At 41.1% G+C, this 72,089-nt stretch overlaps 1 pseudogene; it reads left to right on the plus strand.

The window, feature by feature from the left end:
* Positions 1-1,124, plus strand: part of LOC109674547 (metaxin-3 pseudogene) — a 21,996-nt pseudogene extending 20,872 nt beyond the window's left edge.
* Positions 1,125-72,089: the final 70,965 nt, after the last annotated feature.

Raw genomic sequence — 72,089 nt, forward strand, 5'->3', positions numbered from 1 at the left:
ATCATGGCAGGCTGGGATTCTGGTCAGTGCCTGCCTTGAGCTCACTTTTGTCAATTAGTCACAGCCTGGCTTGTGACCCCGCATTGGCCTGGTGGAAGCATCGTGTCTCCTCTGTCTGGCTCCACATTTTCTTAGCTTCCAAATCCATGTGGGTGGTGGAGGTAAAAACCCACTCATCTTGGCATCTCCAGGACCACTGGGGGGACATGGTCTCTGAAAGTCAGGAAGTTGAAGCAAAATCTGGGACTGAGAGCAGAGAAGGGAGTGGGTGGGACCAAGAAGGAAAGCTGCTTTGCACATTTACATTATGTACTCAGTCTAAAATGTTTTACTGCAAACTGTTTCGGGCACCCTTGAAACTCAATGTGATAGACAGCAACTTCTTATTCTTACATAACAAGTGTATCACAAAGTCACAGCTTTCTGATGACCAAGAGGTGATGTACTAGTTTCTCAGCCTGCAAAAATACTAAATTTTTTAAGAAAACAGAAATGTAATGCTGATTATGAACTCTTCACAAAGCAAGGGGTGGATAAACTGGCTTACATTGTTCTCCTTGAGGAGAAGCTTCTTCTTGCTGTGCTTCACACATTCTGGGCTGAGGGTGACAATTACTTTACTGGTACAAAGCCATGGCTTGCCTCACGAATTCCTTTTCCCTTGAGATTTCCCTTGAGTTTAGTACTTCCTGGAAGGATGTCTAGGGGAGAACTGAATAGGATTCTCCTGACAACAGGAGAGCCTCCCCTCTATCATGCCCAAGAAGTGGAAGCACAGATATACAGAGATGCCAAGGAGTGCCTAAATCTTTTGTGAAACAGATTGGGAACATCTCAGTTTTTCTTTGGAGGTATGCCTTCTACGTTGGATACCTATGTGTTTGGTTTTCTTACACCTCTTTAAAAAGTATGGTTTCCTAACATTCAGTTACAAGAACATTTGAAACAGCTCTCCAACCTGTGTCACTTTTTTGATGACATCCTAAACAGTCACATTAGGATTAGTCTTAGAGATAGATGACAATTTTCACCAAATCCCTCAGCTTCCTCCTCGGAAACTGCCAACACTCAAATTTACTCGAGCAGAGGAAGAGAGTAATTTCTTACACCAGATATCACCCTGACAGCCAGCATGATTTGTAGCTTAAGTCTTATGATTGTCTAGGTAATTTCTTATATTGGGGATGTGAAGGCAAAAAGAAAATACTGCTCCTAGATATCTGGAAAACTCTAAAACAAAAGGAAATTTCTATGACATTTGTTTTGTTTTTAATGAGGAAGCTTGTATTCTAGCTTGGCAATGCATTTTAAATAAAGGTGAATGGTAAATAAATGTGTTGGGGAGAAACACATTGTACTGTATATATACAGAAAAAGCTGCCTTAATCTTAATAGATTTTTGCCTTTGGTTCACATGTTGATGACAAAAGCTACAGATCTGTTCTGAAGGTTTATTCCTAGTTTATTCAAGTTAATTTTTCAGTTTATTAACTTAGTTTTCTTACACCTACCTAAATACATAACATATGGCTCTCTGGCTGTGACATTTTCTGTTTAGAAATTGGATACTTATTTTAGGAACTAGGAAGAATATAAATTATTTCAATAGAAAAGTCTGTATTTAACTTTAAAAAGTAATGAGGAATGTGCTTTTTGATTGTGCTCGTATATACAGACATATATCTATATCGATTGATCTATCTATCTACATGCATCATTGTACAAAGAAATAAAGAATGAGAAAAATTTTCCACAAGAGAATATGAATAATAAATTATCTCTCTCTTTTTTATCATGTACCTGTTGTACAGAGGGGTTTCACTGTGATTTTTACATGCATGCATGGAAATAATGTAATTAAGTTAAATTCACCATCTGTATTACTCTTATATCCCCACTTTTAAAAAATTTAATGGAATTCCTCAATCATCTATTTTCAAACATGCTTATGAAGTAGTTTGATCATATTCAGCCCCCTCTTCACTATCTCCTATCATAACACCCACTCACAGGTTCCCACTCCAAAACCATTCCCCAATTTTACACTCATGTAATTCACTGCATTTTAGGAATAGAAATAGAATTTTTTTAAAAAATAGATAACCAAGTGCATAGTTGTGTGGATTCATATCCGGGTCCTCTATTTTGTTCCACTGATCTTCGTGTCTGTTTCTGTGCCAGTAACATGCTGTTTTTATTGCTATGACTTTGTAGCATAGTTTGAAGTTGGATATTGTGATACCTCCCGGATTGCTCTTTTTGATCAGTATTGCCTTGGTTCTTAGTGTTCTTTTGTGTTTCCAAATGAACTTTAGGGTAGGTTTTCAATCTTTGTGATGAATGTCTTTGGAATTTTGATGTGAATTCTGTTGAATATGTAGACTGTTTTTGATAGCATAGCCATTTTTACTATGTTGATTCTGTCAATCCATAAGCATGGGAGATCATTTCATCTTCTGTAGTCTTCCTTGATCTCTTTCTTCAGTGGTTTATAGTTCTCCTTATAGAGGTCATTTATGTCCTTTGGTACATTTACTCCTACATATTTGTGGGTTTTTTAGGCAATTGTAACTGGAGTTGTTTTCCTATATTCTTTCTCAATTTGTTCACTATTGTTATATAGAAAGTCTACTGATTTTTGTAAATTGATTTTTTATCCTGCTACTTTGCTGAAGCTGTTTCTGCTGTCTAGGAGTATTGAGGGGGAGTTTTTTTGGTCATTGAGGAATAGGATCATGTCATCTGCAAATGGGAATATTTTGCCTGTTTCTTTACCTATTTGTATTCCTTTTATTTCTTCTTCTTGCATTATTGCTCTGGCTAGGAATTACAGAGTGACTGGGGAGAGTAGACACCCTTGTCTCATTCCTGAGTTTAGGGAGAATGGTTTTAGTTTGTTCCCATTTAGTATGATGCTGGCTATATATTTGTCATATATAGCCTTTGTAACATTGAGGCACATTCTTTCTATTCCTAGTTTTCTTAGAGCATTTATCATGAAGTGGTGTTGAATCTTATCAAAGGCTATTTTTTTGCTCTATTGAGATGATCAAATAGTTTATATCTTTGCTTCTATTAATATGCTGTATTACCTTTATTGCTTTGCATATGTTGAACTCTCCCTGCATCCCTAGGATGAAGCCAAATTGATCAAGGTGAATGAATTTTCTGATTTGTTGGTGGATTCAGTTTGTCACTATTTTGAGGATTTTTGCATCAATGTTCATTAAGGAGAATGACCTGTAGTTTTCCTTTTTGGATCTATCCTTTTCTGTTTTGGGGAAGAGTATTATATTGGCTTTGTAGAATGAGTTGGGCATTGTCCCTTCCCTTTCTTTTTCATGGAAAAGCTTAAGGAGTGTTGGTATTAGTTCTTCTTTGAAGGTCTAGCAGAATTCAGCTGAGACTATGTCAAGTCCTGCACTTTTCTTTATGGGAGACTTTTATTGCTGCTTCAATTTCATTAAGTGTTATAAATATTTCCTCAATAGCATTTTTATGTCTGAAATGTTCCATCTGTATGTGTGGCTACTACTCACTAACATTATGTGATTGAAAATTACATCACTAAGTTCTGTGTCTGTATGTTTAGTTTAAATTATAAAAGTATTATCATATCTGGAAGAGACCTAAAATAACATGTAGGGTAGGGAGTCAAAATTCCTGAGCTCCACAACTCCAGAAAACACTATGTGATGTGGGAGATACACTTGGGTAATTATGATTATTTCTAGCCAAAGTAACAACTGCCAATACATTAGGAACACAAAAAAAATTCAAGGACTGTCCATTAAAGCATCTTGGAATTGCACCTAATAGCCAGGAAAATCCTGGCATGGCACAGCCAATATGGTGTGTCTGCCCTGGAAAAAGCCCCCTGGCTGTTTCTCCCTTTTTTTTTCTTTTTTAATGAGTAGAAGATACAGCATCAATCAGAATCAAACCCTGCAACACCCTGAACCTGTAACCCATGTAAAGCATACCTACACCCTGCTGGATGGAACCAAGTCCCAATAACTTTTGCCTTGAGAAAAGAGCCATGCCAGTTCTCCCCATCATCTGCTTTCAAAGCTGCCTGCATAACCTGCAGACCCAACAGGTGAGCAACATACACTGCACATGACTCCTCTAACCTCCCCCTGAGGACATAAGACAGAGCAACACCTGAGCATATTGAATCCCCCCCAAACAAAACTGAAAAGCATAACAAGGGAATTGTAGTCAAACACTAACAGTGGGGGTGGAGTGGAACACTGATCCTACCTCTGAGAATGCCACTGGCACAAGGAGATTAGCTCTCAGTGAACTAAGGTCTGACAAGGAACAAGGGCTACCAAACAAGTGGTGTGACAAATCAACTTCCCAAAGAGCTGGACTATCACTGAGCAGAGGTGTGCTGAGTCACAAAGGCTGTGAGTGGAGGTGGGGTGATAAGCCAACCTCCCAAAACAGGGCCTTGGAGGATTGCTGAGCTAGTCTGGTGGGACTGAGGGTGGTACTCAAAACTGAATTGCTCCACCTTGCTGGGGGAAGAACTGACCAGCAGAGTTGCAGTGGTAGGGCAATGCAGCTGCCACTTTGTGAAAACAACAACAGATAAGAAACCACCTTGGACAAGCTGGAAGTGAGTAACCTCAGGTCCCATTTACAACCTGCCCTGTGAACAGAAGAAACCAAATACTGCTCACAAGCTAGTCATCTGGGGAGACTAATTCAGGTTCTGCTTGTAATGGAAAGTTCATAAGACCATGGAATGCTGAAAAAAGCCATTTCCTCCTAAGCTGTCTGGACAGAGGAACAGCACCTTTCTCCACAAAGCCCAGAATACCAAGCACCAATATCAGGACTCGATGCCACAGCATTAAGTCCAGAAATTTTACCAAGCAGACTGTACATTTTGTGGTTGTTCTATCTGTTTTATTCTTGTAGTATTAGTTTTTTGATTATTATTTTCTTCTCCCTATTCATACCCCCTTCACATTCTGTCATTTTCTTGTGCTGAAATCCATTGTTCTCCCCTCCAACTACCCTTTCTGTCCCTTCTCATCCACTCTTCTCACTATATTTGCCTTCCCCTCCTATCATTCTCCAACCTGTCACCACATTTCCTCTCCCTCCCACACATCCACCACCTACTGACTAGACTACCATAACAACCATGCTCCCCCTATACCCCCTGTAATCACTAAAATAAGCACCCTCCACTACAACAGTGGAAATACACATAAGCACACACAAGGGCCATAACACCCAGCAGCCCCCATAGCTCTTTCATTTCCCCCTTTTAGCATCACCTTTATTAATTACCCAAATTTCTACCTGTATCCAAATAAACAATATCCCCCCAACTCCCACTTCTTACAATTATTATCACTAAGATTTCTATATAATGTATAAACAAATGGTCTGGCATTGAATCTGTGAATTTGTTATTGCTAATTTACACCTCCAGGCCAGAGACAGAAATAGCACTTCAACCTGTCTAAAAACTAAGCCAGTCATAATATAAACATGAAATCAGGGGAAAGAAAACAGAAAATTAAAACCACCAAGTAGTCAATCAAGAACATAGTTTCATAGCACCAATTAGATTGATGGGGAGAAGAACAGAAGGAAACTACGCTACTCAAAAAAATCAATTCAATGTAGGATTTCATGAGAAAAGAAGAAAATGGATACCCAGTTCCTGACACAAAGAAAATAATGATAAATATCACTAATGAGCCCAGTGATGACCATTAAAATCTCTCAAAGAGGAAATCATGGAAGAGATCACTGAGAAACACATGGAGAAGCTATGAGACATGGTTAACCAGAAAGTACAAGATGCACTCAAGATATTTTAAGACACCACAAATAAAAAACTTGTGAATGCACAGAAACATATAAATGAACTCAGAGAGGACTTCAACAAACACCAAAGTAAAACAAAGGGCACTATAAAAGAAGAGGTATATGAAATAAAGAAAGCAATACAAGATATAAAAGAGTATTTAATCTGGGAAATCTCAGAAAAGAGAATCAAATGGAAATCCTGTAAATAAAAAGTCCCTTTAGTCAAACAAAAAAAACAGTGGAAGGCCACTCCAGTAGAGTAGAACAAGTTGAAGACAGAATCTCAGTGCTCAAGATAAAATTGATATTAAAGAAAAAAACAACTCAATAAAAAAAATCAAGAGCTGTGAAAGCAATATGCAGGAACTCAGAGACTCCATCAAAAAACCAATCCTGAGAATCATAGGTATTGACAAAGGAGAAGAGGTGCAAGCCAAAGGGATATGTAATATATTCAATAAAATAATAACAGAACATTTCCCAAATCTCAAGGTAGTTTTGCCCATTCAGGTACAGCAAGCCTCCAGGACACCAAACAGACTTGACCAAAATAGAACTTCTCCATGGTATATAATCATTAAATCAACTCGCACAGACAACAAAGAAAGAATTTTGAAGGCTGTAAGAGAGAAAAAACAAATATTTTATAAATGTAAACCCATCAAAATAACAGCAACCCTAAAATCTCAACAGAAACCTTAAAAGAAAGAAGGGCATGGAGAGAGGTACTTCAGCACTGAAAGAGAATAATTTCAGTCCAAGGATACTCTACCCCACAAAACTATCATTCAAAATTGATGGAGCAAAAAAGTCTTACACAATAAACAGAAACTAAAATATGACCACCAGGATAGTTGATTCTACAAGGAATTATGCACACAGAAGATGAAAGCAAACAAAACCATCAGAGGACAGAAATATCCAGACAAAGAAGCCACAAATACAAGCAATTAAAATGGTGACATGCACGTTGACAGAAAAGACTATTTTCTCAAAATTTGCCCCTCTTTACTTTCTATTCTTTCTTCAAACTCCTTTAACATAAGTTTACTTTCTATCTCAGCTGTGCTTAATAACAGCTGGAGTGACACAGGAATATGTTTAGCTAGAGCAGTTTTATGACCCAAATTTTCAATCCTTGTATACAGAGAATAATACAGCACCCAATTAAGGTGAGGGCTCCATATACAACAATCAGAGATGTTAGAATTGAGGCCATTCTTCCTTCCATTTTCCAAACCAATAATCCAACAAGTTAGTAAAGGGGTTATTTATTCCTGACCTTTTGGTTGGATCATTTCATAGGGCACTCCAGCCTGGAGATCCTTTGTTATAGTTCCATCTGTGGCTGTATTGTTGGGGATGTATGTACAACATTCACATCCAATAGGACACCCCCTCCCCTTTCTATGCTAGAATCATTTTCAAGCCATTTAGTTTTCCCATGCCATTTTACTAACTGACCTGTCATTCCCATTAATGCATCTCAAATGTAGTTCATGAACCTCTCTTGTTTGTACCAGATGTAATTAATCCAGTCCACATTCTTATTGATCTTATACCACCAAAACAACTGCTTAACTAAGAAGTGACAATAGACCAGGATCATCTACCACAGAAAAATGACAGCTATAGACATTTCACATTGGTATCACTTCCATTTTAACTGTCCTTTTGCACTCTGTTGAGTCTCTCACTTACTAACAGTTGTGGCACAGACTGTCCGATGTTAGTCACAAACCTGTCTTCTCCTATGGGCCCATAAATAAACTGTACTTTCCAGTTTTTCTCAAAGAAGTTATGGCCTGTGACTATGTTCTAACCAATGAGTGAAATGTTCACTTCCACACTGAGCTCCTAAAACCTCTGAAACTTGACTCTCTCCATGTTCCTTCCACATTCTTGGAAGGCTTGGGTTGGAAATGACAGAACCACCTGGTGGAAGGGGGTCTGGGTCCCAGAACTGCTAATTGGAGGTACAGCACTTGAATAGACATACCCTTCTTGAAAATGGAAATAAAAAGTATCCTCTATCATGTTTATACTACTGAGACTGTGGGGTTCAGCTAACACAAAAGCTACTGTTTTTCCTCACCTGCCCTCTACTTTATACTTCTGTTGTCACAGTGAGTGCTCCTTTATTCTCACTCTTTATTATTCATCCTTTTATTAGGTACTGGGGTTTGGACTTAGGGCCTCATTTTCACTAGGCAGGCACTCTACCACTTCAATCACTCCACCATTCCTGTTTTGTGTTGGATATTTTCAAACTAGGATCTCACAAACTATTTGCCTGGTGCTGGCTTTGAGCCTTGATCTTTCTGATCTCTGCCCCCTGAGTACTAGGATTACAAGCATAAAGTGCCTGGCTCCCTTCTATTCTTGTAACTATTTTTTTCTGTTATGCTTGCATTGTTTATGGCTTGTGCTTACCTTTTTACTTCATGACTGTGTAGAAAAAAGAAATCCAGACTCAAACTGTTTCTCCTACCACACAACACAGATTACTTCTGACACCTAATTTGTGGGAGTTTCTCTCCACACACAAACAAGCAAGCAAGCAATTCTGAATGACAGGTATGTCCTCTAATTCAATGCCAACTTAACACTATCTACCTGGTGCTAGCATCAGATTCCACAGGTTGAGGGCTCAGTCCCCAAGACTGACCCCTCTGCCCAATTCAATTCAGAAGTCAGTCACAAGCCCCAGGTTGTTTACTCTGGTGTGTGTGGATATGCATTGGGCTTCCCAGAACCCTCTTTTTGGTTTCCATGAATGTAAGTGGGTGACTCACAGAACTCAAGGAAACACATTTACCACTTTATTATAAGGAGTATTACAAAGGATACAGATGAAGAAACACATCAGGCAGATAAAGGAGAAAGTGGTACAGAATTTCCATGGCCTTTCTGGGTGCACCATCCTCCATTAACATCCATGTGGTCAGCTGTCTGGACTATCTAGATGTTGTCCTTTGGATTTTTGTGGACACTTCATTTCATACACATGGACAACATGTAGAAATGTGATTGGACATAGTCTGATCACATGCTTGATTGATGAGTGGGGAAATTACCAAGGCCTGTCTACTAAGATGTCTGAGCCTCCTAAATTGAAGAGAACACCCACAGAGTGGGAGAAAATATTTTCCAGCTACACGTCAGACAAAGGACTGATAACCAGAATATATAGGGAACTTAAAAAACTAAATTCTCCCAAAACTAATGAACCAATAAAGAAATGGGCAAGTGAACTAAACAGAACTTTCTCAAAAGAAGAAATTCAAATGGCCAAAAAACACATGAAAAAATGCTCACCATCTCTAACAACAAAGGAAATGCAAATTAAAACCACACTAAGATTCCACCTCACCCCTGTTAGAATAGCCATCATTAGCAACACCACGAACAGCAGGTGTTGGCGAGGATGTGGGGAAAAAGGAACACTCTTACACTCTTGGTGGGAATGTAAACTAGTAAAACCACTCTGGAAAAAAATTTGGAGGCTACTTAAAAATCTAACATTGATCTACCATTTGATCCAGCAATACCACTCTTGGGGATATACCCAAAAGACTGTGACACAGATTACTACAGAGGCACCTGCACACCCATGTTTATTGCAGCATGGCACTATTCACAATAGCCAAGTTATGGAAACAGCCAAGATGCCCCACCACTGATGAATGGATTAAGAAAATGTGGTATCTATACACAATGGAATTTTATGCAGCCATGAAGAAGAACGAAATGTTATCATTTGTTGGTAAATGGATGGAATTGGAGAACATCATTCTGAGTGAGGTTAGCCTGGCCCAAAAGACCAAAAATTTTATGTTCTCCCTCATATGTGAAGATTAGATCAAGGGTAAACACAACAATGGGATTGGACTCTGAGCACATGATAAAAGCAAGAGCACACAAGGAAGGGGTGAGGATAGGTAAGACACCTCAAAAATTAGGTAGCATTTGTTGCCCTTAACACAGAGAAACTAAAGCAGATACCTTAAAAGCAACTGAGGCCCATAGGAAAAGGGGACCAGGAACTAGAGAAAAGGTTAGATCAAAAAGAATTAACCTAGAAGGTAATACACATGCACAGGAAATTAATGTGAGTCAACTCCCTATATAGCTATTCTTATCTCAACCAGCAAAAACTCTTGTCCCTTCCTATTATTGCTTATACTCTCTCTTCAACAAAATTAGAGATAAGGGCAAATAGTTTCTGCCAGGTATTGAGGAGGTGGGGGGAGAGGGAGTGGAGAGAGTGGGTGGTAAGGGAGAGGGTGGGGGCAGAGGGGAGAAATGACCCAAGCCTTGTATGCACATATGAATAATAAAAAAAGATGCCTGGGCCTCTCTTCAGGACTTTTGAAATGGGGATCTCATGACATACTATCAAATATGGAAGGTCAGAGAATATCTTTATGGCCAAGCTACAAAAAAAAAAAAAAGGCAGGGGGAGAGTATAGCTTTAGTTTCTATGAACTGCCTTTGGGGAAGGAGTTATGAGCCAGGAACTATGTATGAAATCATATATTCATAAATGTCAAATGACCTTACTGGATTCCTAGTATGTCCAAATACCCTTTATTTCCCTTCTTATCTCTAACTCTTCTATTTCTTTCACATTTATATAATGAAGGACATCTACTTTACCACAAAACAAATACAACTTTCCTTAACTTAAAATGTGAATAAAATATTAAATGTTGTACAGGTTTCTGTATCTAACCTAAATGTAAAGAAATGTCTAAATAAGTTGTTGGTATTGCAGAACTTTCAAGAATCCATGTATAGAAGCTGCTACAGCTTAGAACCAAATAATCTTTGCTATCAAGCACAATCTAATTTTTCCACTGAGTTCTTCTTGATAAACCACCTGATTTTTAGATTTGTACATACCAATTACTCCCTTACATTTATATATTCTTATGCTTTATCTTTACAAAATGGGTACAATAGTTGGACATAATTGTTCATGTATATAATTCTAGCTACTTAGGATGCAGAGATTGGGAGGACTGTGATTCAAGGAGAGCTCAGGCAAAAAGTTCCCAAGACCCCATCTCAACCAATAGCTACTTATGGTGGTATGTTTCTGTAATTCCAATTACATGAGAAGTGTAAATAGGAGAATGTTGGTGCAAGAAGCCTAGGCATAAACAAAATCTTACTTGAAAAGTAACTAACACAGACTCCTGGTGGTGTGACTCAACTGGTAGAGCACTTGACTAGCAAAGCACAAAGCCCTGACTTCAAATCTAGGTGCTGCCAAAAAGAAAAATGGGTAGCATGAATTTTAAATTGTAACTGTATAATACATGTTTAGTGCCTTAATTTTGAAATAAGATAGTTCTGAGACTGGTCCCAAATTTCAAGCTTTATGGGGAGAAACCTTTAGAAAAATTTTATGAGAAACTAACATTTTCTGCTTGGCAATATAAAATTTAAACTATAAAAAATATACTATGTAATTATATAGATATTATATGCAAATATATACATATTGATAGAAATTTATCAATGCATTGTATATAGCTGTATGTGATTACTCATATATATTATGTAAATATGAACTAGATTTAACTGAGTTTAAAAGATTTGGCTACAACCTCCTAATCACAAGCATGTATTTGGTTTCAAATTCACCTGTTTCCTTTGTGATTTCATATCTTTATTGTGGCAATGTCTGAGTTATTACTGGTGTGAAATTCACATTTTAAACTTAGTGTTAAATGATAAACAGAGCTTGCACATGGGAGACTGTTACAGCACATGACACAGTGTAACAAAGTTAGGCTCACATCTGTACTGTTTCAGTTTCCTGTACTTGGGAGTTGTGGGGTGCACACAAGCTCCTGTTTATGGAAGCTCATGCTCAGTTTTAATGAAGTTGGGTCACTTTCTTTAAAAACATCAGCAAAAGGATCATGACAATCTACTCACAAACAGCCCAGACCAATCTCTCCTAAGCCCCTCTCCTTTCCTTCTAGCTCATGCCTACAACCTTGTCATGAACACCACTGCTTGTTCCTTTACACAGAATATGTGACTGTCTCCCAAATATGGATGGCTCCCCAACTGCCTTCAGATTAGACCTGACCTCCTGGCTTAACTAGCCCCATCCTATCCTTTGGTTCCCACCAATTACCTACTGGCCCCTAGGCTTGAGCCAGAGGTAGGGACCTGCACTGTTTCAAATGAGTCACACTTTGCCATGCCTTTTGCACTTGCCCAGGCTAGTCTGTACAAAGCACCCACCCGGCCTCTCACTTCATCAGTCAACAAAATTCACAGTGTAAAGACTTCACCTCCCAGACCCTTCCCTCCCCGGGCATTCCTAAGAAATGCTCACCTTCATCACAAGCCCTTGGACTGTCCTGAAATCTCTGGAACAGAGGGACTGTGACTTGGAAGTATCCAACCTGGTGGGTGTCAAAGACATAAACTCAATAACATTCTATGAGAATCACTGAGCTGAGCTCAAGCTTTCTTATCTAAGATATAAGATAAACAGTTCACATAAAGTTTAGTAAGGTCTACTTATCACAAGGAACTCTGCTAAGGGTAGGGAATGTGGACAATATGAAGAATAGTCATAAAATTCTTCAACTAACTATATGGTACTACCCAGCAATCTTGACTGTAATAACAAGAGTACACAGAGAGGTCTGAGGAGTAGGCAACTCTTGCTTAAAGAGCTATGAAGAAGCTCTTTGGGTTAATTTTCAAATGATTAAGGAGAATTTCTTCATTAAAGAACATGGAATATTCATAACCATGGTGTTGAGGTATGAAAGTATGAGAACTTAATGTTATTTTCCTTTAATTAGAAAAATAAAATGTATTTGGTCTGGTGGAGTTCCTCAAGCAGTAAAAGCACCCTGAGTTCAAACCCCAGTGTTGCCAATAAATAAATAGATAAGTAAAGAAAATACACTTGTGAAAACTAAGAAGTTGAGCTGAAGGTCCAACTCAGTGGTAGTATATTTGCCTGGCATGTGTGAGGCCCTGGGTTTCTTCTGCAACACCTCCTCAAAAAGCCAGGTTTCTTACTTTCATACTAAGTAAACACTGTAATATCTGTTTCTGGTGGTGGGGAGGTGGTAGAGATCTGAATTCAGGACTTCAGCTTGCAATTGGTCTGTTTCATTTGGTTATTTTGGAACTATTTGCCCAGGGCTGGTTTTGAACCAAGATCCTTCTGATCTCAGCTTCTCAATCCTCTTGGCTACAATTGCAGGTGTAATGTTATCATTCACTGGTAAATGGATGGAATGGGAGAACATCATTCTGAGTGAGGTTAGCCTGGCCCAAAAGACCAAAAATTTTATGTTCTCCCTCATATGCGGACATTAGATCAAGGGCAAACACAACAAGGGGATTGGACTTTGAGAACATGATAAAAGCAAGAGCACACAAGGGAGGTATGAGGATAGGTAAGACACCTAAAAAATTAGTTAGCATTTGTTGCCCTTAACGCAGAGAAACTAAAGCAGATACCTTAAAAGCAACTGAGGCCAATAGGAAAAGGGGACCAGGAACTAGAGAAAAGGTTAGATCAAGAAGATAACACACATGGACAGGAAATTAATGTGAGTCAACTCCCTGTATAGCTATCCTTATCTCAACTAGCAAAAACCCTTGTTCCTTCCTATTATTGCTTATATTCTGTCTCCAACAAAATTAGAGATAAGGGCAAAATAGTTTCTGCCTTGTATTGAGGGGGTGGGGGGAGAGGGAGGGGGTGGAGTGGGTGGTAAGGGAGGGGGTGGGGGCAGGGGGGAGAAATGACCCAAGCATTGTATGCACATATGAATAATAAAACAATAATAAATAAATAAATAAATAAAAGAGGCTATACAATGGGCAAAGGCTTTTCAATACCTTCACATAAAAGGCTCCTCTGAGGGGTAACATGCAAAGTGGTTCAAATGGCAAAGAACCTGCCTAGCAAGTAAAAGGTCTTAAATTCAAACCCCAGAACCACCACCAAAAAAATTAAATAACAAAATTAAAAAGAAACAGGGCTTTCAAATAGCTTAAGTGTGAAGACACTGTGGGGATCTGTGTAGAGCACATACCCAGAATGAACTTGCTCAGCAACACCACAGCCATGGCCTTGTCTGGACATAACTGCCCTGCTCAACCCCCTGTACCCCCAGGTTCACAATGAGCCGCATTTCCTGTAGGTAATTACATAGCTTTCTTGCACCCCTCACCACTACCTCTACATGCTCATGCCACTTGTTGCCCATATCTGTTCCCCCCTTGCACACTGATAGGTCGTCTTCTGCCTTCCCATTGTCGGCAGACCAGATCCAGCCAGGGCAATCAGGAAACTCCTGGGTCTCCACTGCTCTAAAGAAAAAGGAAGTCAGATTTGGGGAAGGGGCATTTTCAAGTCTGTCTTCCTTGGAAATTCACCCTCAGCGAGTGTTTCCTTATACTTTCTGGTAACACTTTTAATGAAAGATTAGAAGTTCATTATACTACAATTTCCCTGTTTAACCTGCAGTGCAATTTCATTTTCATTAGTGGACCCAACCAATAGGAATATCTTCAGATCCTATCATGAAGGAAATGTGAATGTGTACTATTAAGATTTCTATCCTAATATTATAATTAAGGAATATGTCTTCAATGTATCAATAGCTAAAAATAACCTAAAAGCACACATTCATTTGTGTGTGGGGGAGCTACACAGGTTTGAACTCAGGACTTTAAACTTGCAAAGCAGGCATTCTACACTTGAGCCATACCTTGGAGACAAGGTCACATAAACTATTTGCACAGGCTGGTAACTTTCAGCTCAATAGAATCACTATTTATCACCTGGTATAAGAATTCCTGTTTTTGGAACTAAGACTCAAGTAATCCTAACTATTAGTGATGTGGAAATCATGGGGATTGCAGTTCAGAGCCATCCTTGGCAAAATATTAGAAAGGTCCCATTTCAACCAATGGCATGCATCTCTATTCTCATGTTACAGGGGGAGACGCAAATAGAAAGACAGAGGTTCAGGTTGGCCTGGGCAAAAAGGGAGACCTTATCTAAAAAACTAAAGCAGGTCAGAGGCTGGCTCAAGTGGTAGAGCATCTGCCTAGCAACTGTCAAAGTCCTGATCAGGTTCATCCTTGGTACCGCCAAAAAAAAAAAATGCAAACAAAAACCTAACCAATGTAAAAATAATTGCTTTTGTAGCTCAAGTGACAGAACATCTGCCTAGCTATGCAAGGCCCTGAGTACAACCTCCAGTACAACCAAAAACAAAAATAAACTAAGACCAAGGCAGTGGAAGTAGGAGGATAGCAGTTTGAGGCCAACCTGAGCAAAGGGTATTGAGACCCTGTCGCAAAAACAAGCTGGAGGGGGGTGCTGGAGACTCACACTCATAATTCTACCTACTTGAGAGGCTGAGATTAGGAGAATTGTGGTTGCAGGACAGCCAGGGCAAGAAAGTTTGTGAGACCCTATCTAAAGAAAAAAGCTGTGTATGGTGGCTTACAACTGTCATCCCAGGGATAGCAGGAACCTTAAAAAAAGAATATCATGGTCCAGGGTGGACTGAGCAAAAAAACTTACCTCAAAAATAACCAAAGCAAATAGGGCTGGAGACATGGATCAACTGGTAGACTGCCTGCCTAGCAAGGGTAAAATTCTGGGTTCAAACCCCAGTTAAGAAAAAAAAAAATCTAAACTAAAGCAAGCAATACCAAGCTGGGTGTGGTCCCAGTTACTCAGGAGGAAGAGGATCAGAGGTGGTCTGAGAAAATGAAAGCTTTTCTGAAAACAAACAAAATATAAGGACCAAGAGCCTGGTTTAAGTTGCAGAAACCTTGAGTTCAATCCCTAGTATAGCCAAAAAGAAAGACAAGAAACAAAACAACAAAAACCTAAGACCTCTAAACCAGCACAGTACAAGGTCAAGGGAAGAAGAAGCAAAAATTTTGCCAGTAGATCACAAGGGGTAATAGGGAGAGGTAGAATTTCCATTTCCATCCCTTAATTCTTGGATATGGGAGACACTCCACCACGTATTAGATACAGAGAGCCTCCTGGAGAAATTTTTCCCAATACAACAAAGTTCTGGCTCTGATTTTTTTTTTTGTGGTAGTACTCATGCTTACTATGCAGGCACCCTTGAGCCACTTTGATAGCCATTTTTTTGTGTTGCCTATTTTTGAGATAGAGTCTGCCAAAGTATTGGCCTGGCAATGCTTTGAACCTCAGTCTTTCTGAGTTCTGCCTGCTAAGTAGCTAGGATTACAGGTATGAGTATTGGTGCTCAGCTCTTTGAATTTTCAAAATGCCATTCCTGTATTCAAGATGATAAGGAACATGGTAAGATGGTGAATTCCATGAGCACAAGCTGCTGCCACAAGTCATTTGAAGGTAAGGGAGTTCCTTGACCAGTAACTATGCTGTGCAGAATAGCACAAGGATAGGTAAGTCACTGTGTAAGTCCGCAGATGATAGCTTGGGCAGAAGCAGTATCTGTAGGGAAGGCAAATTTTTTTCTTTATTCATATATTCATATGTACATACATTGTTTGGTTAATTTCTCCCCCCTGCCCATGCCCACCCTCCCCTCATTCCCTCGCTTCCAGTCAGAACCTGTTCTGGCCTTTTCTCCAATTTTGTTGAAGAGAAGACATAAAATAATAAGAAGAAGTACAACATGTTTTTGCTAGTTGAGATAAGGATATCTATACGGAAAGATTCCTAGTGTTGATTCCATGCACAAGTGTATTACAACCCTAATTGATTCATTTCTACCTAACCTCTTCACTACTTCCCAGTCACCTTTCCATATTGACCTGTCATTTTAAGGTTACTGTATTAGTTCCTCTGCAGTGGGGACATCAAACACTTTCAAGTTTTGGGTTTCCTACCTACCCCCATTCCTGCCATATGTGCTCTCCCTTTAGTGTGTGACCCAAGTCCAATAACATTACTGCCATTGCCCTAGCTCTAAAGTCTGCGTAGTAAGGAGAACACATGATTTTTTGTCTTCTGAGCCTGGCTAATTTTGCTCAGGATGGTGTTCTTCAGTTCCATCCACTTACTTGTGAATGATAATATTTCATTCTTCTTCATGGCAGAGTAAAATTCCACTGTGTATAAATACAACATTTTCTTAATCCATTGTGGAGCATCTTGGCTGTTTCCATAACATGGCTATCATGAATAGTGCTGCAATAAACATGGTGTGCAGGCACCTCTGGAGTAACCTGAAATTGCATTCCTTTGGGTATATTGCTAGGAGTGGGATAGCTGCATCATATGACAGGTCTATGTTTACTTTGTTAAGAAGCCTACATATTGTTTTCCAGAGTAGTTGCAAAAGCTTGTATTCCAACCAGCATCGTATGAGGGCTTGGGAAGGCAAATTTTTATGCAGAGGAAGTTTCAATTTCAGTAACAATAAATCACTACCCCTTCCATCATCAACTTGGTGCCAGGGAGTGAACCAATGACTTCAGGGAATTGTGCCTTATCAGGGGTTCAATGCTGGTTTCTCCTCATCAACTTGGACATTCAAACAGTGACTATACCCATGTTGACCATGACAAATGAAAGTCCATTTTGCTGAGTCAGTGCATAACCTCTATCCTGCCAGTATGGCCACTTTGTTCGTGAGCCCACAGGTCTGCTAAAAGAGATATCAAGGAACATCACATATACTTGATTGTTAAAAATCCTCCACAGTCTCCACTCTTTCTCTCCAACCTCAGTCTGGCTAGCTCATAAACAGGGCAGGTATGAACTCATGCTCTCAGAATGATCACAAAAAAATATCCCCTGAGGAAGTGAATCCCAGTGAAGAGTCCACAAAAGACAAAATATTCCTGAATCAACTTACCCTTTTCTTCCAGTTCATGACCAAATCCAGGTTACTTTGGGTCCCTGAAGTTCTGTTAGTCACCTTTGAACCTTGGTAACAAATTTTCCTGTGATTTAAGAAGATTCTGTGTTTTTCTACTTCTAACAAAACATGTTTTAACTATCTAGAAATTTACTGATTTTATGGATTACAGTAACTTTTGTCACCTAGAGGTAATTCTGAAGGAGATTGTGTCCTATAGATTGTTGTCTATAACCCGACCAAATAATGTCCTTTTCCTGAAGACATCTGACTTTATGTTAGGACAAAGTGAAATCACAATTTCCCATCTCTGTTGGTTATTGAATATAAGGATTGTAAATGACTCAAAAATAAAGTCTAATAATGCATGAATGTATGTGAAATGTGCTGGAATGATGGAAAATACTGAATCATAATTCTTATAATATTTCATAAATTAAGAGGGTTCATTAAATCAACAGAGAAAAAGCCAATGTGATAAAGAACTGTGTTCTATCTGGAGTTGGCAGATACTTTATAAATAAGTAATTTCACTGGAGAAGTCATCATAGGTATATAATAGATGTTATTTTGTTATACAGTTTATAATATAATGTGTATGTCACATTATTACACATTATAAATAGAACTTTGAAAACTCAGTTATGTTTTGTTTTTGGTAGGAAAACATTGTCCAAAAGTGGATCCCTGAAAAAGCATACTTCCTTACCTGTTAATCATTTCCACTTTTGAAAACACATATTATCCAACATCACCACTCAGGTCTGATAGCAAAATCATCAAGAAAGAACAACAGAGTCTCATTATTCCTGGAAGACATGATTCTGGCATGATCATGTGAGCATCAACCACTCCACATTAGATTCTAGTAATAAGCCTTACATAGTGATAGACTTGCTCCCCTCTTGAAAACTGTACTTGCTGACAACAGTGATCCAGTAGTGTTTAGTAATCTTAATCTTTATTGACTTCAATTTAGGAAATGATATTTGGCTTAAAAGTTGTACTATACAAAGAAAAAAGATATGCTGTAATAACTTCTTTGATTTTGGTAGGACTAGGAATTTAACTGTGGGCTTCACATTTGCAAAGCAGGTACTCTACCTGGAGACACACCTCCTGTCCATTTTGCTTTGCTTATTGTGGAGATGGGATCTCAAGCACTATTTGCCTGGGCTGGCCTTGAACTTCTATCATCTCAGGCTAAGTCTCAGCAGTAGCTAGGATTACAGGAATAAGCCAGCAGTGCTTAACTATAATTACTTCTTACCAAGAATAAACAAAGCATCTCATTTTAAATTACATCCTCTAGGATACTTTGAGATTCAAATTAAAGATATAGATTAACTGAAATATAGACCTTTCACTTTGGTTGTACTTTTAGTAGAGAAAGGATTTTCAGTAATTGTTTTTTTGGCAGCACCAAGCCTTGAATTCAGGATGTCACTTTGGCTTGCTGGGCAGGTGCTCATACAGCTTGAGGTACTCAATCCATCCTTATAGTAAATTATTAACTGTATTTATTCATACATGTCACATATATAGTTATACACTAAATGAAGATTTTTCTCTCATTTCTTTTAAAGATTAAAAGTGCACACACAGATACATAGAAAAAGACACCATCTATATTACATGTTTTATTCTATCATTCTGAGTTGGGCCTAGAACAGATATATGTTTGCCTTTCTAGTCCATTTCTGTAAAGAGTAAGAAGAATCTGACATTAGTTGCCTCTAGGGTATGATGCACATAATGGCTGTGAGACCAACTTATCTCTATATACTTCTGTGTACATTTAGAATATGGTTATATGCCACATTAGTAAATTACCTGAATTAAATTTAAATGTCATTAAACAAAGATCTCTTTAAGAGGAAACAAGTAACAGAAAGCAGAAGGAATATGTAGACCACATCATCACCACTGCATGGAAGGACCAAGATTCTCACCTTAGCAAGCTGGCTTCAATGCCTGCAATGCCATCCCTGTACCTTGTCCCTGGGCACTGCCATCCAGGGACGGGAATGTAAGGCCCTCCTGTCCTTGTCTTCATCCTTCCTCAATTCTCTTCCCTCTACTTTCACCTTCTTTTAAAAGGGTCCTTTTCAGATGGTCATCAATCTACAGTATACTTTCTACTAAGTTTCTGTGTTTGTCCAACCCCTTCCTAAATTAACATACTCACCACCCCATCCTTCCTGGTTTATCAAAGGCTAGAGGCAGAAAACAATTTCTAAAGATCCCACACAAGCCACAGAAAACTGCAAATTCCTTTTACTTGACAGATAGCTACAGGTCGAATTGCAAAACCAGCAATAATCAAACCACTATCTTAGGAGGCTTTTCTACCTGCTCTGGCTGGCTGGTTGGCTGGCTGGCTTTCCTCACAAGTGACAACTATTGCCATTCAGCATGCTGATGGTGCAAATGCCACCAATAGGACAACTTTCTTCTTGGAGCACGAGGGGGGCATAGATTTTCCCCAGGAATTATCCAGACAACACCATGTGGGTGCTGGATTTAGGAAGAAGGACAGGGCTGGGGACTCCCACTACCAAGCCTGGCCTAGGACATGCAGGATTCATTCCCATGGAGTAGCAGGGCTTTGGCCACCACCAGAGAGGGTAGCTTTGGTGTCAGGCATGCTCTGCACCCTGGGGAATAAACTGTAGAGGAGGGAGGGTGAACAGATTGTTGACTCAAAGGCACATGAGGGAGAATGAAGCACACATGTACAAGTTAGGAAAATGTGCAGTGCAGAACTGTACTTGTGATGCTTGCAATTTAGAAGGGTGACACTGGGGCCCACCATCAGGAAGAAGGTGCACAAAAGGTAAAGTTATAACTCTCGAGCAAAGGCAGTTAGAAACACCAGGAAGGAGAAGAGGGTGCTCCAGGGATCCTCAATATAGGAAAGGGGTGTGGTGGTTGGGGCTCCATGTAGAGTAGGGGTAACAGGTTTGCCAGTGATGTCCACTTACAGGTCATTCTGGTGATCCAGGTGTTTCAAACCCCAAACCCACTAAAACAAAAAATGTGGTATATCCACACTATGGTATATATTCAGCCAAAAAAGGTAATGACACATGCTACAACATGGATGAAACTTGAAAACATAATAAATGAAAGAAGTCAGACACAGAGATTATGTCTTATATTGTTCAATTTATGTAACATTTTCAAAATGAAATAAACAGAGAAAAAATATATTAGTGGTTGGTTAGGGCTTTGTGAAAAGAGGAGTAAGTACAGGTGATAGTTTTGAGCAGAGGAAAGTGTCTTAAAATTTACTGTGGTGGTGGCTGCCAAGCTCTTACAATATGATAAAAGCAACTGAACTTACTTTAAAGGATTACTTATCTCAGTAGAGACATTTCCAAGGGGGAGGGCAGGGGAAGGAAAGAGGAAATACAAGTCCTGGAATTGTATCTTATCTCTAGTTTGAGTGTGTGTGAGTCCATGTTAGATAATGGCTTCTTACTCATTGAGATAGACAGGTCACCCTGTTAACCTGAAGTCTGGGATTTAGCGTAGTGTCCTCCCCTCTGCCTGTAGGTTTTACATTCTGTTCAGTTCCTGGAAAGCTGACTTCTAGATACTGTTTCTGTATCTCAATCCTGGATATGGTACTAATCCGACACTACTCCCCTTATAGCACACTGCCCTTAAAGCCCTTGCAAGAGTATCAGCTCCTCCTTTTCTATCACAGCCCACTTAAATTAAGCCTACAGTTCTCATTCTTCTCCACAACATAGGAATTCAGGTAAAAGATCTTTAAGAAATAAGGTCCTACTACCTTGGCAAAATTTATATACCCTTCATGAAGCACCCTTCCCTGAATTGAGATTTCAATATTTTCAATCAAATGTCATAACAAGAAGATTATCTTTAGAGTCTTTAATAGACTCTTACTCTTCCTTACAAAGGTCCTATTTTGAGGTCATGTACAATGGCTCATGCCTGTTATCCCAGCTTCTTGAGAGGTAGAGATGGAAGATCACAGCTCTAAGCCAGCCTGGGCCAAAAGTTAGGAAGGCCCTATCTCAAAGAACAACTTGGGCATGATAATCAACACCTGTAATTGCAACATGTGAGAGTCAAGGTAGGAGGATCATGGTCAGAAGCTGTCTAGGGAAATCATAAGAACCCTATCTGTGCAATAACTAAAGCAACATGGGTTGGGAGCATGGCACAAGTGGTATAGTGCTTACTTAGGAAACAGGATCCCCTGAATTCAAAACCTCAATACCAGGCACAAAACAGACATGCAGATTAAAACTAAGAATCAGAATAGAAGATGTATATATATCAACACAGCTATGGCCACCTGATTTGTGACAAAGGCACCCAACACATATGATGGAGAAGAGACTGCCTCTTCAACATATGTTGATTTGGAAACTGGATATCTGCATGCACAAACTGAAATTAGATCCATGTCTTTCACTCTGTAACTTAAAATACATTAAGGACCATAATAAGACCTAGAATTCTGAATCTAGTGCAAGAAAGATCAGAAACTACAATGGAACTAATAGGCATTGAAAATGACTTTCTTAATAGAATTGTAATGGCTCAGCAACTAGAGAAAGAATTAACAAGTAAGTCTACATGAAACTAAAATGCTTCTAAGCAACAAAAGAAATCGTCACAAGAATGAAGAGGCAGCCCACAAAATGGGGGAAATCTTTGCCAGCTATCCATCTGACACAAAGTAATACTGAGAATATACTCAAAAACTAAACTCCCCAAAAATCAATGACCCAATGAAGAAACACACAAATAAGCTGAACAGAGCTTTTTCAAAGGCAGATGTCCAAATGACCAAAAACTACATAAATAAATGCTCACTATCCCTGGTCATAAAGGAAACACAAATCAAAACCATACCAAGATTCCACCTCATTCCCATTAGAATGGCTATCATGAAGAATATAAACAACTAATGTTTTCAAGGATGTCTAAAATAAAAGAAACCTCATATGCTGATAGTGGGAATATAAATTTGTACAACCAGTATGGAAAATGGTATGGAGGCTCCTCAAAACTCAAAGTAGAATTGCTGTATGATCCAGCATTATCATTCATAGGCATATCCCTGAAGGAATGCAAGTCAGGTTACAATAAAGACACCTGCACACCCATGTTTACTGCAGCATTATTCACAAAAGCTAAGATATGGAAACAGCCACAATGCCTCATTACTGATGCATGGATCAAAAATTTTGGCATTTATTTACAATGGAATTTTATTCAGTCTTAAATAAGAATGAAATTTTGTTGTTTGTGAGTAAATGGATGGAACTGGCGAACATCAACTTAAGTAAAATTAGTCAGGGTAAGGAAACCAAAGGCCACAGGTTTTCTCTCACACATGGACCAGAAACCTGATACACATACAATCAGTATTATGAACAATAGGTCTCACTAAGGGGAGCTCATTTATGAAAGAGAAAGGGTAAAAGGAGGAGGTTAAGGAGGTCAATATAGTTTTGTACTTTCTGTACAAGAGTGCAGAATTTTAAACCTTTTGAAGCTACCATAAGAAGGGGAGTAAAGTAGAAAGGCAAAACATAGAGGGAATGACCCAATTTGTGTTATAATACATACCTATATATATGTATATATCCATATAAATATATATCTCCATATATATATATATATATATACATATATATACCTATATATATGTATATATCCATATAAATATATATCTCCATATATATATATATATATATATATATATATATATATATATATATACCTATATATATGTATATATCCATATAAATATATATCTCCATATATATATATATATATATATATATATATATATATATATATATATATGTATATATGGAAATGTCACAATGAAACATCATGTATAGCTATCTTAATGAAACAAAAAAATTTGCTCATCACCAGTGGCTCACACCTGCAATCCTTGTTACTCAGGAGGAAGAGATAAGAAAGATCATTGTTCAAAGACAGCTTGGGCAAATAGTTTACAAGACCCTATCTCGAAAACACCTATCACATAAAAAGGGCTGGTGGACTGGCTCAAGGTATAGTCCCTGAGTTCAAGTCCCAGTTCTGTCCCCCACAACAAAAAAAAAACCAAAAATGGCCTTTTGTTTTCAAAAATGGAAAACAAGTCCTGTATAGGGAGTTGATACTTGTGGGAGGGGTGAGGACATAAGGAAAAGGTGTAGGATATGGTGTAAATACTATATATTCATGTATGAAAATGGAAAAATGAGACCTGTTGAAACTATTCCAGGAATGGAGGGAGGGAGCATAAAGGAGAATGATGGAGGAATGAATTCAACTATGGTATATTATAAGAACTTTTGTAAATGTCACAATGTACCCCCACTACAATAATTTTTTCAAAACTTGGTAATGTCAAAAAGTTTTTTTAATCATTGATTCATTTCACTGAGCTTCAGAGAGAGAAATTATACAACCACACTTAATCGGCCAGTTTTCCTATAAACATGTGACTTACTATGCATGTTAGTGCTGATGACCTCATACCTCCTCACAAACATTATAGCACTGACATCACCCAACAATAGATGTGAGGAGCAGAGCTTATGCTCCAAACACCTCTGACAATAGCTGTACCAGCACAGGTAATAATTCAAACTCTCTGTATAGATTTCCCTAAAAATAAGAAGGTTGGTCTAAATGACATATAAGGTCAGTTTGCGTTCTAACATTCTATTAACATTTTAGGTCACTTTTGCTCAACTGGGCAGTTCACAAATTCCTGACACACAGAAAATGCATGAATATTTTTTTCTTGTTTACTATGGTAAATGTTGGAGAAATCTGTTACACAGATATAGGTAACTAATAGATGGAAGAGGACAGGCCTAGCTGCTAACTACTGGTGGCATCCAAGACAGCTCCACAACCTCAGGGGCTTGCACTGGGAGCCCAGGGGCATCTTGATACCTGCCCTGCAATAAAGCATCTATGGCCTTTGCAAAAATCCTACCAGTGCATTTGGTGGGGTGTTGACAAAAAAATTCTTAAATGATACATTCATGCTAAGGGAGCTGGGGCTCATGACCTTGTCCTCAACTCAGTCACTGCTAGAGGCTAGGATATGGGAATTGTTTATCTCATAGAAGAAAGATCTCTTATCACAACATACTCCTTACCTCATCTGAATTTGTAGAATCTGAAATTCATGTTGAAAAGTAACCATGTGGTAATTTCCTCATAATCTGTGTCACTATACAACTTTCTTTATATCTGTAAATTAGAAAAACAAGAATTTTAGATGGAATTTTATTCAGCCACAAAAAAGAATGAGATTTTATCCTTTGCAGGGAAATGTATGGAACTGGCGATTATCTTAAATTGAAATTAGCCAGGTTCTGAAAGCCAAATACTACATGTTTTCTCTCAGATGTAGAATATAGGCCTATTAAAAATACAAAGAACATTATGAAAAACAACTCAATCTAAGGGGAAGTCACTAATAGGAGAGAGAATATTTAAAAGAATGAAGTTTAAAATGTGAATATGGTTGATGTATTTTCTATACAATAACGAATATAGAAGGGGAATAAAGTACAAAGGACAAAAGGAAGGGATGAAACAATTCGGATTATAATACATATGGTACATGGAAATGTCACAGTGAAACTCCCTATAGAGCTATATTAAACAAAAAGAATATTTTTTTCAAAAACATAGAACAGACCCAATCTCACCAAAAGCAACCAAATAAGCAACAACAACAATAAAAAAACACAAAACAAGAAAATAAAACTGTTCCTGTCGGGGGGTTAGTTACAGTGTGAGCAGGGAGGATTATAAGTAAAGGGTTTTGAGGGTGAATGTGATGGAAATATTATGTACTCATGTATGAAAATGGAAAAATGAGACCTGTTAAACTATTCCAGGAATAGGGAGAGAGGAAATAAAGGAGAATGGTGGAAGGGATGAATTTAACTATGATATATTATAAAAAACTTTTGTAAATGTAACAACATATACCCAGTACAACAGTACTCAATAAAACATATTTTAAAAAAGAAAAACAAGTACCACTCCACCAGACCCTTTGTGCATTGAGTATTTTCAATATATGGTTGTGGAAACTATTTGGCAGAGATGGCTCTGAACTGCGATCCTCCTGTTTCTACCTGCTGAGTAGAGAAATGCAGGTATATGTCACAGGCAAACAGCCTGAATTTCAATATATTACTATTGGTTTTTTATCACATATGTATCTATTCCTAAACAATATAGAGATTAGTTTTGGATGGTTTTGCTCTGTTTATTCTTTTAGGGGTTCACTGCACATCTTTAACCTAAAGATTTGTAGACTTTGACTGGAGGTGTTACTAAAGGGGTAGAGCAACTGCTTTGCAAGTGAAAAACCCTGAGTTCAAACCCAAGTATGACCAGTCCCAACAGTTCCACCAGAACAAAAAAGTCTATAAAGATCTATAGTATTAAGGAAATTTAGAAAAAGAATTTAAGCATTGAGTATATTTTTAACAAAATTAGTGAACACCAGATTAATCCTTCAAAGTAATCAAATATGAAGCCCACACAGTCATGCTTCACAACATAATTTTAGAGCTCATAAAATGGTTAAGAACAATCCTCATTAGTACAGTGCTGAGAAATCATGAAAAAAATAGTTAAGAACAGAGGTTGGGCAGAGTGGTTCATGCTTGTAGCAATACCAGGTACTTGGTAGGCAGAAATCAGGAGGATCACAGTTCTAATTCAGTGAAGGCAAAAAGTTAGTGAGACCTGGGCTGGTGATATGGCTCAAATGGTAGATGGCCTGCCTAGCAATTACAAGGCCCTGAGATCAAAACCCAATAACACAAAATAAAATCCCAAAGGATAGTAAGACCCCATCTCAACCAGTAAGCTGAGCATGTTGTGTATCTGTATTCTTATCTGTGTCTCCAGTCCCACCACCCCAAAAATAATCCCATCTGTGTGATGTGCATAGGGAGGAGGATCAAGATCAGAGGCCCACCTTGGTAAAAACTCAAAAGACCGTATCTGAAAAATAACTAAAAGAAAAAAGGGCTATGGGTGTGGCTCAAGTGGTAGAGGACCTACTTCACAAGTAAGAGACCCTGACTTCAAACACCACTATTATCAAAAATTTCTAAAAAGGTAAAAACAGAATCTGAGAATGTACTGCTTGCCTAGTATAGTCAAGGAACTGGGTTCAATATCCAGCACTGGAAAAAAAGAAGAGAAAAATTAAATGAACAACTATTCTTTCATTCTTAATATTTGTAGGCACACTTAATTTTGAACTTCAAACCCATTATTTTGTAAACCAACTCATAAGGATACAAAACTGAGGATATTCAAAACAATCATCATGGGCAGTAAAGGAAATTCCAAAAGAATTCTAACAATGTTTGGAGAAATGAAAACATAACTGCCTCAAAGGATACATTCTTCAAATACCACTATTTTATTGACTGCCTTCTAATGTATTCATTAATAATCCAGAGGAAGTGTAACAGCACAATTATGTCAATTGAAAGAGACGATTTCAAATTATTGCCTTTTCAACACCACCTGACCCAGTGACTCAGGCAGACACAGTATGAATTTGTTGATTAAGTAAACATGTGATGACCTCAAATCCAGATCAAGATATTTGGCTGTCAATTTGCTCAGTATATCAAAAAGCTGTCAAAAAATAGAATTGTAAATATCATTTTGAGTAGTGCTGTATCACTTGGCCTCAGGAAGAGTCACTTTTAACCAGCCAATCTTTTTTTCTGTTTTGTAACAAAGCATAACCCATGTAAATATAATCTTCAATGTCAGGGCTCTCAGGCATTTTTATGCTGTGAAGCCCATTAGCTGTTCCACTTTTTGTGATGCCATCTAAGTATTTATAAAGTGCAGGCTCTTTTTTGTGAAAAAAGAAAAGAAAATCTGAAAACCAGTGATAAAAAGCGCTGTAAAATCACATTGTTTATTCACATCTAGGTTCCACTTGCATACTTGCAACAAACTGCATTCTTTTACTGTTCAAAATTCTTCTTTTCCAGTACCATTCCTCTTGCCAAATTATATCACTAATCCCTCCCACAACTATTTTGATTTATGGCTTTAAAATATTACTTCTTGGGTCAGAGATGTAGCTCAGCTGTAGAAAACTTGCCCAGTATGTGCAAAGGTCCTGGGTTTAATCCTCAGAACAGAGGGGTAAAAAGTATGTGAGTATGTGTACATATTCTTTATTATAATTTTTATTCTTTTCCAAGTTTGCTAAAATAAGTACATATTACTCATAGAGAAGAAAAGTATTTCATCTCTTGTAATATCTTTGTCTGAAATCTCCTTTCTAGCTACAGGAGTTTTTTTTTAAGACCCTGAAGTTTTACATCTGGCTAGCCTTACTCTATTTCTTTTTGCAGTGGTAATGAAATTTGAACTCAGGGTCTCATGCACGGTAGTCAGGCACTCTAACTGCTTGAGCCACTCCACCAGCCTATAGTCTCTGTACTTTCAGTACCCATCTCTTCCTTTCAAGTAATTAAGGTCTCTAAATTCCATCACTCCATTTCTATAAATAATTCAAAATACCCCTGCAGTGAGCTGCCTAAGACCCTCTGAGCTGTCTCTCCCTCTCCTAAGAGTTATTTCAGTACAAAAATCAGAAACCACTTCCAAAAATGATTTCTGCTCAAAGATTATAATTCTTGTCCAACCTAAGTTCCTTATATTCAGTTATCCAGTTGCAATGTTAAATTAGCTCCCTGTTATCTGTCAGAGCACCATAGATCTTTGGCAATAAAACTTACTCTTTAAGGCCAGGTATCTTCCTTCTGGAAAAAGCTTCAGCAGATGAACACTTATTGACTATAGGTAATGATAGTTAGAAGTAGTGCATTACAGTGAGGCAGCTTTCATGTAAGCAAGCAACAAACTGTAAGATTTAGTAATTAAAACCTGAGTTTAATGGTGCATACCTTTAATGTCAGCAACTGGGCAGCTGAGGTAGGAAGCCAGCCTGGGCTACATAGCAAGATCATGTCTCAAAAGAACAAAAATAAGCTAGAGGCATGGCTGAAGTGGTAGAGCACTTGCCTAGCATGCATGATGCCCTAGATTCAATTCCCAATACTTAAATGAATAAATATAGGTGTGTTAAAAATCAAAAATTACATATCACTTACTTGACTAGGAAGGTTCTTAAGGACACTGTGTTGTTAATATTTACCTTAGGCAACTTTTAAGAGTGTTGAAGCTGGAATGTGGCTCAAGAGTTAGAGAGCCTCCTAGCAGACACAAAGTCTGAATTCACACCCTAGTGCCACAAAAAAAATATTGAGCAAATGTGATGTACAAAAGATGCCTCTGTTTACAAGTACACCATGACAGTGAACTTGCATAATCTTAAATCAACATTTGACAACCAAGTTCCTGTGCATAATAAGGTGAGTTTCAAAACTTCTTCTAGACTGAAACAATGCTCACCCTTTTTCTGTCCTCTCAGAGCTCTGTAGTCCTTGTCTTCCTGGAGGAATTTCTCGCATTGAAGGCAGTCAGCATACTTAGAAATGACAGTTCTGGTTTTAAATGTCCACGCTGACATCTCACATGTTCAGAAGAATCCATCCCACAGAATATAATCTGCAGATTTTCTGAAATGATTCCCTAAAAAAGGAAGTATTAGAAACAGTTATTCCATCTACTAACAATTATTTCAGATACTACACAATTTTCCTCAAATCATTCTCATTTTGTTCCTCAATCTCTTCACATTCAACCTAAGAGTTTTCTGAAAACCAATGTGACTTACACCACAATTTCTACTTTCAAACAAAACCACCCAAATCATATCACTGGCCAGGGCCACCAAGGCGCAGGGCGACGCCTTCCACCTGTTCCTGCCCCACAGCACAGAGTTCATGAGCTTCAAGGTGGAGCTCTGCGGCTTCCTCTGCATCAGGACCACCAGCTCTCTGTGTGTGCTGTGGCAAGGTCCTCCATGGCTGTGTTTACTCTCCCGTGACCCGTCGCACTGCACACCTAACCCCTGCCACCTGCAGCATCTCCGGCCTGACCCCCGCAACCAGACACACCTCCCGCCTGACCCCCACCACCCGCATCCCCACGCACCTCCTGCTTGACCCTTGTGACCTGAGTCAATGTCCAGCCTGACCCTCCCACCCCCGTCCCCACCATCCCGGCCAGGAGGACATACCTCGGATCGGAGGAGGGACCTACCGCCGCTAAGCCCTGCTTTGTGGGGGCGACGGCTGCCTGGTGGTGGAGCCTACACTGCATGCCAAGTCCTGTGAATGGGCGTGGTGTCCATGCAGAGGCCCCACCCTTCTTGAGCTTCCAGCATAGGCGCCACTCCAGGGCACCCCCTGCCTGCCCCCTGCCAGCAGCCATGCTGCAGTTGCTTTGGAGTGAACAAAGTTGAGTGTTTACTCATCCGGTTCTCTAGTGCACTTTATGCCCCTGCCCTGTGCCTGGGATGCTGGCAGCAGCCTGAGACTCCAGGACTGGGGCCCTGCTTACCCCCAGCACCCAGTACCATGCATGCAGGAGGAGGAGAACATGGAGCCTCAGCTGGCCCTAGCCCTGCACCATGGCCAAATCTCCAGGAACCCAGGGGCTCATCCCTCTAGGACTCCACCTCACTGGTCTGTCTGCAAGTCCTCCTAAGACATCATCCTTCTCCAAAGTAACGTGATTTCCTGCTTCTGCAATAACCCACAGTATTTCTTGCTGTCCCCTCCTGAGTAGCTGTGATTAGAGGAATAAATAACCAGAACTGGCTCTTCTACTTTTTATGTGTCTCTTTGTGATAAACAAGTCTATTTAACCTGTTACTAAATATTTAGAAAACGTGTGTGCTGCAAAAATATTTTTTACTATTTTTATTTAATAGTTTTTAAATGAAATGGAAGGGTGGACTACTACAAATTCAACTAGCAAAAGAGAACTTTTTGCACAGATAAGGTTTGATCTGCATGGATTTAATCGCTATTTCTTTATATTGTTAACCATTTTATATATTCACTTCATTTATTTGAAATTATCAAGTAATGTCCTATTAGCAATTTCACACATTGCAAGTACAGCTGTATCCACTCTCAAGTCTGACTCTCTTTAACCCCAGACCTCATAGAAAAAGAATTCAGAGCATTTGCATGTGTGTACTTTAAGCTACTGAAATGTTTATTTTCTCTTTGACAAAACCTGCTGTGGTCATATAGACTTGCCCTTCCTTTGTCGTGACTGTTGTGGCATGATTTCCGAAAATGGCTGTACCACAGTGCAGTTGGTCCTATACCTCTGATGACTGTTTCCAGCTTTTCATGATTGTAAATGATCCTTGAGGATGTCTCTTGTAGATGCTCAAGTGTTTCCCCCGGGTTTGTGGCAAAAAATGGATTGCTGAATATTAAATTTATATGCACTTAAATTTTAATAGATGCTTCTGAGTTGCTTACACTGAGTTTAACTGTTAATGCTAGTGTCATTCAAAGACATAAAGGGAAGATATCCATGAGAGGCATAAGAATAATTATGCATGAGAATTTAGAACAAGACAGTATAAGAACCATTGCAGTTTTGTCCTGTTATTTTGTTCTTATTTTGTGATTGGTACTCAGGGCCATGCGCTAACTAGGCAAGCATGCTACCACTTCACTTGAGCCACACCGCTGGTCCTTTTGCTTATATGTTGTTTTTGAGATAGGATCTTGCACTTATTCTCTCTCTCTCTCTCTCTCTCTCTCTCTCTCTTTCTCTCTCCCTCTCTCTCTCTCTCTCCTTCCTTGTCTACCTCTCTCCCTTTCCTTTCTTTTGGCCTGGACTGGCCTCAGAGGGAGATGATCCCAAGTATTTAGGATTATAAGATTGATCCACCACTCCTGACTTGTTTTTAAATATAGAGTCTCACTAACTTTTGCTTGGGATGACTTCAAAACACAAACCTTCCATCTATTCATCCACAGTAGCTGGGATTATAAGCATGTACCACTCACTGCATTAGAGCTTTTAAAATTCTCAAGTTAATTTTTCAAGGAGAAATGATTATTTTGGAAACTTTAAAAATGGGAAACATTTAGGAGTCTATAGATGAAAGGGTTAGAGATGTAGCTCAGTGGTAGAGTGCTTTCCCAGCATGCATGAGGCCCTGAGTATGATCCAGCACCACACAAAAATGAATACCCCAGTGGGGCTTATGGTCCATCTGCCATGAAAGAGCCCTGAGATGGCTGCTGGAGCAGAGCACTTTTGTGGGAGCAAAAATAAGAAGAAAGGCCTCCTGCTTAATTCTGTGCTACTCGTTCACCTACAGTGCAGTGGGTGACTATAAATAAATTATAGATCTATGGAATGTGTGGTACAGCAGTCAAGTGATGTTCTAAGACAATGTAATGATAAGTGGGAAAAAGATATCCAGTTACCCATATGGTTTTCTAAATTGTGGTTTTGTTTTGTCTTTTTACAGGAGTGGGGTTTTAACTTAGGGCCTTGCACTTGCTAGGCAGGCACTCTGTGACTTGAGCCATCCTACCCGGATTGGCTTTTAAAATGTATATGTCTATACATTTTAAAATGAAGAAGAAAATGAAGCAGAAGTACACAAAGTGTTAAAAATAGAATGTGGAATAAGGAACATGTTGGGTTTTTTTGTTGTTTGGATTTCTTTGTTTTCTAGTTATTTTCCAATGAAAATGTCTTGTGTGTTCAGAAAATAGGTCATGCTATTAATAAAGTGTTTTTGTTTTATTTTTGATTTTAATATGATAGTATTGACTTAGGGTCGCCTGAAGAGAAATGCACAACTAACTACCCTGGGTGATTCTACTTCAAAGTTTGGCAGGTAAAGTAAAATAGCACCCATGCATTTAGCAAGTATGTATCCAAATGGAACTATAGGAATGTAGAGTTTATTTTTTAAATTGTAAATAATACACCGTGTCTTAGGTCCTTCCCTTAATTTGTTTCCTTGTATATGTTGTTCTGTTCAGCACTAAGGTAAGCCTTAGACTATTGAATAGAGTTGACTTGAATATTAATTATAAATCTGACTTTGAGAGCCAAGTGTGAGAAATTGTCCTAAAATGAGTCCTAGCTACCAGCAACCTGAGATTTTTAGTCTTTTGGAGACTCATGAGGGATAGTGCAGATCTTATTGTGATAGCCTTCTTGGCTAGGCCTCTTGCAGGATACCCTGGCCACCTCAGTCCAGTGTTCCACCCACCCAGGCTTGATCCGAGTCCTTCATGCTCTGGTCTCCCAGGGAGGTTTTGACAGAGGACACCATGGTTTCAAACTGATTGATGGTGGTGTGGATGGTAGGTGCTAGGTAGTTCTTGTACTTCATGTCCCACTGAGACCAGACAGAGTCCAGGCAGTGGTAGGGAACCACCTTTTTGAGAAACACTTCTGTTCGAATTACATTGTGGGCAGAGACATGGATTGATCAGTTACAAACATGTGACACATCTTTATCACATGCATGTTTGTTACACAAACATGTACAATGAATCCATTGCTCAATGGATGACCACAGTCACCGCAGGGTTCACTCACTTCTTCCTGTCCCTGATGGTGCTGGTTCCTCAGAGGACTAGTCTCCAGAAACAGTTTTCAGTTAGTACTGTCCCTTTCCCTAGAAGCACAGAGGAGACACAAGGCCCTTGAACACATGAGCCCCACTGCAGCCTTGTCACCAGCTCCTGCCTTTCTTTGGTGCCTAGGATCAATACAAAGATGACCCCATTTGCCGCCTGTGCCAGGATCTCAGAATCAAGGGTGAGTCACGAGATGGCTGCCCACAGTCCTTTTATGAGTGGGACAAGGAGGATCCACACCAAGGTATTGTGTAGACAGGTTAGTGATGGGTGTTAGAATTCCAGAAAAGAAGGCCAAGTGTATGACTAGCAACTGGGTAGCTCTTTGAGAGGGTAAAAAGAAGTTGTGGTCATCTTAGGAAGGCCCTGGGATTAGGATGAATGTGTGTGTAATTATTTTTGCCTCAGTGTGCATTTATGTGTGGGTATAATCACACATGTGCACATGAACTTCTGTGACAGCATTTGTACTTATCTGCATCTGTTTGCATATGTGTAAACATCTCTGTGTGCATATGAATTTGTGTTCATATAAGCCATTGTGTGTCTGTATGTATTTGTCTCTGAGTACACACTTTTGATTTTCTCTAAATAAAACCATGGAACTCTAGTCTATGTTAACTTGGGGTTCTCTGGTTTTGTTTAGAGTCTGTGTATGGCTATCTAGCCCAGACTGGATAAGAACTTTGATACTCCTGGCCTCATCCTCCCTAGTTTTGAAATTATAGTTGTGCAACACCACATCCAATCTATATTCCATTTTTATTGCTTCCCTTCTTCTAAATTTCCCAACACTCATTTAGTGCATTACTTACATGAATCAACTGCCTGAAAGTGTCACAGGAAATACAGGAACTAGACACCATGAAAACAGATGACTTCCTGTCCTGGGAATTGGATGCTAGGATGATCCTCCAGGGAGCAATCAGGAAGACTGGGAAGCTCCTGAGATCCATAATGCTCTGCTCAGGGTCACATACCTGGTTTAATTAATGTAGGGGCCATCTCTGACTCCAAGTCTGTGTCCTCAATATTGGAACAGTGACTGTACCCAGACCTGTAAGGGACACTGTAGTGGGCTGTGTGAGTCAGACTATGTCAACCTATCCTACAACCTAGACTTTGGTGTGGGGTTGCAACATCCTACTAGACCTTGGGGAGGGCTTGTCTGAAGAAGATTTTCAGTTGCAAGTACCACCAGAGATGCCCTCACTTTCTGGATGATGGACCATAGAATGTTGAACCCTGATGACCAGATGTCCACATTTGAAGCCAACTGTAGCCATATCATTTCTCTGGAGACCCTGTAGATAAAAGAACATGCTCTTGCTATCTTCCACTGTGTGAAGGTTAAGGCTGCAAGAGAGCCCAGGGTGGAGTCGTAGACAATATAAAGAGACACTGGGTCAACCCTCAACCAAGATGCTTCTGGAAATTTTACCAAAGGACCTCAAAGAGGACACAGAGCAGGCCAGAGCAGGCAATGGTAGGTCACCTCAACCACTCTGATCCCCCACAGATAACACCAGCATATGGGTGTGTGTGTGTGTGTGTGTGTGTGTGTGTGTGTGTAGCTAAATTTTTCAAGCTGTTTTCACTTAACTGTAGACCAATGAGTACATTACCAGGTTGTTTCCATTTTCATGTTTAAACTGACACTTCTTTGTCCCAACCCAGTAAGAAAATGAGTCAGCCCCCATCCTGGAGAAACCCAGCATGGTAGTGAACCTCAAGGCAAGCATACTGGAGAAGCTGGTAGGCCATCTGGTATCTTCCCTGATGTTTGTGGACCCCCTTTTCATCTCTATCTTTCTGTGCATCTATAGACATTATGCAACCACCCAGCAGGTTCTGAACCTGCTCTTCAAAAGGTGAGCACCACCTCCAAGTCCAGAGGATTCCCCTCCTCCTTTCTGTGGCTAGGGAACACCCTGTGTGATTGTGGAGGTTGGAGTGTTCAGAGGACCACACTTACAGGGTATTGGTAAGACTAAGTGGGATGAGCCCTGGGAGTGCTTGCTCAGTACGTGTCCACAGAATCTGCTTTCCAAGACTATGATCTGTTCTGTGTGACTCCTAACTCAGCTTGAAGAATCTCAGATCCTTGGTCCTCACTTATCTGAGGCCTCTCGCAAACCAATTTCCCATTTGAAGTGGATCTCCTTCATTTTATGGAGATGCCCCTGACCTAGCTATGTACAGATCAGATTTACCTGGGGTGGGATGGCATCCCCATACCCACTGAAGTATGTAGGATGGAACTGGTTGTTCTGAAATATATGAGAAACAAAATATGTGCCAGTAGATTGCCAGGTACTTACCATAATTTGGTAAAAGAGTGTGGAGAGTGGATTATGAGAAGCCTATGAGAACTGGACATAAGCAAGATAAGTTGCAGCTCAACTGCTTTCATCTGTAGGCTGAGATTGGCACAGTCCAGCAGCAGAACAGCTGCTTCTCCTAAATTGTTTACATTCAGAGAGGTAGGAACACAGGATTCTCCTGTTACAATTGTTAGGAAAACGCCACACACCACACACAAAGGAGGCCCATGAGAGTTATCTCATGTCCAAAAGTTTAATAAGCAGGGTGCCTGGCTGAGAGAAAATGGTGCAGCAGCTTCTCTCAGCAGGTCTGGTCTTAAGTAGCATTTGGGAGAAAGCAAGGACAAGGGATGGTCTTTGATTTGCAAAGGAAGAGACCAGCTGCAGGAGCAAGGTCTCAGGCAAAGGAGGAGGCAGGAGATAAGGAACAGTGAGCCTTGATCAGCAGAGGATGACCAGCTGATGAAGCAAGGTCTAGGGGCGGGTAAAGGAAGGGGGGTGGGAGATAAGGAATGGTGGGTTTTGTTTTTAAGGAGTGAAACCATCTGCAGCTTAGGCTGCAGAAGCGACAGTTCTTATCATTCTCGGTGAGTTTTGTTTTGCAAGGAGTGAAACCAGTTGTGGCTTAGGCTGCAGAAGAGGCAGTTCCCATCATTCCCCCATTTTTTGTTTAATAAAGAGAGAGAGAGGGAGAGAGGAGAGGGGTTGGGCATTGGGGTGCAGTTTGATCCTCTGGCTGCTTCCAGCTGGTGGGGGCGGTGCATGTTCTCAAGTGGGGTCCTTTAGGGTGGGGTGTCTTCATAGGGGTTAGTGTGGTGGCCCCCTTGGTGGCCCCAGAGAGGTTGATGTCCTTGGAGTAGGAGTTGATTGAGTCTTTTGTTGGTGGCTGCAGATATGCGATCAAGTAAAAAATTTTGTAAAGTTTTTATAATGCAAGGGAGAAAACTCAGGAGGGTAAAGACAACAATAAGGGGCACTACAAAAGGCAAGAGCCAAGAGCGCAGAAGAGATTGAGTCCAGTCTAGGAAAGAGGAATTTTTATTTTGGTGAAGTTGAATTTCTTTGCTTAAGCAAGACAGGATATCAGTATTTCATTCTACTAGACCTGACTCATTAACATAGTAACAGCATTCTTCTCAGAGGAAAATGCAAGTGTCTCCTTTTTCAGTGGTTAAGAGATATAGGGTCCTACAGTTTTGTAAGGCAACCTGAGCTAATGAGGTGAGTTGTCACTGAAGGGAGGCCAAAGATTAAGTCAAGGGTGACCTGTAGGCATTCCTTAAATTCTCTTGCAGAGATGACACAGAGATGTGGAGCCCAGGGCTCCACCTGCAAACCCAGTGGCAGCAATGGAGGAGGCCAGGCTAATCCTGACCATAATGGGTAGGAATGCAGCTCGTGGTTGTCAGGGCAAGTATAGCCAGAAGAATTCAGCCTTTCCATAGAGAGTAAGTTGAGGAACTATTATTACTGAAAGACAGGGGGCTGGAGTAGAGGAATTTATACAGGTGTGTAAGGAGCCGCTGCACCAGAGGTTTAGTCCAGAGGATGGGAAGGTTTGAGTAGTTATAGAGACATTAGAGTAACAGAATTTGAGGAAACCAGCCCCAGAAGAGGAGTGGACAGAGGTGTAATAGCAGGTGTAGGAGGGAAGTGAGTATTGGTCTGGGTCAGTTTCCCACAGAGGTATAGAAATCAAAGGGGGTGGCAATTAGAGTTTCAGGACATGATGGTGGGGGCAGGAATAGAGAGGTTGATGGGCACTGCCACCAGCAGGGGGCACTGGAGGTAGGCATACAAGAAACAGTGGGTAGTGTTTATGGAACTGGTGGAGTTAAGAAACTGTATAGAGATTTCTATAATTTGGATCCAGGATGATAGGGTTGTGTGTGTGGGACCTTTGGGGAGTTGGTCCTGGAATGTCTGCTCAGCTTTTAAGATGCTTGAGGAGAGTTCTGTCAGTGATTAGGGGGCCATAACCCATTCCCTAGATATAAAGAGGGTTCCTGAGGATTGTGAACTAGCACCTGAGTAGTACATGGAGACTTTGACCCTGTCCTGCCAATACTGGTGCCAGGGATTGGAGATGTAAAGGGAGAAACCTGAGCCATTATAACAGGCACCTACCATATTACCTGTTGGATGCAGCTCCAATATGGGCAACCCCATATTCCTCTGACCATTTAGCACCCTTTTTACAATATGGTTGGATTTGATCAAAGAGGAAGCAGATAAAAGGAAGGTTGATGTTTATCCCCACAGGAAATGGCACAATGGACTTAGGTGCAAATGGGATGGTGAGAGCCCTACTACACCCTGTAGGGGTGCAGTCTCCAGAGCCCACGTGATGTGTGATGTTGGCTGAGCCTGGCTTATAGGTTTCTCAGATCTTAAACCTCCAGAGATATCATGGGGATAAAGAGCTGTCTGGGAAGGCAATGAATATCCAGGTTATAAGAATAAAGAAAGTACAAGAAATAGGCCACAGAGGGCAAGCTACCTGAGGCAGAGTGCCATGTGATGGGGCCCATCTCCACTCAGGGGGAGAAGTTGTCCACAGGCTGACAGTGAGGAGAATGGAGATGAGAATAAGAATTACCCCCAGGAAGGGATGCAGTGCAAGCATGGGTGGAGTGGCTTAGAGTAAACCAAAGAGTAGGTTGGAAAATGAGTAGATTTATTCAGGAGTGAAGTCTGAGAGAGTACCATGGAGATGAAGGTCAGATATCCAATTTATAAAGCAAGGGAAAAAGAGGTATGAGAGAAGAGGGGAGTTGATTGTGTTGGGAGGTGGGAAGTCCAAGACCTCAGAGTAGAGTGTATATATGAAAAGGTAAAGGCATGGGCAGGCACTGACAGGAAAGAATGGGAGAGGAGAGGTATAAGGAGTGAGTAGGCAAGATGCCAGGTCCCCAGGCATAGGGCTCATTCTTATGTCCTGGGAATCTCCGTATGTGTGTCCTCGTCTTCTGGGATCCTAGGGAGGCAGGAGATCTTTATTTTAGCTGGTCCTGTAAGAAGAGATTGATAGTTTTTTTGTGGGATTGCCAGTTTTAGGTTTTGAACATGTACCCAGAAGGAGAATCCTGCTAGCTTTGCAGCTGTAGGTGTGGTAAGGATGACCTTAAATGGACCTTTCCATTTTTGTGTTAGGTGGCTGGGGGTGACTGTGTCTTTTAGATAGACAAGATCTCCTACCTGGAGAACTGGAGGCACTTTAGTAGTGTCAGAGCATTGTGGTAGTTGGTGATGAGCATAAGACCAGAGGAGAGAGTGAAGAGAGGTAAGGAGAGGGTTGAGGAGAGAGCGGGGAATATTGGGGGACTTTGGCTGAACTGTGATAGGGAGAAGTGGGCAGCCATAGAGGAACTTGAAGGAGCCGAGCATAAGTTGTCTCTTTGGGAGAGCCAGGAGGTGGAGAAGGGCTAAGGGCAGGAGCTTTGTCCAATCTAGGTGGACTTCGAGAAAGAATTTGGTGAGAGTATTTTTGAGTGTGCGATTGGCACACTCAACCTTGCCTGAGGATTGGGGGCAATAGGAGATGTGAAATCTCCAGTGGATATTTAAGACTTGTGCCAGCTTTTGAGAAATAGAGGAAACAAACTTGGGCCCATTGTCTGACTGAATGGAGGCCAGGAGGCCAAACCATGGGATGATATCTGTGACCAGGATTGTTGTTACTGTGGAGGTCCTTTTATTAGTTGTGGGGAAAGCTTCCACCCATTCTGTGAAGATATCAACCAGTACCAGGAGGTATTTGATTTTCTTTACTGGGGCATGTGGGTAAAATCCACCTGCCAGTCCATGGCAGGGAGGCATCCTCTGGCTTGGTGCATGGGAAAGGGAGGAGGCCTAACATTGGAGTTAGGATTTGTATGCTGACAGATAGAGCAAGACTGGGTGATGTGTTTAAGGTGTTGTATGTCTTCTGTTGATAGGGAAAGAGACTGACAGAGAAAGGTGCAGAGAGCATGAAGATTAGGATGAAAAAGCATATGTAAATAATACAGAAGAGTTTTGACCTCAGAAGAAGGGAGTGAGTGCTTAGTGAGAGGAGGAAGGGAGGTCAGGGTAAGGGGCTACATGTTCTGGGGTGCAGGTTGGAGGGCTGCTCATTTTGCCTCTGTATCTGCTCAGTTGTTTCCTTTGGTAATCATAGAGGAATCAGTCTGATGAGCTTTACGATGGGTGATGCCTATTTGGGAAGGGAGGAACAAGGCTTCTAGGACCTGGGTTATTAAGGCAGCATTAATAATGGGGGTTCCTTTTGTAGTTAAGAGTCCCCTTTCCTTCCAGATTGCAGAGTGAGACAACAAAGTGTGAAAGGCATATTTAGAGTCAGTGTAAATATTAATAGTTTTGTCTTTAGCCAAAGTTAGAGCTTTGGCCAGGCAGTTAGTTCAGCCTTCTGGGAAGTTGTACCCAAAGGGAGAGGGCATGCCTCAATGACAGTGGAAATAGAGACAATAGCATATCCTGCCTTTAGTTTTCAATTGTGAATAAAGGAGCTGCCATCAATAAACCAAGTGTAGTCAGCCTGAGAAAGGGTGCCTTCCTGAATGTGGTCTGGACAGGGAAGGAACTCCTCAAGGATCTTGGGGCAGGAGTGAATGAGGGGTGTTAAAGAGAGAGGAAGAAGAGTGACTGGAGTAAGTGGGGAACACGAGATGAAAATTAGTGTGGGGTCCTCAACCAAGTCCACCTGGAGGGAAAGGATACAAGAGGGGGGCATGGAGTGAAGTCCCTTATATGTAAGGAGCTCTGAGAGGCTATGAGAGGAGTAAACAGTAAGGGGGGACCCAAAGGTGAGATTTTTACTTTCTTGAATTAGGAAAGAAGCATCTTCTAGGGCCCTGAGGCATGGGGCCCATGCCCTGGTTGTGGGGTCTAACTGTTTTGAGAGGTATGCTCCTGGAGCCCTATGTTGTGTCCTAAAACTCCTAGGGCAAAGCCCTGTCTCTCAGAGACATAAAGGAAAAGAGGATGAGTGAGGTCCCGCAGGTGAAGTGCCAGGGCCTGTGCCAGGGCTTGTAGGAGGAACCAGAAATGACCTGACACAGGCCAAGAAGGGTTCAGGAGCTCTTGGATGGGGCCCTTGGATGCCTCATATAGAGGTTTGGCCATTAGACTGAAGTTAGGTACCCAAGCCTGAGGTAGACTGTCAGACCAAGAAAGGAGAGAATTTCAGCCTTGGTGGTGGGGGTAGGGAGAGAAACCAATAAGGCCTTAAGATCTATGATGATAGCCTTATGAGTAGGGGAGATCGACAAGCCCAGGTAAGTTATCTGGGTGAGACACAGTTGAGCCTTGTTAGGGGACACCAGGTATCCCTTTTTCCCATTAAATTAAGCAGGAGGGCAGTGTGTTGTTGGCTATCCTCAAGAGAGGGGCTGCAGAGCAGGAGGTCATCTACATATTGGAGGAGTTTAATCGGGGAGAGATGGAGGTTCAGGAGGTCCCTAGCCAGAACTTGGCCAAAGAGGTGGGGACTGTCCCGGAACCCCTGAGGCAAAACAGTCAAGGTTAATTATTATGAAGTATGAGAATCTGTATCAGTCCAGGTGAAGGCAAAGAAATTTTTGGACTGTGGGTGGACAGGGATACTGAAGAAAGCATCTTTTAAATCCAGGACTGTGAAATGAGGGGTGGCACCAGGGATAAGAGACAAGAGAGTGTAGGGGTTAGGTACCACTGGGTGTATAGGAGTCACCGCTTCATTGATTATGCGGAGATCCTGCACCAGCTGGTAGGACCCATTGGGCTTTTTTACAGGCAGAATAGGAGTGTTATAGGGAGAGTGAGTTGTGTGAAGCAGGCCCTCAGCGAGAAGCTCAGAGGTAATAGGCCTTATCCCCTGTCGGTAAGGTAGAGAGATGTGATATTGAGATAGATTTGGGAAAGAAGAAGGATCTTTGAGAGTAATAGCAGCTGGCTCATGATGTGAGGCAATGGAGGGGTTTTTGAGATTCCATACAATGGGGTCCACTAATGTTGTCATTAAGGGCAAGGAGTTGAGAGAAGCTTGTGGAAGCAAGGCACCTATGATGGCAAGGAGGGACCATGAGGATAGAGATGAGAAGTTGATGGGTCATGGCTTTTGGGGACTGAATGTAAGGTGAGAGTTTGTTAAACTGTCTCTTCCTAAGAGTGGAGTGGGACAATTAGATAGCACTAGAAAGGAATGGGTAAAGAGGGTGTCTTCCAGTATGCAGGTTAAGGGAAAGGTCATTAAGGCTGGGTAGGAGTTCCTTCCACCCCAACTATGGAGGTTGAAGAAGGCTTGGTAGGTCTCCAGAACTCTGGCAAGACAGAAAAAGTGGCGCCGGTGTCTAGGAGGAGAGAGATAGGCCTACTGTCAATGATGGCTGTTACCTTGGGTTCCCGTGAATTTATGGTCATTGGGCCTGGGAGTCCTGTGCTCCGTCAGTCACTAGTCCTGGAAAATCAGTTAGGGAGGAGGAACATTGAAGGGGTCTCAGCCCCCCACCTTGAGAGGTGGAGGGGCAGTCCCTTGCCCAGTGGCCCTCCTGTTTCCAATGAGGGGTGTTAAATAGAGAGGAAGAAGAGTGACTGGAGTAAGTGCGGAACACGAGATGAAAGTTAGTGTGGGGTCCTCGACTTAGTACATGGTCCTGGTGGGTGGCATATCTTAGGACAGACACGAACCCAGTGTCCCTCAAGGCCACACCGAAAACATGGGCTGGGAGGAGTTCGGGATTTTCCCTGGCCTTGTGAGTTGGGAGCCGGGGGGGGGGGGTTTGCTGGAGGTCTTGGGCCAACATCTGGAATTTGGTCTTATCTCTCCTCTCCTTATCAGCCCATTTTTGTTCTTCATGGTAATTATAAACCTTAAAAGCCACATTTAAAATTTCAGCCTGTGGAGTCTGAGGGCCATTTTCCAGTTTTTAAAGTTTTTTTTCTTATATCTGGGGCTGACTGGGAGATAAAGTGGTTCATAAGGATAATTGTCCGATCCTTACTTTCAGGGTCAATTTGTGTGGCATCATAACACCTCTGTAAGTTGGGACAAGAAACTGGCTGGATGTTCTTTTTCCTCTTGTTGAACTTCTCTGAGTTTGTCAAAATTAACAACCTTTTGGGCAGCCCTCTTTAACCCTGCCACTAGGCAGGTGACCATCTTGTCCCTGGAAGTTAGGTCATTAGTTTGATAGTCCCAATAGGGTCTGCCTCTGGAACTGCCAGTATTCCCATAGGATGGGAAGGGGTGGTACAGTGAATCTCATCTGCATGTGTATTAGCCGTGTCCCAGACCTTTCTTCTCTCCTCTGGGAGGAGGGTTGAGGAGAGGAAGGTATAAATTTCATACCAGGTGAGGCTATAGGATTGAGCCAAATATTGAAATTCTTTAATATAAGAGCCAGGATCAATGGTGTAGGAACCTAGGCATTTTTCAATCTGAGACAGGTCTGTGAGAGAAAAGGAAACATGAACTCCCATGATACCCTCAGTGCCAGACACTTCCTGGAGAGGGTAATGGGAAGCTGGCTGGCTGGGGGACCGTGAGAGTGAGTGTGTGGGGGACTCAGGGGATCCTGTGGATTTGGGTTTGTAGAAGGGCAAGTGGAAGGGGGAGCAGAAGGAGGAGTGGAGGGAAGAGTGGAAGAGAGGCAGGGGAAGAAGCAAGAGAAGCAGCGGGGGCAGGCTGCTGAGCAATGGAGGCTCCTGTCTGATAAGGTGGAGGCTCATTAGCAGGATTGAAGGAAGGGAAAGGGTCAGGGTCAGGGAGGGTAATTGGGGTTTTTGTAGCCAGAAGGACTTGGGCAGGGGAGCAAGAGGTGCAGAGATAAGAAAACACTAGGACATAGGGAATTTCCTGTAATCTCCCAGTGCATTCACAGTAGTTATAGAGATCCCTGAGAATGTTAGGGTCAAGTTTGCTATCTAGTGGCCACTTAGAGTTATTGTCCAATTGGTATTGTGGCCAAACCTGATTGCAAAGAAAAATGAGTCTTTTTGTCTTTAGATCAGGCGAGAGCCTTAGGGACCTGAGGTTGGCCAGCAGACAGCCCAGAGGAGTGTGTGAGGGAATTTGGGAAGGTCCAGTGCCCATGGTGAGACCCGGTCCGAGGATGAATATGGCAAGCATTCTCGAGATATTCCTTTCCTGCACAAAACAGAAGTGGAGGGACCTCAAGCGAACATCTTCACCGAGAGACCGCCCATGCCTCAGGAACCTGGTTCCTGAGCTGAGTGAGTCAGGACAAGGATGGGACTAGGATTTTCCCAACTGAGAGAGAGAGAACCATGACTCATGGCATGGCAGTGCGAGGGAACTCACCAAGGGAGGACTGAGTAAATCAGCCAGTGGTGGGTGAGTTACAGGAAGTGCACTGACCTTAAGGAGGTTTCCTGTGAGCAAGAGCGGTGATGATGGCACTAGTCTAGGAACAGGGGTCCCTGCAAAGCAGCTCAGATCCCAGTAAGCTTATCCAGACTTAAGGAAGGCAGATCCCACCTATGTAGCATTGGCAGACAGGTATAAACCCTCAGCCCAGCACCCCTATACAGGGGATGTCTGCCTTGTGGCCAAAGTAGGCTTGGGAGTGCAGTATATTTCAGGAGGGCCTGGAGTCACAGACTGGGAGAACAAGATCGATGCCGCAAGCTCACCTGTTCCCAGCTAATGCACCAAATATTAGGAAAACACCACACACTGCACAAAAATGAAGCTCACGAGAGTTATGTCATGTCCAAAAGTTTAATAAGCAGGATTGCTGGCCAAGAGAAAATGGCGCAGCAGCCTCTCACAGCCGGTATGGTCTTAAGTAGCATTTGGGACAAAGCAAGGACAGGGGATGGTCTTTGATTTGCAAAGGAAGAGACCAGCTGCAGGAGCAAGGTCTCAGGCAAAGGAGGAGGCAGGAGATAAGAAACAGGGAGCCTTGATCAGCAGAGGATGAGAGTGGCTGATGAAGGAAGGTCTAGGGGCAGGTAAAGGAAGGGGGATGGGAGATAAGGAATGGTGGGTTTTGTTTTTAAGGAGTGAAACCAGCTGCAGCTTAGGCTACAGAAGAGACAGTTCTTAGCATTCTTGGTGAGCTTTGTTTTGCAAGGAGTGAAACCAGCTGCAGCTTAGGCTGCAGAAGAGCAGTTCCCATCAACAATGTCAGGCCTGTCCACAGAACCACTGCTCCATCCTGTTCACCATTGGTATAAAAGACTCCCTGAAGGAGGAAAACAGGCTTTTGTTTTAAGGCTTTTGCCTTTGGTTTGAGGCTTTTTGTTATTGGCTTTCTGATGCGGAAGCCTTTTTGATGTGGGAGGTTTTTGGAAGAGAAAAGAATTGCTGAAGGGAAAAAAATTTCTGAAGGGAAAAGAATTGCTGAAGGAGAATTGCTAAAGGAGAATTACTAGCAAGTCCGAGGGCTGAGACTTTAAGAAAGTTATAGAGTCAGTGCAAGTCTGGGGGCAAAGACATTGAGAGATTATGCTAAAGAACAGCTAAGAGAAAACATAGGATAGAGCAAGTCTAAGGAAAGAGGTTTTAAGCAAGGTTTTAAAGAACTGTAAAGAAGTAAGACCTTAAAGAATAATGATAAGGAAAAGAAGAAGTGAGAGTTGTGCATTTCCACCTGAGCACCCAGTACACCTGAAAACACTTTCTGAATGTCTGTCTACCCTGTGTCTTTTCTGAATCTCCAGTTGCCCCCAGTTATCCCTAGTTAAGTTCATTAATAACTATGAGTGAGCGAAAGCTCTCTCTAACAAGGGAGTAAGAGAAACAGCTCACTCTGGAAGAGCAGTTATATCCCTGCCATCTTCACCTCCATTTCTAGCAGGAAGCCAATCATTAATAATAGACATCATAAGCAGGTACAGCAGATGTGACATCCTCATATTTCCCCTAGATATGACTGGATCCTCCCCTACTCCAGTGAGGATTGTGGACCACAGGTCCAGCTTAAAAACTGAGTTAGCTTCTGGTCATCTGAGAGGCAGCTGTTGGCATAGAGGGGAAATAGGTGGGACATAGTTGGGGGGGGTCAAATTCTGTGTCCCAAACATCTTCTGATTCCCACTGGAGTACTAAAGTTGAGGGCTATGCAACTAGAGGAATAAGACAAGTGCTGTGCATTTGGCCTGAGCACCTGTAGACCACAGGGCAGCATAGAGGATCAGAGCCAGGCCCTTTTGTGAATTCATCATCTTCACCAGAACCCATCAGGGCCAAGCTTTCCCAACTTGTTGCATATCAGGGACACACAGAATGTATGAGGGAACCTATCTTGCTGATGCACACTCAACTGGTTCCCAGGTGTCTCGGGAGTTAGTGCTCGGATGGTACTCTGTGCTCCTCTGGAGAACAGTATTTAGGAAGATGATCCACAATTTGAGGGCCAGCAGGTTCAGGTGGTTGCCAGGCAAGAGGACATGCCCTAGTTGAATTGAACTTGCTGGGGAAAAGGCTCCCAGAGAGACACAGGGCAGAATGTGTAGAGTCCCTGAGCAGGGGAGATGTGCTCATAACATTTTTCTGGGATCCCTCTCAGAGAGTTTCCCTGAAGCTCCTCCCTGTTTATCTTGCCTCACACTGTCTGGAAAAACAAGTGTCTCAGTCTAGGGTGTGCTGTTCTCTAGATTGATGGGCATTCACAGGAAGAACCCACAATTCCACTTTGGAAAGGCAGAGAAAGGCAAGACCAGTTCTCTGATTCTGATACCCATCCATCTGCCTCCAGGGCCATCTGCTCCAACATTGACACTTGGCTGGACCAGTATTCAAATGATTTCTGTCAGCCTCTTGAATTTCCCTGCCTCAAGTTGCTGATGGCTTACTTGCAGATTAACATGCAGACTTGGAACTGGACACACATGCTTGCCTTCTTATGGCCCAGTGGGATCACTTGGAGCCTAGTGATACAGAGCAATATGGTGAGGAGCCTGTGTCTACGAACATAAATCATGTGAGTAATGGTCATTGCTGGACCTTGTCCAGAGGAGACCCTAAGAATATGCCATGAGTTAGACCATCCAGGGATTCTAGAGAGTGTTGACCTGAGTCTCAAAAATTGTCTTTTTCTAGAGACTGATACTGTGGCTTATCAGGAAGGCTGAGAACATCTCTGCCTTGGAAATCCTCAGTGCAAGGCAGTCATATAGGGATCTTGTGTCCTGTAGCTCTATCAGCTCCAGTGCTGCTTCTCAACCCAAGTCCAGATCCTGAGCCAGCTTCCTCATAGGCTCAATATCTCCAGCCACACATGGTGCCAAGTCCATCACAGGACTTTTCCTGGCCTTCTGTTGTGGCCACTGAAAATGGATGATCAAGGAGAAGCCTCACCTCTTGGCATTACCTCCAGGCCTGACGGATGCTCTGCGTGCCTGCAGAGGGCAGGGTTATTGGAGGCATCCATCTGGCCTCTTCTTTCCATGTCTAGCATTGCCTGGCCCAGATTTGTTGTTACCAATGAAATCCCAACTCCACCTTTTCAATTTCCATGACCAGGCCAAGTTTCTTAAGCCAAAATCTCAACTCTGCTTGGAAAAATGTAGATCAGAATGCCTACAGTTACTGTGAAGATTCAGGTATTGGGACAGAGATGGAACCAAGCCAGTGGGTCACCTTGATCTTTGCAGGAGGCCTCTCAAGGTATAGCACTCATTAGATACCTGGTGTGTCCATGATAGCCTACATAGGATAAGTTGTGGGTATAGCAAATGTGTATGTGGACCTGGATTTAGATTGATGTAGTGCTGATGGCAGTAGGGGTGGCAGAATGTATTGTACATCCACTAGCCACTTACTGGCAACCCACTACTGAGTTTGGATAGGGAAAATGCTCTCACCACCTCTTTCCTTTTGGTCACTCATACGTTGTGTGCTCTTCATAGTCAGCTAACAAATCCAGAGATTTTTATGAGGCTTTATCCATACCTTCAGTTTCTCAAGTTCAAGCATCAATCCACTGAGCTCCACTCAGGGTCTGGAGGCTGTAGTGTGTGGCATCATCAGGTAATAAAGACCTATTCCTCAGGAGCTGTTCAAGAAGGTTGTGTCCTACCACTGGCTGGACTCCATCTGGTCTCATGGACATGAAGTGCAAGAAATACCTAGCACCCACCAGCTGCACCACCATCACTCAGTTTAAGACTGAAGTTTCCTCTGCCATTCCCACCTGCCAGGGAGACCAGAGCATGAAGGCCTCATACTGAGCCCAGGTAGTGGAACACTAGATTTAGATGACCAGGGTATGCTACAAGAGGGACCTAGGGACACCCTCTACATTCCTCCTCTCTCAGGATGTGCACTAGTGTCAGAGCCACTGCCAAGACCCAAGGTCCATTCTTCTCAAAGTTTTGGCCTACACTATTGTAGGGGGGTGGGAAGAAGGTCACACCCTCTAACAGTTTACCCATATAGTTAACTGAAGCCCTGCTCTGGTGACACCTGGGTCCCTTATGGGTCCCTGGAGCTCCCCACCAACAATATCATCAGGAGGGCTCATTCCTGAGTAGGTGAAGGCAGTAGCACAAAGGAGATCCGTCCATGGCTCACATGGTCCTCTTATGCAGGAGTGTGGAGTCCTGAAAAACTTCTCCTCCCTCTATGCCATATTCTCTGCTCTGTAGCGCAATGCCATCTACCACATGAAGAGAACTTGAGAATGTCTCCAGGATGGTGTACCCCCCTCCCCAAAGATGTACAGGTACAGTACCTAGTATAGCTAGCTCTTCATTGAATCCAAACAAAAGCCCTGAGTACAGGGAGCACTGATGGCACAACTCAGTCCACATGGACACTGGTCAGTGTGTCTTTTTCCAAGATTAATATTCAGTGTCTGCCAGACACTGGGCAGAGTCACAAAGTAGATTTTCATGTTTGTAAATTGGAGCCATGCAACTCTATAACATTGAAATTCAAATAGAACCTCTCAGTGGAGATGGGGTTTGGACCTCATGTGATGACACCACAAAAGTTCTCCTAGAAGCTCCTATATGCTTAGGGATCAGTGGAACCATTTCCAAAACTCATATCAAGCAGTCTGGAGTCTTGGTTCTCAAGAAAGATGAATCTCTTGCCCCTCTGCACTCTTCCCATTGACAATTCTCTGCCCTTCCTGTGGAGAGAAATTCAACAGTTTCCAGAAATTCAAGAAGCTTACAAAGACTCTCTGTCATGAGCATACTCATGCCATAAAGAAAAAGCTGCTCAGTAGGGCAGGTGAGAGTTTGGGGGCAGACGGGGAAGACAGAGGTGATGTTATTTCCACACTGAAAGGGCTTTTGAAAATGTCTAGTCCTGTCTTCATGGATGAGGCTAAGAGAGATGTATTGGCCACTCATCTGATCAGGGCCAGTTTGAGGAAAAATCGTCCTGATAATAGGATATGGTGGGAGCAGTGGTTTGACCCAGAAGGTGGATGAGCCAGCAGAATATGGGGGTCTCTTGCTTCCTGATCAGATAATGGCCTCTGTAGTTTTCTCAGACCCTAGTGGGCAAAGTCAGACTTTTATGCCAAGGATAAGACCAGTTGTCTCTGTGGACACCTGAAATCTTTGGAAAAACAACAAACCCACTTGGGGACAGAGACCCAGTGGAGGCTGGAGCATGCAGGGGTATGAGACACCTTGTCCCTCTCCCTTGGTGGCTCAGCTCAACAGTAAGCCTACAAGTTGAGTGGTCTGAGGACAGAAGACTGATCAGTGGCCACATGGGGACTGACAACCTGCTCCTCTTAAGCATCTGTAGGGCCCTGCACATGTTGCCACTCCTCTGTGGGCCTGTCATCTGGTTATTTGGTTAGAACATGCACACTAACAACACTGGAAGCAATGAGTTCCAAGGGAAAAAATACATGTGCAGGAGCTCTGAGCAGGACATGGCCACAGACATGAGCCAGGACAACACAAATGACAGGAAAGAGACATTGAGTCCTCCCTGTCTTCATGGGACATGAGTATTCTCATGTACAATTTGAAAATGACAAAACAAGAAGAGTGAGGCCATGCCACAGCATGAGGTCCACAAGTTAGTACTTGAGTAGGGGCCTGATCTAGATGTAATATACTTGTTGGCAAAAACATCAACACAACAAAGGAATGGTCCTCCAGGCCCAAGTTTAGAGCAGTGAATCAGCAGGGGATGAGAGTGGAAAGGAACATTACCAATACATAATGCTAATATCATGACATAAATGGTAAATCACCTGCCTAGGACTCATGATATCCAGAGTTCATTGTCCAGTACCATCAGAGAGAAACAGAGAGAGGGAGACAGAGAGAGACATAGACATAGATAAAGACATAGGCAGAGAGAAGAAATGATTCATTATTTCCATCCTTAATCCTACCAGGGAAGGACTTCCAAATATGGAGGTTTAGGGAAGGAGCTCGAGATCCTACAGGCAGCATGAGGAAGTCATAAGTGACTGAGTCTGAAAACAGAGTGACTCCTGGAAGCAATGAGTGGAGGGGTTTCCACAGCCCCTCCTGTTGCCTGTTGCTGCACTTCCTGAAATGCCCATCACATCTGGACCCTGCACTCTGTTAGGTCTGTGTCCTGACCAGGTGATGTTTTATAATGAGGAGCTTCAGTAAGCACATGTAAAACCTGGTAGAGTCTACCAGGAGGACAGTGAGCATGGGTGTCATACCTCAGGGATCTGCAAAATACAAGTTTGGGGGCTAACCACAGACAATGTGTGCTAACAGCTGCCAGGAGGGGCTTCTAGAGAGAGGTCACCAAAGGTCTCCAGGTTATTCTAAGTGGGAGGTTATTCTTGGTGGGAGTGGGGTCAGGCTGAGAAACAGAGGAGGAATGCTGGGACTTGCTGATCACTCCCCACATGATTGCTCAGGGTGTCATCAAAGGAACCATACCCTAACATGGCACTTCCCTCCCTCACTGACCAGGAGATCTGGTCACTTCCATGGAGGACTATCTGTACACGAATGAGCCTGGGCTTGGGGTAGGGGATTGGGTCTGTGGGGATATATCATTTTTGTGATTCCTGACCTCTAGCACTCGCACTCACTGTTCTCAATTCTAAACCCATCCCACGTGGTAATAACAGACCAGAGATCTTCACGGCTTTCCTGCAGGCAGATTTGGCAGGAGAGTGAAGGCAGGTCCTTCAAGTCAGGCAGTTCATAGGACAAACAGTACTTTCTCATCCAAAGCCCCAGTCTGAGATATTCTCATAGAGTATTGGGCAAAAATATTCCTGATATTTGTCCCCAGATCCCCATGCCCTGGAATAAAACCCTAGACTAGTCTTGGGTACTTCTTGCCCTCTGTTGGTTTCTTATAGTAGTGCAGTGCTAAGATTGGTGATTTAATGATGGAGAGACCACTTTGCAACTTCATTGCCTATCTACATTCTAGGGTTGAGCTATCAACTTTGAAAAGATGATGAAGATGAGCAGATTCTGCCCTTGCTTTTGGGATGGGGTTGGCTAGTACACTCAGCTCTGTCTACCACTTTTGATATCTGTGGTCATTTGGTACAGAGAGGTACACTCTCCACAGAATGTTGGGTATATGAGCTGGGGTCTAGGACAGCTTGGCAGGAGTGGCTGTTTGAACTCAGCTGTGTTGACAAACAGGAGCCTCACTGGGATTGAGGGAAGGGAAGACCCAGAGGAAATAACTAGAGATTGGTCCCTGTCTCACCTGGCACCTACTCAGGCTATCACTGTCTTGATCTTTCCCTGGCCCATGAATTTGATGTGATTTCTGAGATCAAGCGGCTGCAGTTGGCCTGAATCATCAATGATATTGACCCCTTCAAGAACTTTGATGCCTGGAGAGGCTCTGTGAGGCTCAGAGGAAATGTGGGGCAGGCACTGTGTGCAGTGAGATTAAATATGGTTAGCTCCCAAGAGACTGTTCTGCATCCAGATACAGTGACATGCTGTTCCCTGGTGAATGCTGTGTACCTGGGCTTCTGCTTCCAGACAAACCAGGAGATGGATGGAGAGTTTGCCTCCTGTTACCTTCACAGCTCCACCTTTCCTTAGCTACCAACTACCATGTGATCTGGAGCCCCCATTGCAGTTAACCAACAAGGTCCCCAAAAAGCACAGTGGCATAGGGAAGCACTGGATCAATTAAGTACCTTTGGATTGGTGGGCAGGGGACAGAGAAGTTTCTGGACTATAGGCTGGGGGAACCAGTCAAGGATTGTGTGGATTGCACCCTATGTAAACCAGCCTGATAACTTAGCTGAGAGACCTCAATTTCCTACTCTGTGAAATGGAGAAATCCCTCACATGATGTGGGAGAATGAAGTGTGGATAGATGATCATGAACCAAGAATGTTGCATAAGGCCCAGACTATACTGGAGAGCAAGGGGTGGGTATATCCTTGTGGATTTCCCTCAAGTAAGCTGTCCCCTCCATCCAGACACACAGCCCCCAAGATGGAGCCCAGAAGCAGCATTACCTCCCACTCTAAGTCCTATAACCAGCTTAGCTGTGTCTCTGATTTCAGCAGTGGGGTCTTCAGGGACCAACACTTTGTGGACCCAGCTGGCTCTGCTAGCTCACACATGGAAGGAATAAACATGAACTATGTCCTGGTGTCTTTTGATGGTCAGGCTGAACTACAATCCCATGACCTTCCACATCCTCTTACTGCCAGCTTTCTTTACTCTCTCCAAAAAACAAGCCCAGAATCTCCAGTCAATCAAGGACCAACTCAATTCTCCCTCCCACAAAGATGAAAGGACTCACACTACCAAGGTCAGATTCAAAGATCATCTCAACTCAAGATGAGGGTTTTTGGGACAGGAAAATTGCATGAATAGGGTGATGAAAAAATATTTGTATTTAAAAATTTACTGACTTTCTTGGGAAATAATTTTGTACTTAGTGTGTAATAGTTTGAAATTTTTATTAAAGTACTGTTTCTATTATAGCTTAATCATTGTAGACTTATTCATAAATTACATGTGAAAAATGTAACATTAGGATGAGAAAAATAGAACAGGAACCCCTAGCCATTCCCATCCTAAGAAAATATGAAATTTACAAAAACACATAGACCAAAAGAGTATGTGACGAATCTCAATGCCATTAGAAGGTTCTCACCACTGTGGGAAGACAAGTTCCAGGGGAAGTGAGCCCACTGTGACATCACAACTAAGTCTTTCCTGATTGGTCAGACCACCCAATCACTCTCTCTAAGGCCTCTCCCCCTCCAGTCTCCAGCCAATTCTGTGGCAGTTTCCTGGCAAGATCTTCTGATTTGGGGATTGCATTTCTCCTCCATGTTCCCTCTTCAGTTGTTCAAGGTTGTACTGGCATGACATTTCTGTTCTGTTCCAAAGAACTGCCAACCTGGAACCCACAGTTTGGAGGACACGAAGACTTTCTCATGGTGGGTACAAAGTCACTTCAAGCCATTGCAATTAAATCAACCAGGAAAACTCCCTTAACCTTGGATGAGGCAACTTCCCTCTTAGAACTACATCTCCCATTATGTGGGAGGGTATTCCCTTATGTGGATGCAAAATGTCTCACAGTGGGAGCCAGGGGTTTTTATACCAGGCTTCTGTGTTCCTATCTTCAACATAACACACAAAGGCACACACTGGCTGGCAAGAGCCTCGAAGTGACCCCATGAATTCACTTCATGTTGACCAAGATATTACTTCACATTGATCTGAGAAATACAAAGGCACACACAGGCTATAGCCAAGGAATGCTTAGTATTCCCTAGTCAGTGAAATTGTTACCAGCTCTCAAGAGAACAGCAGGTTTCAGGAACACCAGAAGCTATGCAATAGCATGAAGCACTCAGGAGGGACATTCAATTCTGCAAAGGTTCTCTGCAGGACAACACAGTACACCTTTCATTCACAGAAATGAAGACATAAATTGAGAGCAAAACAAGGCTGTTCCTCAAGTGACTTTAGGAATGAAGCGAAAATCCACAAATCAGTGATGGCAAATTGATCAACAAATATCACACATACACACACACACTCATACAAATTGGTGATATTCTAGTTATTATCTTTTAAATGAATTTCTTGCCTTCTATCTACTGAATAGCAATGCTGAGCAAGACCAGAAGTCATTGAACACCAGATGTCCTGGTGCATTCCATCTCTTTCCACAGTGTTAATGATAGATTTTGATTCAAGGAGTCTTCTGCATGCATAAGCAGTGGATATACTCAATGAGTGTGAAATAGTTTGTAGTATGAGAATGTATTAGAAAGAACAAAGAAATTAATACACAATGACACTATGAATATTATACATGTATGCACAAACACACAAGACAGGCAGACAGACAGACAGACACACACACACACACACACACACACACACACACACACACAGAGGAACCCTGCCTATATTCAATGTATGTGGAGTGTTATCCACAATAGCTGAAATGCTGGCATTAACCTAAGAGCGGACACTTTCAAAATGTAAAAATGGATCAAACTTAGAAAAATGCATGAAGTGACATCATTTCCACCAATGTTCTTGGAAGGAAGACATACTACCACCTTTATACCAATGAACCACTAAAGCCTAATCCACCACAGTTTGTGCCTGAAGTGATTACTTGAATTGCAATCATATCTAGCAGGGCAATGATGCACATAGAGACATGCATCATGATATCCTGACATACACTGGGCATATTCAGTCCTGAATATGTCCTCCTCAGACAATTGATTACAGTTGATCTGTGGAATAACAACGTTGAGCAAAATCTGAAATTACTGACTTCCAGGAAGCATTCCTGACTGGCATCATTTGGAACAGAGTATCTAACAGACATTGATTCAGGAAATACTTTACAACCCCACACGTGCCCACACACACAAACACACACACAGAGTCGCTGTGTTCTATGAATATTAACTATTTTGGAATAAGTGAATTTCTGGGCTTTCACCTAAGAAAAGTACCTTTCAGCAGTACCAATACTTAATGAATACCTGGAAACACTGGTGACTGAGGTTAATTTCTTCAAATCTTTGTTGCAGTTTAATGGACCCTGCAGGCCAGAGAAGAAATGATGTCAGCTCAACAGGTGCCTGTGCCTGTGCCTCCATGTAACCTCATTCCTCCCTTACCAGTCTTCTAGTACCACATCCTGAGATCAGGTAGTCAGGTTGAGAAGCAGAAATCAAGGCAGCCTGTGCACCAAAGTGAGGTCCAGGGTGCCCTGTTCTGCTTGGTGACTTCCATGCCCAAATGGCACAAAAGCCTGTGGACACTAAAATCCGTGGGGCATGGGAGCTTAGGCAGCCTTAAAGAATGGAATCCCCCAGTCCTGATGTACTCATGTCACCCATGTGCTCAAGATTTAACTGCCCCATTTCCATAAGCCCCACATAACTGAGAAGTCTTCCACACAAGACAGGGGCACCATCCTCCAGCTTCTTCCTGCTTCGCTGGCTGGGCTGCCTTAGCAACAGGCCTGACTCTCCAAGTTCCAGGGTGGTGAGCCCACTGTGACATCACAGAGGAGTCTTTCTTGATGGTCACACCACATAGACACTCCCTATAAGGCCCCTTCTCCTCCAGTCTACAGCCACTTGCGTGGGAGTTTCCTGGCAAGATCTTCTGATCTGGGGATTGCTGTTCTCCTCCATGTTCCCTCCTCAGCTTGTTCAAGGTTGAAGTTGCATGACTTCTCTGTCCTTTTCCATAGACCTCACAATCTGGAACCCACAGTTGGGAGGTCAGGAAGACTTTCTCATGGTGAGTAGAAAAACACCTCCAGCTCTTGGCAGTTAAATCAGCCAGGGACACCCTTTTAACCATAGATGAGGAACTTCCCTCTCAGAACTACATCTTCCATCATGTGGGAGGGTATTCCCTTATGTGGACACAAAATGTCCCACAGTGGGAATCAGGGGTTTTTATACAAGGCTTCTGTGTTCCTATTTTCAACAAAACATGCATACACACACACTGGCTGGCAAGAGCCTCAAAGTGACCCATGAATTCACTTCATGTTGACAAAGAAATTAGTTCACTTTTGATCTTGGCTGTAGCCAAGCAATGCTTAGTATTCCCTAGTCAGTGAAATTGTTACCAGGTCTTGAGAGAACAGCCAGCTTCCAGAACACCAGAAACTATGTAATAGCATGAAACACTCTGGAAGGACATTCATTTCTGCAAAGGTTCTCTGAGGGACAACACAGTACAACTTTCACTCATGGAACTGAAGACAAAAAGAGCGACACAAGGCTGTTCCTCAAGTGACTTTGGGAATGATCCTAATTTCTACAAATCAGTGGTGGCAATTTGAACAACAAATATCATACATACACACACACATTGATGATATTTTAATTATCTTGTAATTGAATTTCTTACCTTCTACCTACTGAATAGAAACATTGAGCAAGACCAGAAGTCATTGAATACCAGATACCCTGGTGCATTCCATCTCTTTCCATAGTGTTAATGAAAGATTTTGATTCAAGGATTCTTCTTCATGCCTAAGCAGTGTATATACTCAATGAGTGTGAAATAGCTTGTAGTATGAGAATGTATAATAAAGAGCAAAGAAATTAATACACAATAACACTAAGAATATTTCACATGCACACACACACACACACACACACACACACACACACAGAAAGAAACCATGCCTATATTCAATGCATGTGGAATTTTATCCACAATGGTTGAAATCCTGACATTAATCTACTGAGGGGAAACTCTCATCAGTTAAAAACGTATCAAACTTAGAAAACCATGTGAAGTGACAACAGTTCCCCCAATGTTCTTTGAAGGAAGATATACTACCACTTTATGGCAATGAAAAACTAAAGCCTAATCCTCCAGAATCTGTGCCTAAAGTGATCACTTGAATTGAATTCATTTCTAGCAGACCAATGATACACATATATACATGCATCATAATAGCCTGCCATACACTGATCATATTCAATGAATGCTGAATATTTCTTCCTCAGACAATTGGTCACAGTTGATCTATGGAATAACAATGTTGAGCAAAACCTGAAATCACTGACTTCCTGGAAGCATTACTGACTGGCATTATTTGGAACAGAATATCTAACAGACACTGATCCAGTAAATATTTCACAACCACACATGTGACCCCCCACATAAACACACCCACAGAGTTTCTGTGTTCCATGAATATTAGCTATTTTGGAATAAGTGAATTTCTGGACTTTCATCTAAGTACCTTTCAGCAGTACTAATATTTAATGAATACCTGGAAACACTGGTGAATGAGGTTAATTTCTTCAAACATTCATTGCCTGTGGTTTAATGGACCCTGCAAGCCAGAGAAGAAATGATGTCATATAAACAGGTGCCGGTGCCTGTGCCTCTGCCTCAATGTAACCTCATTCCTCCCTTGCCAGTCTGCTAGTACCACACCCTGAGATCAGGTCGTCAGTGAGAGAAGCAGAAATCAAGACAGCATGTGCTCCACAGTGAGGTCAAGGGCAGCCTGTTCTGTTGTGAATTCCATGCTCAAATGGCACAAAGGCCAGTGGACAGTAAAATCCGTTGGACAAGGTAGCTTAGGCTAGCCATGAAGAATGGAATCCATTAATCCTGATGTGCTCAGGTCACCCATGTGCTCTTGCCATACCTTCCCCATCTCCCTATGTGTTAATTAACAGTGATGTCTTCCACACAAAAGGGGCACCTTCTTCCAGCTTCTTCCTGCTTGGCTGGCTGGGCTGCCATAGCAACAGGCCAAGCAGAAACTGCCTCAGGACTCTCCAAGTTCCAGGGGTGGTAAGACCACTGTGACTTTACAGCCAAGTCTTTCCTGATTGGTCTCTAAACTAAAGAGACCACCCACAGAGTGGGAGAAAGTATTTGCTAGCTATACATCAGACAAAGAACTGATAACCATAATACCCAGGGAGCTGAAAAAACTAAACTCCTCCAAAATTAATGAACCAATAAAGAAGCTCACAACTGAACTAAACAGAACTTTTTCAAAGGAAGAAGTCCAAATGGCCAAAAACACATGAAAAAATGCTCACCATGCCTGGCCATAAAGAAAATACAAATCTAAACCACACTAAGATTCCACCTCACCCCTGTTAGAATAGCCATCATAAAAAACACCACCAACAACAGGTGTTGAAGAGGAAGCAGGGAAAAAGAAATCCTCATACACTGCTGGTGGGAAAGTAAGTTAGTACAACTACTTTGGAAAACAATATGGAGGCTTCTTAAAAATCTACACATACATCTAACATATGATCCAGCAACACCACTTCTAAGGATATACACAAAGGATTGACTAAGGCACTTGTATACCCATGTTTTTTGCAGCACTATTCATAATAGCCAACCTATGTAAATAGACAAGATGCCCAATAATTGAAGAATGGATTAAGAAACTGTAATACTTATATACAATTGAATTTTATTCAACCACAAAGAATGAAATTTTGTCATTTGCAAGTAAAGGGATGGAACTGGAGAACATCATTTTAAGTGAAGTTAGCCAGGCTAAGAAGGCCCAAAATCGCATGTTCTTCCTCATATGCAGATTATAGACCTAAGATAAATGTGGAAATATTATTAGACATGAGTCAGGAACTAAGGGGAGAACACTCATGGGAGAAATAGGGAAAGGCAAGGAAACCTAAAACTTGATGTGGTTGATGTGCACACGGTAGAGGAGTGAATAAAGTAATATTAAAATAGCAGAGGCCATTATGGGATAGGGACCAGGAAGTAGTGGAGAGGTCTGGCAGAGATGAACCAATGTGGGTTTCAATACACAAGTGTATGGAAGCAACATTAGGAATCTTTCTGTACAGTTATCTTTAACTTAAACTAGCAAAAACATTATGTCTTTCTTATTATCTCCTATGTTTTCTCTTCAACAAAATCAGAGAATAGGGTGGAACAGGTTCTACCAGGAAGTAGGGGGTGGCAGAATGGGGAGGTGGCCCAAATAATGTACACATGTGTAAGTAAATGCAAAAATGATAAAAGAAAAGAAGAAAGAAAGAAAAAAACCCTAATGCTTTGTCTCCCATACTTTTGTTCACTAATTATCATATAAATTTTTGTGAGACATGTGCCTATAATGTAAGTTTCTGCCTTTTCCTGGCCCAGCATAGCTCCTACTTCCCCTAGCTGAGATGTACTTCAGAAAACCACACACCAACCTGCCTCCATCTGAGAAATGTGTTTTGTCTAGAAGATATTAGGTGGTGACAGTGTTTCTCAGTATGTGACAATTAACTTCATTTACACAGTGTTTTCTCTTTCTTCACATTCTGAGCAAGATCTTAACTTTACCAGAGATTCACTGCACAACTACATATTATTCAGGCTAAATTAATACACCTCTGTGTGGATTCTCTTGAATTTGCTACCATCTAAATATGATCTGAGAATGCAAAACATGGATGGGACCCATGCTATCTTTTCTTCATCCACAATAACTTCAGTGTACTCATGGAAGGATAAAGATTCAGAAGAAATTTGGTGGAGAAAGCATGATCTTGTGAATTAATTCTATTGAAATAACTAGACACCAATAAGCCAGGAAAAACAAACCACTTAACAGCAATACTTGCATAAAAGTTATCTCACAATAGACTAAATAAAAAATTAAATCTCAAAAATGAATAGTGTAAAACATAAGAAGAAAAATTTTATAAAATATCAGCAAGTCAAACCCAACCATGTATTTTAAGAAAGAAGATAGCGTTATGTATCACCAAATAAAATGTATATCAGGGAACGCAAGAATAGATGCTAGTTTTTGACACACAGTGTATTTAAAGAAAAGTTGTTTGACACAACAAGAGGATTGGACTATGAGCACATGATAAAAGCAAGAGCACACAAGGGAGGGATGAGGATAGGTAATACACCTAAAAATCTAGCTAGCATTTGTTGCCCTTAACGCAGAGAAACTAAAGCAGATACCTTAAAGCAACTGAGGCCAATAGGAAAAGGGGAACAGGTACTAGAGAAAAGGTTAGATCAAAAAGAATTAACCTAGAAGGTAACACCCATGCACAGGAAATCAATGTGAGTCAATGCCCTGTATAGCTATCCTTATCTCAACCAGCAAAAACCCTTGTTCCTTCCTATTATTGCTTATACTCTCTCTACAACAAAATTAGAAATAAGGGCAAAATAGTTTCTGCTGGGTATTGGGGGGGGAGAGGGAGGGGGCAGAGTGGGTGGTAAGGGAGGGGGTGGGGGCAGTGGGGAGAAATGAACCAATCTTTGTATGCACACATGAATAATAAAAGAAAAATGAAAAAAAAAACATCCAAACTAATATGAGATGCTCTAGTTTTGTGTGAGTTTTTGACTGATTGCACATGTTTGCAATTTCAGCCAGGAGGCCTTCTAAAAAGGAACTGGTGATATACTTAAATCAATGCTTTTCCTTTACAGGAACCCTACAGCTGACAAAGATGATATGCAAATGCTTCTTTGTACATGGAACTTTAATATCAGCAATGAAGACAAAGAATATCATGAATGCATTTGCATTTGTGCTTAATTCTGACTCTTTCTTTTCATTCCAGAAAGCATAGATCATGTCCCACCTCCGTCCTCCTCCACCACACACATACTCTCCCTCTACACCCCCAAGGGTGTAGAAATCCCACCCCTCTGCTCTTTCTTAATTCTATCAGTTAAACTAATTGCTAAATGATAGCCAAGCCTTTATCCTAAGAAATTCCATAAGTCAACTGTTCACAACACCCTTGCCCTGTCCTTAGCCTGTGCTCACATAGCCCCCAATGGTGGAGTTCTTGAAACCTGACTCGCTGCCTCTTCTCTCCTCACTTCTCACTCACACTCCATATGGACCCATCATTCCCAAATTCCCATCTCTAAGCCAGACCTTCAACAGTGACCAGATGCCAGTGTCCATCATAGGGGGGTCTCCACACTCCTCCGACACCTGATGTCCAAAGGAAACGCTCAGACCTTCACAGACTCACCTGTCTCCTGTAGCAGCAGTCATCAAAACCCCTGACACAGGGAACCCATCTCCAGATTCTCTACAAGTCAAGTTCTGAGCATCCACAGAGTGGATTTTTCTCCATCTCCACCTCCCTCATCCAAGCTAAGGTTACAGACTTGGGCCTGTAAAACAATCTCCTAGTATGCCTAAATCCAAATCTACCTTCTAAAACCTTTTCCAGAAATCTACAGAAAGTTATTGTTGTTCTGTTTTCTAGACTGCTAACCTGGAAATTTGTTCATAACATCAGGCCAGGAACAAAGAGACTAGTTCAAAGCATGTATTTATTCCTGTCTGAAGGTGAAATAACCTTGGTAAGGATGGGATACTCATAGTGTTAGCCTTCTGAGTAGGGCTGAAGTATTTTTCACTTGTAAATGTCAATCAATCCACTGCTTTAAAATCCAAGATGACTCAAAAATGTGTGTGCCCTTCAGTGACATTTTCACCAATTTTTAAACTAATAAATGGGAGCAAATGACAGGATTCAAGTGAAAAGAGCATCTTTGAGAGGCTTCTTTTAAAGGTTAATGCTGTGTTAGTGGAAACTTTAGGAAGAAGTCACAGCTGTCATGAAAGAGTAGACTTGGCAGGGAGTCTCTTCGTGCTTGCTCCAGATTAGAGAAATGCCACCTTTTCCTGAACCCAAGTTCAATGCCCCATACTTATATTCCATGTATGGTATCCATGTGCCTCAATTTACAGCTTTTCTAACTCTCCTGATGTGAGTTCATATGCCCAAATTTTTTCACTGCTTTTGCACTTGCTCTGCTGGGACTTTGCCCAAATAATGTCTCTGGCAAGGGAGGAAATAAGCATGTTTTTCCAGCGTTAAGACCTTCATTCTCTGCCCCTCGTTATATTTCTGCAAACACTGAGCTGCGCCACCTTGTTGGCCAGAAGCCTGATTGTCTCTCATTGTCTTAGTCTTCACGACTAGAAATCTTTCTAGAAGTAATCTGATTTCCTAACTCAGGAAGCACAGACAGTTTATAACTCAGGACAAATAAATCTGTTCCAAAAAAATTCAAAAAAAAATTAAATCTCAAAAATGAATAGTGTAAAACATAAGAAGAAAAATTTTATGTCTTGAATTTAGTTAAGATATTCTTTGTTATGTACCAACATAAACTACTGAGGAAGTACTAACAACAATGATTCCCAAACTATTATATCTAGAATTGGAAGAAATGATTCCAAACATATTCTATGAACTCACTATTATTCCAATACACAATCAAGATACAGACAGGATTTTAAAAGAAAATTAGACACCAAATTCATTGATGAACACAGATAAGAATATCCTTAATGAAATCCTTGCAACTGAATTTAACAAGATGTAAAAAAAATCAAATGCCATCATCAATTTTGTTTCATACTACAAATACATGTAAGCTCAACATAATAAATCAATAGAAATAATACAGCACATAAAGAGAATAAAGGACAAAAATAGCATGATCATTTAATAGAGGCAGAAAATACCTTTGACAAAATGCAACATCTCTTCATGATAAATCCTGAAGCAATTAGGATCATAAAGATCACACTTTCATCTAATAAAAGCTATACACGACAAACCAATAGTTAACATTATGCTGAAAGGTGGAAGCTGAACTTTCTTTAAAATTAGGAATCAGACAGGATGTTTATTCTTATCCCGCTTATTCAATAAATCATAGCTAGAGCAATAAATTAAGAGAAAGTGATACAAATAGGAAAGTCAAATTTTTCCTGTTTCTAAATGACATGATCCTACATGTAAAAGGCCTGAAATACTCCAGAAGAATACACTTAGACCTCATAAACACTTTCAGCAAAGTAGCAGGATACAAAATGAATATACAAACTTCAGGAATTTGCCTATACACCAAAAATGATCTCACAGAAAAAGAAATCAGGAACACATTGCCATTCACAATAGCCTCAAAAAAACAAACACAAAAAATAGGCACAAACTTACCAAAGATGTTAAAGATCTTTACAATGAAAATGAGAAAACACTGAAGAGAGATTGAAGAACACACTGGAAGATGGAAAGATCTCCCATGTTCATGGATCAGTAGAATTCAAATTATGAAAATGGCTATACTATTTTCATATAGGAGTTTGCACCAAAATTTTAGTGACATTCTTCACAGAATTAGAAAAAACAATCTAAAAATGTATATTGAAACACAAATGATTCTGAGTAGCAGCAGCAATCAAGAGCAAAAATACCAGTACTGGAAGTATCACAATATCTGATGGTAAATATACTACAAAGTAATAGTTACAAAAATATAAAGTACTGGCACAAAACAGACATGAAGATCAATAAAATACAATAAAATATCCAGTAATGAGTTCACACAACTGCAATGAACTGATTCTCAACAAAGGTGTCAAAAACATACCCTGGAAAAAAAGTTCTCTAATGAGTTGTACTGGTAAAACTGGATACTCACATGTAGAAGACTGAAACTACATCTTCTCCTTCACCTGTATAAAAATCCACTCAAAATGGACCAAGACCTTAATGCAAGACCTGAAACTTTGAAACTACTACAAGAAAATGTATGGAAAACACTTCAGGTTCCAGGAACAGGCAGTGACTTTCTGAACAGCACTCCAATAGCTTAGGAAATGATATTAAGGATTGACTGTTGGCAGCATGGCTGAATTGGTACAGTGCCAGCATAAAAAGTGTGAGGCCCTGAGTTCAAGCCCCAGTACTGCACTGAAGAAGAAGAAGAAGGAGGAGGAAGAAGAAGGAGGGGGAAGAAGAAGAAGAAGAAGAAGAAGAAGAAGGAGGAGGAGGAGGAGGAGGAGGAGGAGAAGAAGAAGAGGGAGGAGGAGGAGGAGGAGAAAAGTTAGCAACTATTCACAAATAAGATTGCATCAGATTCAAAGATTTCTGCACAGCAAAGGAGATAATCACTGGAGTGAAGAGACAGGTAGAGAATGGAGAAAATCTTTGGCCATTGTTCATCCACCAGGGAATTGATACCCAGAATTTATAAAAAAAACTCAAATATTAAACACCAAAATATTAATCCAGTAAATTAGATGAGCAAATGAACTGAGCATATAATTTTCAAATGAAGTACTTCAAATTGTCAACAAACATGTAAAAACATGTTTAGAATCTTTAGTCATCTAGGAAATGCAAATCAAAACTACACTGACTGCAAACTTCTCAGGATCAGGTATATGTAGGAGTTCATCCACTTCTGTGACAGTGCCCTTGCCCTCCAGTGGTGCCTCCTTCTCTTCTTGAGCTTCTGGTGGCCATGCGCCTTCCTGTCTCAGGTTTCAGTGTCAAGGAAATTGAAGCTATTCCTGTAGCTGTTCCAGGTATGATTCTGAACTGTTAGGTTGGGACCTGGCTGTTCATGGCACCTGCTTCAACCTCAGCCGGCTTGAAGTCCATCACCTTCCTGGCAAAGTCAAGGTCCAGGCTCTGACTGCTGGCCATGTCTTCCTCCAGGCCATCTGCATCCTAGTGGTCTCCTCCAGGCTGTGCTTTTCCTCTACCTCTGAGTTCTCCTTGGGCCCTGTCTCTTTCCCACTTCAGGAGTAGGGGGGACAACTTCTTCACTTTGGTCACCTATACAGAGAAGTCCACTGAGGCTGGGCTGCAACGCAGGGCTCCCTGTGAGGGAGGTGGTTCTTTGTCCAGTGATGTGGGATCCAGCATTTCACCTGCCACAGTCAATGTCTCTGAGTCCAACTGGTTATCTGTGTGTTATGTGTCTGTGTGTAAGCATGTGCCTATGGAGTGAACTGGCCCAGGGAAGATCCAGGGACAGTGGGGACAATTGATATTCTGTAGATAGTTGGCATGGGAGTTCTGTATTGACCTCAGCAGGCTGCCTTCTGTGTGCTTGCCCTGCTGCAAATCTCTAGGCCAGTGGCATTCTGCAGGAACTCTGGCCACCGCATCATGAGCAGCATCCTCTGCACTCTGCAGAAATGGACTGAAGTTGTTCATGTCCTGAGCATCCATTCTATGTAGGCAATATAATCCCTCCACACTAGCTGCCAGTAGTGAAAAGAAGTTGACCTTGTCTTCAGCTGAACCTCTGAGGATGCCTGAGCCATACTGCCATGGGGCTCTGGTTTCCTTATAGTTGTATTAAGCCTCTTGCTTTTCCTAGGAGAGGTGTCCTTCTGGCCGAATTTCTCTCCCCTTCCCCAGTCCGGCTCCAGGTGCTCCTCCTATACTTTTAGAGGTACACATATATGCCTTTTCTCCTCCACTTCACCAATTTCTGGTGGCAAAAATTCAATCCCCTGTTTTCAAAGGAAGATTGATATGCTAGAGGGAATGAAAAGTGACACCTTTTCATGTGAAAGGAGAAAAGGTTAAGGTATATATGATTTCTAACAGTATTGTGTGTAGGAAACTCTATCTCCTGACTTTCTACTGCAGTTCCCTGCATGCAAATACCCAACAAAACCACAGGTCTGCACAAACAGCCTTGGAACATTCTGTACTCCCCAAGCTTTCTGTCTTTGTTCCTGGCTCTGTCTTGGTTTTAAAAATGCAGCCTACCCCCACTCAGCACACTCTTGCACTCTCATCCCTGGAGACTGACAGATGCCCTTCTGTCTCACTAATAAAGCATGACTAGACTCCGTTGAGGTCTCTGCCCTAATTTGTCCTTTTTACCAGTCCTTTCCTAACATTGTGGATGTATAATCCAGTTTTGAAATGTGGTTTTATTTTTTGTTGAGTTGAATGCAAATCAGAACCAATGATCCCTTTGTCTTCTGAGTTAAAACCAGTTCATGCACCCTTCCATTGTGATTTTTTCTATTATGGCAATTATTATTGTCATTTTTGTTGCTGTTATCATATGGGGTTTGTGTTTTGTTTCTCTTTGCAACTGTCCACACCAAACTCACAATATTGTAGGGAGAAGCCATTACTAGACTCTCTGCTGTGATGAGATGTAATAGGCATCAGCTCTCAGCAATGTACATAGCAAGGGCTGCAGCCCATAATAATCACTATCGAATGAAAGCTTTACTAGCCTTGATCTGGACCATCATAATCAATAAGAGCTTGCCACACTTTATTAGTGAGGTTGAGGAATGTATCTTTTGTTATTCTGCCTGCCTCCCCAATATTAAACTTTGAAATTTGTGATTTGTTGAAATGCTGGATGAATGATAGCTTTATTTTGCATGTCCAGCTAATTTGTTTCTATACATTTTGTTTAATTCTCTTCATCCTTCTCTGATGGCTTTTGCATACATACATATATATTTTCTGAAAAGCTTCTTGATGTGCAAATTTTTTCTCTTTGTTAATGGACACAATGGTGAGATTAAATCACTACAAGATTGGAAAAATGCCTGGCTGTGAAAACAAAATAAAAACCCACCTAAGGGCTGTTTTTCAAACAGGTCCAAGGAAGCTCAAGATAGTCAGATGCCAGTTTCAGACAGATTCATCCCACCTTTATCTCTTTCATCTCCTCTTTCTTGATGACGGAACATGGTGCCAGTGATTTCAGCCCATGCATTAATCAGAAAACAATAATAAATGTATAGAAGTCATATTTTTCTAGATATGAACTTAAAAACTGCTGCTACATGTCAAGTACAAAATTGATCTATGCTACCAATGAATCACAGTTTAGGTTTAGTACTGTTTGTTCCTCCTTGTATTCAGTTGTATAGAACTTCCAAATTCAGAATGAAAAGAAAACTGCTATGTATCAAACCATCTAAGCAATAAAGTTTACATTTTTTTTTAAATGGCAAAAAAAAAATTGACATTCATTCTCCCTAAAGTCATAATGGCTACCATTAAGGAAATAAAAAACAGCAAATGTTGGTGAAGACATGAGGAAAAAGGAACCCTACACAGTTTTGTGGAATGCAATTTAGTCCAGTCCTTATGCAAATCATTTTCCTTAAAAACTATTTTTTGGAGTTTCCCCCCAAAAAAAATCAAAACAGGACTTCAATATGATCCAGCTATACCAATCTTGGGAAAATACTCAAAGAGATGCAAGTCAACTTACAATTGAAATGCCTGCATTCACATGTATATCACTGCAGCATTCACAATACCCAGGTTAAGGAATCAGCCTAAGTGCCAATCAACAGATGAGTGGCTAAAATAAGTTTGGCTCACACCTGTAATCTCAACAACACAGGAGGAAGAGATAGGATCCTAGTTTAAGGCCAGCCCATGTAAAAACTTAGTGAGACTACATCTCAACAAAACAAGCTAAGTGTAATCCCAGCTTTGGTGGATGGTAGATGGGAGGATAGTGGTCCAAGATTGGCAAGGGCAAAATTTTGAGAACCTATTTGGAAGTAGCCTGAAGCAAAAAGGGTAGTTGTGTCTCAAGTGGTAGAGTCCCTGCCTGGAAAGCTTGAGGCCATCAATTAAAACCACAGGAACACTACAAAAAGAAAATGTGGTATATTTATACAATGGAGTTTTACTCAGCCATAATGAATGAGGATTTTATGTCCTTTGCAGGAAAATGGATGGAACTGGTGATCATTTTGTTAAGTGCCAGAAGCCAGTCTCACAAAGACAAATATTGCATGTTTTCTCTCATTTGTGCAAACTAGGGGGGAAGCAGGAGGATGACTATTACAGATATCAACAGAGAAAAGGAAATGAGGAGTGAGAAAGAGTAATAAAAAGGGTGAGTATGATTAAAGTAAATGATATGCATGAGTAGAAATGTCATAATGAAACCCCTTGTGCTATACAATTAAAATTTTTTATAGTTGGAGGCATGGGTCAAGGGGTATAGTGTCTGCCTAGAAAGCATAAGATCCTAGTTCAATCTCTACTACTGCCAATTTTTTTTAAAGATTTGTTGTAATACATTTGTAATAATGCTTATGAAATCCTCACCATTTAGGAAATATACTCATGTAATTAAAAATGCAATATTCTTTAAATAATTTTTACAAAGGTAAGTCTGCATGGATTATATTAAAAGCATTCAACCTCAATGTGGTAAATTTTGAACCTGGCCCATGAATGTTGTACGATGTGATTCAGTCTACTTTTGAGTACCATTGAATTTCTGCATTTGAAGAAGTACATGACTGGGGAGCACAGGTCCTCTAGGATAAACATAGCTGAATCTCTCAACATATATTCAAAGGCTTATGGTTTAATATAGATTAAAAATACCACTCTTAACTCTGCTCCCAAACATCTAAGAGCCAGACAATACCATAAACCTCAAATGGTTTTGTTTAAAAAGGTTTGGGAGCCATGTAATAGAAAAAGAGAAACATAGACAATGCAAATACACAGAAGGCAGCAGGAAAAGACTCTTCATAGCAGATCACAGGAAGACATCCACAGAGGGAGAGTAGGGACACTCAGAACACTGCAGGGACCATTTTATTAGAACCCTAGCCACAAGGAAATTGAAATGAAGGTGCTCTCTGGTGCAGAGGACTTACACTTGGGAATTCAGAATTGCTGAGGAAAGGCAAGATAACTGAATGGAGGATGCATCCAGTGGATACCTATGGAGAAAAGAAGGAATGGAAAATCTGGTAGAAATTTCAGGTCCTAGTAAAACAAAAGTGAAAACCAGAATCCAAATATATAACATGCTTATCTCAAAAAGCAAAGCAATATATCTGAATATTCAAGCACCTCCTATCTTCTAAGATACCTGTCAAGGAAGTAGGAGTATCAAATATCCAAAACTCAGAGCTTCCTAACTCCACCTGAAGATCAATCAAACATGAAACCTACCAAAGTGTTGAATAAGGACACTCAGTTTTCATGAGCATTAATAGATTCAATTTTGATCTAAATCAAAATCCAAGGTGTGGACAAGGTTGAAGAAATAGTTTGGTTTGAAATAACACTATAAATTATATGCACAGTGGGTAGAAATGAAGAAAGCAAATAATGTCATTGATAGCCCCATTGAAGTTGAATGGTTTCATGTAAAACATATAAACCAAATATTAGATGTTTAATTAAAGGATGCTAAAGATGTCAAAACATCTTAGGGTAATTCTAAACACAAAGCCATAACATGCTTTCTAAATGTCAAACAACACACAAACACAACATGGAGAACAAACTATAATACACTCCTTCTACTACCTATGGTAAATATAGACTAAATTATATGGGAGAGTTTAGAAAATAAATAGTAAAATGAGAATGCTTGTGCTAATTTATATACTTACCCACAAAATTGATTACAATAACAAAAGATTATAGCATTGAACTTTAATAAAAACATGAGTTCCCCCCCCCAGAGCTTAACAGAAACATTATTTATTATTCTGGTTCCTATTAACTTTGGATTAAAATTAAAATCCAGAGAAAATGTCCTTTTTAAAACAGAATGTGAATAAAAACAAGTATAGGTGAAGAACTGAATGAAGAATACAGATCAGTTGTCTTGTTTACTGGTCTATATTCTTCATGTGTCTGAGAATTTCCAGTGCTTAAATTAAGGCTAAACATCTTTAGCAAAAACATTGAACACTAATACTGCCTGTTTCTAGAATTTGCTATCTTGAAAGAGGGTTCAATTTGATCTGCTGTCTTTTTACAGCTGTCCCTGCCATTGGTTTTCTGCAGGGTAGGATGTGTGACAGCTAGGATTAAGGTCTCTCAATAGTGTCTATGGGCCTTGACCCTGGTCTCAGGTATTCATCACAATTAGAGGCTAAGGAACTGTGATTTCTCTAATAAAATGGATTTTTGGAGTGAAAATTGACAAGAGCCCCTCATGGTTGTGAAAGCCAATCATGAAAGATCATGCAGAAAGTCTTCAGTGTTCTATATTTGGCCATTCACTTTGTTTGTTGTTTCATATTTCTTCAAGTGGGAAAGGTACATTCTGTGATACAGTCTTGCTGCAATCAGCAATACCTCTTGTTAGTTCCAGCAACACTTGGTATCTGAGAGAAATCAAATGAGAGTCTTGGTCAGGTCCTGGGAATGGATGCCACAGGAGGTATTGCCAAGTGATGACAGAGGGCAGAGACCACCTGAGCTTCTATGGGAGAATGAGCCTAATTACTGAAACTCAGTCTGGCTAAAGTAGAAGGCGGCTTCCACAACAATGTAGAGAAGACCCTCTTGAAATTTCAATCCAGCTTTTGGTGTAGGATTCAGGGCCCCTTTTTTATTCCCTGCCCCCCACAACTGGTGGTATCAGTCATTTTCCTCCTGATTCTCTTTATCCTGACCAATTCCAGGACTTTTTGCACTTCTTGGTGCTGGGTGTTCTAACTACCTATGATGCACACTCACAAAGACTGCTGTGAGAAGGAGAAACACACCTCTTATGACTCCAAAAAGGGAAGAGTGGGTGGGCAACTGGCAGAGACCTGGGAAAGAGAGCTAGTAGGCTTCAGATGACATCCAAGTCCAGTGCCCCCTTTTACATAAGAGGAGACAGTGATGCTTGGGGGCCAATGTTTAACAAGCCACATGACATCTTGAAACCCTGGAGCAGACCCTCATTATAAATATTGAGAAAGAGCTAGTAAGGTACCTAATGTATGCAGCAGCAGGCCCTCTTGATGTTGGGTCACTTTGGCTAGACAGGTATCAGAATTTAAAAGAAAACTTTAGGGTGTTTTTCTACAGCAGATCAGGAAAGACCAGAGAAAGGACTCACTAAAAATGGAATGATGAAGGAAGAGCAGTGAATTCACCCAGAGAAAAACTCTTTTCTCTAATTTCTTGAAGGAAATTCCACACTGAGTCACCCATAAAACATTTCTAGGAAAAGTCTAAATATCTAGACCCACAAATATCTAAAGGATTGCACTGCGTTTTTCTATACTCTTTCCTGTTTGTATTTTTCTTTCTCATTACTGCTCCTTCAGAAAAGATTCCTTTTAGTAATTCATGGCAGTCTAGGATGATGTAGAGGTTGAGAGCCCATGTCTCACACTTGTAAGCCCAGCTGCTTAGGAAGTAGAGAGCAGGAGGATCATGATTCAAATCCGGCATGGGCAAATACTTCTCAAGACACTATTTTTTAAATTCTTAGAACAAAAAGGGCTGGCAGAGTGGCACAAGTGGTAAAGTGCCTTCATTCCAATTGTGAGGTCCTGAATTCAAACCACAGTACCAGCACCCAAAGAAGAATGACAAAGTGTAAACATACAAACATTTATTGACATTCAGTTTTGATATATTATTACATGTCCTTCAAGGAAGGGATACTGAAAAGTTTTTATATGGGGATTTTATTTCATGAAAATCCCTGACCAGTAAAATTTTCAAATTGTGGTCTTGATCTCATCAGAGAACTGGGAAGTTAACATGGTACAATATGAACAGCCAGATTTATGGTAAAAATGAGAGAAAATACTAAATACCATTATGTGTAATTGGTCACTGAATTCCATTGTACCTACTATTTCTTATTTCATCTTGTTACAGTTTGTGCACATATGCTTACATATGGAGTCTACAGGTCAAATTCATTCATCACCATGTTTTTCTGTGATATACAAAGAGTTTGGTTGAGATGGAAATACAAATTCTGTCAACAGTTAATGGATGCTCAGTTTTCCTGTGGAGTAATTGTCCCACACTTGTGTCCCACACTTGTGGGACAATTCCATGTGGACAACTTGAGATCATCATGAACCACTGCTCCTAACTTTATAAATAGGTTAGAATCACTTCAGAACTTCTTAAAACCCCAGATACCCATACCTCATCCCAGACTATTTACATGACACTGTCATGTGTGTGTTCAAGGTGTTTTTTACACCCAGGTGCTTGTATCAGGGCATCCTGATCTGTAGATATTAAGTGGACTACTGATCCCCTCACTTTCATTTCATCTTCCCATCTCTCTCATGATTGGCTCCTGAACTACTAGCACTATGGATTTTACTCTTCTTTCTGACAGTTGGAAGGAAATAACTCTCTTGGAATTGATATGGATTGGTGCAGAGCTTATCTTGTATTCTCAATTATTCATATAAGGTTGTCATGTACCTGCAGTTGGACTCCATTTTCCATTAAGTTAGTTAAAAAAAACAGCCTCATATACTCAATACTCAGATTCATTCGCATTGTGAAGGACAGAACACAGATTGCCTAAGAATTTCATGATCTTTGCAGTTGTGAAGTACTGCTATTGGCATCTCATTTTGGATGATTATCCCTTCAAAGTGCTATTAAATATCCACTAGTTAATGTAAGAGTCTATGGAATACAGACACTGTGTCCTAAAAACAAAGCATGAACATGGGCACAGGACTGTACACAATCAGCTGAAGAAAAAATGATTCCAGGTCAGTATGTGCTTCCCACTTAAGTTGCAGTTTGCAAGTCCGATCACCTACTTATGTTCATGTCCAATTTAAGAATTAGGGATTGAGGTGGTCTTGTTCCCTGAAGCAGGCACAAGAAGAAAAACTGAACAAGTAATTTTAAAGAAGAAAGAAGAAAGAAGCAGTGGACCTGGGAAAATTGAAAAGGGAAAAAGCCTAAAAAATGTGTGGGGTTCTGGGA

Source organism: Castor canadensis, chromosome 9, assembly GCF_047511655.1.
Source record: "Castor canadensis chromosome 9, mCasCan1.hap1v2, whole genome shotgun sequence".
Classification (NCBI taxonomy): Eukaryota; Metazoa; Chordata; class Mammalia; order Rodentia; family Castoridae; genus Castor; species Castor canadensis.